A 60,394-nucleotide genomic window follows, 5' to 3' on the forward strand; every position below is an offset into this window, starting at 1 on the left:
GCTATTGCTGTATTTGACCAGAAAGATCATTCACTTAGACCAGGTGTGGAGGGACAGCTGGATCCCCACGAGGAGAAGGAAACAAAAGGTTAGACCTGGATCAGCGCTTCAGAGGGACAACTGAGCAACACCATCAGACAATTCACCGTCTCCAACACAATGTCCCCACTAAGCCACAAGTGAGAGTCCTCTTTAAATAAAGATAGACTGCAGGAAACTTGTTCCAGCCACAATTAACTTGACAAGATTACATCAAAAACACAAGGGCTTAACAACTCTAGTTAAGATATTGATTATTAAATACAGTTGCTCAAATACCCAAGGCAGCAAGCTGCAGGGCTCAAGATAATTTCTTTTAGGAATACGGCATGGAATAGGCCATTCCAGCCCTTTGAGTCGTGCCATCTAGCAACTCGCAATTTACCACTAGCCGACACTAACACTACAATGACCAATTATCTACTAACTTGTACATCTTTGGATGTTTGGAGGAAATTAGAGCAGCCGGAGAAAATCAACACATTTCACGGGGATGAAATTAAAAGTCCTTACACAAACACCCAGCTTGAATTCCAAACTCTGAAGCCTGAGCTGTAATAGTGTCGTGCTAATTGCTGTGCAACTGTGGCACCCCATGGTGTTTTAAATAATTAAAACACAAATGCAAATTTAATTAAAATCGTTAAAATATTATAGTTTAAAAATGTAACTAGAAAGTGAATTTTAAAAAAAAACCAAAAAGGTGACATTTACTTTATGACTGAAACTCAGCTACCTCATTCATATACTTTAGACCACTCTAGGTACTCCAGCTATGTGTTCTGTTGTGTAGGATGGAGGTGATGTACCATCAATAACTCTCAGAGATGGGAAGCAAATGACAGGCTTTTATTAGCTGCAAGAAACGACCACATAACATCCTGGTGACTGAGGGGGGAGCAGTGCCTCCAATCGCCTTTATACAGGGGTCTGTGGGAGGAGCCACAAGAACAGTCAGCGGGGGGGGGGGGGCAGGGGGGCATGTCCAGACAGGTATATGTAGTTCACCACAGGCGATCCAGTGTTCTGTTGTGCCGTGACCAAGGTCCAATGTTCTGTTATCCTCAGAATATCCACACCGTAGTCTGGAGACATAGAAACAAAGCACATGCCAACCTGTGAGGTTGAAAACAATCTTTCTTATTCAAATTGCCAACGAGAGGTGACTTGGTTCCAGGTCATTTTCCTTTTTGAAATATCTGTTTGATCTGGTGTATTTTAACATCTCTTTTTGGCAGAAGTTGTATCATTCATACATTCTTAATCAATCTAAGAATCAGTAAGTCCAGACCAAATCAGTCTCTGGAGTATTTTAGTTACAACTTCTGGAAAGACTGGGAGTTCATCTCCTACTTAATTAATCTAATGGGGCACTATTTCATAAAACTTGAGGAAATAGCTCCAGAGATTCAAGATTTTAAAGTGCAAGTGATTCAGGAAAAAATATAACTACTTTGTAATCATAGATTGTTGCCTATCACTGCAATATTTAGCAGGTCTAACAATAGTGCCTCTGATTTTTACATTAGATATCAGTCTGGTGGGCATGGTGAAGGCACACAGCAAGAGGTAAACACCCTTGCTTATTGATATTGGACCATGGCATAAAAAGGTTGGAATCCACTGACCTAGATGATGTGAAACACAGATTACAAGATTCAAGAAAGATTGGTGGGAAAATCAAGACCAGCCTCGCAGCCAATTTGATTTTGTGAACTATTTGCAAAGCAACTATGAAAAAGCAGTTCAAAATTTCGAGAAAGCAGAACGGGCTTTGAGTGTTGCGCAGACATGGCAGTGGTACAAACCCAAGTGCTGAACACAGGCAAGGAGGCTGAGTCGGGAGGCTTTGTTGTCATAACAAGCGTGGGAAGGTTTCCAAGGGAGTCTTTGTTTTTTGTAGGTAATTCAGGAACGAGGTTAGACTTAGAACTGATAGTCCAAAGAACCATGGAATGAGATTACTCATACACAAGTCAACCAACAAACTGGCACCTTCTGGTTGTGGTCACAGGATTCTTCTACTGCATTGGTTGATGGAATGCAGGTGTTTGTAGTTATTGGAATGATTGGGAACTAAACGAGGTTGTTAAGGCCCAATTCCAGGTGCCAGGAGGGACCATGACACTGAGAAAGAAGCACGTGGATGGATGGGAAAGAATAATTATTAATTCCTATGGAAACTATGCCTGGATATGTTACGTAGGATAACTGACTGAGGCCCAATCCTACATCTACAATCTGGAGATGATTTGCAAACTACCCAGTCACGGCCTTCTCTATACAGCAATGATAGCTGGTGTGTATGGGGAGAAGGGACAGTCACTGTTGACTTCTACTGCTGAACATAATCACTGAGGTTGTGAGGTCAAGACCCCACCTTACTGTATGAGAGATCCATTCAAGAGACTTATAACAGCAGGACAGAGCTACCATTGAGCATGGTTTGACATGCTTTCAGGTGTTTGTATCTTCTGCCGAGTGGGAAAGGAGAGAAGGAAGATCATCTGGAGGGGATTATGCTGGCTGCTTTACTGAGGAGTCCACAGGGAGGAGGGATGTTACCATGATATGCTGAGCTGTGTCTACAACTGCATTTCCTTGTTGTCTCGTGCAGAGCAGTTGCCATAAGAGGCTGTGATGTGGCCAGATACAATGATGTCAATGGTGTATCAATAAACTTCGATCAGAGTCCACAGGGAACTGCCAGATATCTTTTGCATTAGTGAGCTTTCTAGACTGTAGTGTCAACACGATTGTACCAGGTATGTACAATGTGAATGTTCCACTGTACATTTTCCAAATTTGGTTCAATGCCTCTTTAAAATTACAGAGAGCATGACAACATTTTTACATAGAATGATGACTTGCAGGTAAGAAATTGGAAACCATATTTCAGAACAATGTAAATTTAATCTCAAGTTACATATAACAGTAATACTGTGGACGAGGAACACATGGATGCCAATTTTTTAAGACAAGTAACAGATAAGACGGGATCTAGACGAGATTGAGACTGGATTATCGTGGAGTGGGTATTGTGACAATGAGAAAGAATAATTAACAATTTTGTCCTGCGTGGGCTGTATGGAGAGTGTCCAGATCATATTAGAATTCTTCATTAATATGCTGGGTGAAGTCACAGAAAGAAATCAAGGGTGAGAACCTGAACAAATTAAATTATGACGACCCATTTCATTGGCAAACTATTCAATGGTTTGATTGTGAATAGGCATTGCATGATGTTTACAGAATGAACTACAACAATGATTCATTGCTGATTAGCATACAAAGACATAAAGAAAAAAGTGTCAAACCTGTGGTGGAACTTCAGCACAAAATTAGACCAAAAAAAGCAGCCGCTTGAGGATTGGGGGCAGTTCAGAGTTCAGCCAAAGAGGGCAGAAATATTGATTAACAGTGGGAAGATGTGGTGTGAGAGTAAACTGGCAGGGGACATTAATCTGATAGTAAATATGGAAACTGAAATAAGATAGTGACCAGAATTGCAGATTACTTACAATTACAAACAGAGAAAATTATAAATAATTGAACAAGGATGCTCAGAGTGACACACTACACGGGCATTCTGGTGAGGTGCAGACTATTTCTATGCAAATCAATGCTTATATTGGCATACAGGAAATGCTTCTAAATTGCTTTCAATGGCCTCAGGGTTATTGATAGGCTTTGAATTTCAATTTCTATTCACAATACAGAACTAGTTGATAGTAGAAAAGGTTACCAGGTATAACAGCTGACATAGCAACGGAGACTCAGCAGAAGAAGAACCACACAAACTGAGAAAGAGCACAATTTGCTTTCCATCCAACGAACATCATGAGGTATAGGACGTTTCCTTGCAGTTTATCTTTATGTACAGATTATTATAGAGCAGGTGGTTCACCAAAATTAGTGGATCACAGTGCAATAACTTTGAAAAACCCAGAGTGGACACACACTGGCTAACACAATAGTTGAATGACAAATCTGTAGGGTGACCCCTAGGTTACTCTGCTGGGGTGTAAACAGTGCAGGGAACTGCAGTGCTTTACTAGTATTTTTTGTTACTAACGTCTAATAAAATGCTGTAAACACAAGATTTGCATCTGAATCCTGACTTCTGAAGAGCCTACTGTTCTGTCTGATCTCCAGATCCAACAGCAAGTTCAATGGATCATAAATAGTCCTCACTCACGGCAGGAGAGGCAAGAGGAGTAGGAGAGTAGGAGTCTGATGAAGTCGGCTTATCAGCACTTGTCTTCCTCAAACATGGGCCTTCATTAAAACACGACTGCAAACAATGAGGGTCAGAGAAAAACTGTGCAGTCAGCGCAATCGCTTCATCATGGATTGATTTCCACTGGTATTTGTAAGAAGTGTGCATATTCTCTGTGTATGTGAGGATTTCCTCTGGGTTCACAGGAATCAGCACCAGTTGTGTGGTTACAGCTATTTTATGAGATGTTCCTCCTACATTCCAAAGATGTATGAGTTATGGTTAGTGAGCATGTCACTGTATGTTTTGATGTACATGTGACAAAGAAAGCGAATCTTTAATCTTCAAAATTTTTAGAAGTAGGAGTTGAACCAACTCTGCCATACACTACAGCCATGTAGATCTGAGCACGTTGGAGCCTACGGGCTGCATCCAGTATTGAGGTAATACACCAGAGGAACATGCTACTCTAAACTGTCATAATTTCCAGCCCCTAGCGGCTTTCAGGACAGAATGGAGGAGCTGCATCCACGGTGCGGCAAATTCATCTCCTTTAGGAGGAAGCAGGAAGCAGAGTTGATCTCAGAGTAGGGTTAAAGGTCGGCACAACATGTTCTATGTTCGATGCTGGTCTATATTCTTTCAGAAATGTGCAGCAGGATCAGGGGACGTTGCCCATGCAATTGTTCTTTGAACTGGTCTGGTAACTCGTAAATTGCCAGACTTCAGTGGGCTTCACAAAACAGCATTATCTCACTAATGTTATTGAAGTTCTCAATCTTCTAGACATTGAGTCTGACTACTGGTGGCTGTCTGGGGAAAAGCACCACTTCTCTGTACCGAGATCTGGAGCTATGCTCAGTCTTCTGGCAAAAAAACAAAAATCTGCAATAGTGGGAGAGCTCGATGTCCAGAAAAATTATCTTTTTCTCTCTTGCAGCAACGCTCCGGGTGATTTATTAAAAGAGAAGCTCGATCAGCTGCAGTGTCACTTCACATGGAGGCCACAGAAGGAAACTATTGACTTAGAAGATCTGATGTACAGATTGCAAGATTCTATCGACATGAATATGAAATATAAAGATCAGTCCAACAACCATCTTGTTTTTGTAAACTGTCTGCAGGGCGGATGTCAGGAAGCAATTCAAAATTTAAAGGAAGCTGAAAAGATTCTGAGGCAGAACCACAAAGATGAATTAGAAAGAAGAAGCATCATCACCTATGGAAACTTTGCCTGGGTGCATTACCACATGGGACAACTGACCGAGGCCCAGTCCTATCTCGACAAGCTGGAGATGATCTGTAAACCGCTCAGTGATGGCCCTCGCTATACAGCAATGATACCCGAGGTGTACGGGGAGAAGGGATGGTCATTGTTGGGTTCTGGTGGTGAATACTATGAGGAGGCAAAGGAATGCTTTGCAAAGGCTCTGGAGCAAGATCCTGACAACACTGAGTGGATAATGGGATATGCAACTGCACTATTTCGACTGGAAATGTTTTCTGGAACCCCAGAGAGTCGTGATCAGAGTCAGTCAGTGAAGTATTTCCGACGAGTACTGGAGCTTGATCCAGATGATGCTGTGGCCATGGTGCTGTTGGCTATAAAACTGCAGAGGTTAGGGCAAAATGAGGAAGCAAATGAATTAGTTGAACAAGCATTGCAGAAGACCTCTGATCTTCCATATGTGCTTCGCTATGCTGCAAAATATTATAGACAAAGGGGATCTGTGGAGAAAGCAATCGAGCTGTTGAAACAAACATTAGAATTAACTCCACACTCTGGTTTCTTACACCACCAACTCGGATTGTGCTACAGAAGTAAGCTGAAATACATTGGTTCTAGATATCCTCGCAATCCTGAATTTCAGCAGAACCCAGTGTTGATCAATCTGTGCAAGTATCATTTTGAAAAGGCTTTTGTTCACCGTCCAAGATCATTTATTAGAGCACAACTGGACTTTGCAGATATCTGCATAACAAGTGGGGAATATTCCAGAGCAGAGGAGACTTACCGTAGATTGGTTGAGTTAGTGGACATTCGTCCAGAGAATATGCAGAGCATTTGCCTGGAAGCTGGGTTATTTGAACTGCACCAGAAAAGATCTGAAACAAATGCTGTTCGCCTCTTCCTGAAAGGAGTGAAAATTGAATATAACTCAAGAGAACGGGGAAAATGTCGCATGAATTTGGAGAAGTGGGCAGATAGGAAACTTAGTGTTAATGCACAAGACAGTGAGGCTCTTGGTGTCAGAGCATTTCTGTATCAGCTGGATGGGAAAATGGGTAGAGCAACTGAATACTTTGAGAAGGCCTTGGAGTTTGATCCTGGCAATGAGGAATATGTGAGTGCTCTTTCTCAATTATGTAACTGAGCACCACTGGGATATTTAGGAGATATATTTCCATTTGATCTGATGATAGGTTTGGTGTGATGTTGCTTTACTAGTTATATCCTCTTAGCACCTTCACTCACTCATTGGTGTTCGATTTGCAAAGATGGTCTTGTATTAACTATACCCAATTATCTTGTTTCTTCAAAACATATGAATTCCTCTATCACCCTGAGCAAATTAAATTTAGGTTTGCTTCTCTGGACACTGGAAAGATGGGATTTGGGATATTGCAGCAAGTGGAGTGAAATGAGAAATCAAACATTTTTCAACACTGGCTTGTTTGACATATTAACCATTGAATGTATTTTACATATCACCTGTATTTTGAAGTATGTTTAACTCTGGAATGATTTTCACCTGTCATTGTATCTTAAAGAACATTGTAAAATATCCTCGAATGTCTGGTAACTAAAGCTTCAAAGCCGAGGTTGGTCTTGTCTTGACACAATCAAAGGAATGCGAGCAATAAATTGTTAACAGCATGATTCCAATCTTCTGAATGTATTGGAGGAGTGTCCGAGAAGGGAAATGACTAGCGAGTGGCAGTCGAGGGGTTTTGGGAATAATTCATGGAATTTCAACTGCTACAATCCAGCAACAATGAATATATAATTGAGACAGGTTTCTTATAACAAATAAAACATTTATTAAACACTGCTAAAAAAACCCCAATAGTAAACAAACCACAAACTTAACCAGAAGTCAGCTGCGATATGGCAGCTCGAACAGTTCTTAAAGCGGGAAATGCGAACTCAGTTCTTTAAAGTAGTATTGCAAAAAGAGTCCAAAATAATTTACAGTGAGTTAGGAGAGTCTTTCCTTGAAGTAATAAAAATCCTCTTTCGCGACATTACTGCTGATCCCAGCCGAAGTATGCTTTGCCGAGGGATTTACGATTGAAGGAAATAAAACAGCTTAAAGGCACTGACCTTTTCCTTGGCGTAACTCTGCATCCAACTCTCTGCTCTTTTGGCAAAGCAGGAGTTATCATGGACACAAGTTACTAATTCCTCGTACGAAGATTAAATATAAGTCAAATCTGTTTCACTGTCAACATTAACTTTCCTTGATTCTTCCAGCTTCCTGAACTTCAATTAATCTTCACTCTCGGACTGAACTGAACTGGCAGTATTGTAGCAAAACTGCCGGCAAAAACCTTTGAAACTTAAGGCAGAAAGTAAAACTCCACTTTAAAACAAAACTGTGTCATAACATTGAGTACGCAGCAAAACAGAGTCACTGGCGAATTCAACCACGAACTGCCCCCTGTCACAGGGAAGGGTTCTCCTTTTATGCCCTGTTGAAAAAAACTATCACATGACCTCTCACTGGTGGGAAAATTACGTCACTCCACCATCACAAGACCATTACATCATTCCCAGTATAGCCTCAATTACATCATGGTCATGTGACAGGGACGAGGTGCCCAAGGAAACGTAACACCTCCCTCCAAAAAAAATTTGGTCTGTCATGAACAAAATTTTAACAATTAATTATTTACAAGAGAAGAAATACAAGTGTATTAAATTTACAATATACTCAGTATACATAGTATTGTCATACAGCACCTTACAAATTTTTACACAGGAGTGTTACAAATGTTAAAATATCACTCCATAAAAAAAATTACATTGTATATTCAACATCAAGATAGACAATCGGCAATCACATTATCTTTGCCTTTAATATGAGTTATCAAAATATTGCACTCCTGTGACATTAAAACTTTTGTTACTAAATTGAAGCTTAATGTATTTCTTTAACCAAGCCTGGACTTACAACAGAACTAATGTAAGTCATAGTGGCAATTCCAAATTCACTTTTAGCTAAGTTAATAGCTAAGTTAGCTTTTGAAAGTCTTTCAAATAATTTCTCCACCGCAGTAATGATACTTCCCAAGTATCATTTCCTGTTACTAAATTGTCAATATAAGCATCTGTATCCTTTAATCCCTGAATCACAAAGTTAATTATCTGCGGTAAAGTACCTGGGGCATTCTTCATTCCATACGGAAGAATATTATATTCATATAACCCAGATGGATTTACAAATGCAGAAATCTCTCTGCCTCTGTCTGTTAATGGAACACACCAATACCCTTTCAATAAATCAATCTTTGTAAGGAATTTTGCTTTTCCAACTTTATCTACACAATCATCTATTCTAGGAATTAGATATACATCTGTTTTTGTCACAGCATTCACCTTCCTGTAGTCCGTACAAAACTGAATACTACCGTCTAACTTAGGCACCATAACAAAAGGTGAACTCCAATTCGAGTTAGAAGGTTGAATAATATTATTCTCTAGCATATATTTAATTTCTTTCTCAGCAAGTTCACATTTTTCCATGTTCATTCTATATGGATGCTGTTTAATTGGTTTGGCATCTCCAACATCTACATCATGTGAAGCTACAGTGGTTCTTCTAGGAACTTCTGGAAACAAATCCTTATATTTAAAAATTAATTGCTTCATCTGCTGCTTCTGCTCTGGCTGTAAATGTGCTAACTTCTCACCAATATTTTCCAGAATGGTTGAGTTCGGTAAGCTGACAGAAACAACGTTGGGTTTAGAATGAGTTTCAGATGAATCATCTATTATGTTCCTAGTGAGATCAGACTCATTATTATTGACTACAGCAGTCAGAGTAGTAGATTGTTTTTCATAATATGGTTTTATCATAATTATATGGCAAAGTTGAGTTGGCTTCCTACGATCTGGAGTTTTTATCACATAATCCACATCATTAATTTTAGACACAATTTCATAAGGACCATGAAATTTAGCTTGTAGAGGATTTGTTTGCACTGGGAAAAGAACCAGCACCTTATCTCCAGGCTTAAACATCCTCATTCTAGCTTCTTTATTGTACAAGGTTTTCATTTTCTCCTGAGCCAATTTTAAAATTCCCTAGCTAAGCTACAAGCTTTATGTAATCTGTCCTTAAATTTAAAAAAACAGTCCAACAAATTAGTGTGTACCTCTTTATTAATCCATTATTCTTTTAATAAAGCTAAAGGTCCTCTAACTCTATGCCCAAATACAAGTTCAAATAGACTGAAATCTAATGATTCCTGGACTGACTCCCTTACTGCAAATAGAAATAAATATATACCCTCATCACAATCATTTTCATTTCCACACAATATGTCCTAATCATAGTCTTGAGGGTAGAATGAAACCTCTCCAAGGCACCTTGTGATTCTGGATGGTATGCAGATGAAGTGATTTGTTTAGCTCGCAATTTATCAACTATCTGTTGAAACAATCCAGACATAAAATTACTGCCTTGATCAGATTGCGTTTCCTTCGGCAACCCAAAATAAGTAAATAATTTTATAAGAGCCTTTATTACAGTTTTAGTTGTTATATTCCTAAGTGGTAGGTACGGCCTCTGGAAACCTAGACGCAGTGCAATGATAGTCAGCAAGTGCTGATAACCAGTTTTTGCTTTCGGTAATGGACCTACACAATCTATAATAATTTTTAAAAACGGTTCACCGAATGCTGAAATAGGTTGTAGTGGGGCCACTGGCGTAACTTGATTTGGTTTACCCACAATTTGACAAGTATGACACGTTCTGCAAAACATCGCCACATCTTTTATTAAACCAGGCCAGTAAAAATGTTTTAAAATCTTGTCCCCAGTTTTCCTTACCCCTTACCCTTGATGTCCACCCAAGGCCAAACTATGGGCTAAAGTTAAAATCTCATTTCGATAAACTTTAGGAACAACTACCTGTTGAACAATATTCCATTCATCACTTGCAGGAATTGTAGGCAGTCTCCACTTCCTCATCAACACTCCTTTCTCAAAATAATATCCTACTGGCACCTTATCAATTTCACTATCCAGAAGAGCTTGTTCTTTTAATTTGATAATCTCAGGATCGCTACACTGCTCTGCTATCATCTCCTTCCGAGACAGTGACAAATCTTCATGGTCAGACTTACTCCAAGAATCTTGTTCAAAAAATGAAGGTAACAAAGTTTCTGACACATCCTCAAATCTTGAATCCCTGAGTAGAACAATCATGGGTAACAACCTCATTCTGCACATCAATCTTTTTAACTATAGCTCGAGTTTCAACACAGGAAGAATCTGTTTTAGAATCCATCCGTGGTTCCTCTGACTCTATTGTCAAATGCACTTCAGGAAAAACTTGTCCACCTGACAAATCGTTTCCTAACAATAAAGAAATATCATTCACAGGTAAGTTAGGTTGTAGTCCTACTTTAACAAGACCTGTAACTAACCCTGCCTTTAAATTTACTTCATGCAAATGTACAGGCATAAGGGCACTCCCAACACCTCATATATAATTTACCTCACCAGTATCAAACTCATCATTAAACTTTAACACACTGTCTAACATCAGTGATTGAGAAGCTCCAGTATCCCTAAGGATTTTTATTGGCACAGGAGTAGATCCTTCTTTCAAGGATACAATTCCTTCAGTTATAAAATGATCATATCCCTTTTTAACTTGGTCAGACTCTAACAAAGCTTCATTTGTGTTTATCAAACCCTGTGGATTTACAGGTGTTTCAGTATGTTGCACACAGGCATCTGGGACTGCTTCCTTCTCCTTTTTCAAATGGAAACAGTTAGCTATTACGTGACCAAGTTTCTTACAATAATTACAAATGGGACCAAACTGTCTTTCCTTCACAGGTTTTCCTTTCTCCTTACCTTTCTCACTAACTTCTGATTTAATTTCTGGTTTACCTTGATTCTCTGTGTTATTTTTCCTTTTAAAAATTCTGCACTGAGGAAATTTATTCTTATGGATTAAAGCATACTCATCAGCTAATAGAGCAGAGTCCTGCAATGTAGCAGTGTCTCTCTCATTTAAGTAGGTCCTTACTTCAACAGGGATGCGCCTTTTAAATTCCTCCATTAAAATCAGCTCTTTCAACTTTTTATACTCCCCCTTTACATTTTTGGAGGAAACCCATCTCAAAAACACACAGCTTTATTGTAGGCAAATTCCACATAAGCTTTTTTCCACAGATTTCTTCAAATTTCTGAATCTTTGTCTATATGCCTCTGGGACTAACTCATATGCCTGTATAAACCTGTTGTGCTTTGCCCTTAATTACACTCTGTAACAACACTGACCATTTCTCTTTCGGCCACTCTGAAATCAGAGCAATAGTTTCAAAATGTTGAAAATACTTCTCTACTTCCATTTCACTAAATGGAGGGACCAATCTAATCTCCTGACTAATAACAAACGATTTTCTAGAACCAGAAGACTGACTCTCAGACTTTAATTCCACCATCACAAGTTCAAATTCCCTCAGTTTATTCTCAGCTTCTAACCGACATAATTCCAAGTTAGCTTACAATCCCTTCTGTTTTAATTCAGCTTCTATTTTAAGCTTTTCTAACGCTACTTGTTCCAAGTGTAACTGGATCGCTGCTTTACTCACAGGGAACTTATCTAATTTCGATACATTGAACACACCCGACTCTATACAGTGTTCCACAATTTTTCTCTGAATTACAGGCTTTGTTGTATATTTTTAAATACCTCAAAGTTCCAACCTGCTTGCAATCTCAAATACATCATTTTTTTCACCTTTGCTGATAATCTCGAATCTGACGAAGCCAGGAAGTCATCAATATTCATTGTTGCCAAATACCACTCACAAGCCAACCAAGCAAAAGAATCAGGTATTCCCCTTTTATGAAACACCAATCAAAAATTACACAAGCATTTAAACTCAAAAATGGTTCATTCCACGAGCCCCCAATTGTTACAATCCAGCAACAATGTATATATAACTGAGACAGGTTTTTTTAAACTAATAAAACATTTATTAATCACTGCTAAAAAAAAACCCAAAAGTAAACAAAGGACTAACTTAACTGGAAGTCGGCTGCAATACGGCAGCTCAAACAGTTCTTAAAGCGAGAAATGCGAACTCAGTTCTTTAAAGTAGTATTGCAAAAAGAGTTGAAAATAATTTATAGTCAGTTAGGAGAGTCTTACCTTGAAGTAATAAAAATCCTCTTTTGCGACCTTACTGCTGATCCCAGCTGAAGTATGCTTTGCCGAGGGATTTATGATTGAAGGAAATAAAAGGGCTTAAAGGCACTGACCTTTTCCTTGGCATAACTCTGCATCCAACTCTCTGCTCTTTTGACAAAGCAGGAGTTATCATGGACACAAGTTACTGATTCCTCATATGAAGATTAAGTAAAGGTTGATCTGTTTAACTGTCGACATTAACTTTCCTCGATTCTTCCAGCTTCCCGAACTTCGATTAATCTTCATTCTCTGACTGAATTGAACTGGCAGTATTGTAGCAAAACTTTCAGCAGTAATCCTTGAAACTTAAGGCAGAATGTAAAATTCCACTTTAAAAGAGAACTGCATCATATTATCGAATACTCAGCAAAATGGAGTCACTGGCAAATTCAGCCACGAACTGCCCCCCATCACAGTGAATTTTTTTTCACATAACCTCTCACTGGTGGGAAAATTACATCACTCCACCATCACAAGACCATAACATCATTCCTAGCATATCCTCAGTTACATCATGGTCATGTGATAGGCACAAGATACCTATGGGTACGTAACACAACAAGATAATATTTTTAAGAAAAAAAAGTTTTAGAGTTTGGATTCATTATAATTAACAAACAAGTACAATGTATCTGCAAAATTCCAAACAAGATTGTGTGTGCCAATGGACTCATAATGGAACAAGGAGATGGAAGGGTATAGTGCAAGGAACATGCCTTTGACCTGACTAACAGTGTTGGTATAGTGATAGCCAAAATACATTCCTGTGATATGCATGTGCTTGGCTGCTGATAAGGTGATAACCCTGTAATTAGTCAACAGAAATCAGATATGGTTATAGCTTAAGTGAGCTATTGTCCTACAAAATTTGCAGGGGTGGGGAAGAATGAGAAGGGAGATGCAGAAAGGAGAAAAGAGAGCATATGACCACCAATTCAGGATCAATTGTCTTAAATTTCTGAAAGAAGGTGTTGTCGCCAATTAACTGGACACTTGTTCCTCAGTCGCCATGGTAGCATAGTGGTTAGCACAGCTGGGGCATCGGAGTTCAGAGTTTCATTCTGATGCCGTGTATAAGCAGTTTTTCCATTCCTCCTCGTGAATACGTGAGTTTCCTCCGGATGCTCCGCTTTTCCTCCCTCATTTCAAAGTCAAACCTGTTAGCAGCCTGATTTGCCATTGTAAACTGTCCTGATATTACACTAGGGTTATATAGGTGTGTTGTTGGTTGATGAGTCTCATTGGGCCAGTAGCAGCTGTTCCATGCTGTATGTCTAAATAAAATGTAATTATACTTCATTTACTTGTGCACAAGGAGAAGAGTGTGTCTCCTGTCACCACACTGTTCTGACGTCTGAACAGAGGAATGTCATTTTTAAACATAATTGACTAGCAGGTACAGATGTTGATTATTCCTGGTGGTGAAATGTTTTAATTCTGATTCCCACTCTCATTCTGACATCTCAGTCCATGTTCTCCTCTTGAGGCCACCCTCAGGATGGAGGAGCAACACCTTACATTCCGTCTGGGCAGCCTCCAACCTGATGGCATGAATATCAATTTCTCCTTTTGGGAGAAAAATATTCCCAGCAACTTCCTTCTTCTTCTATTACACAGTCTGGCCTCTTACCTTTTCTCACCTTACTATCACTTCCCCCTGGGTCCCTTCCACCTCCCCTTTCTCCTCGGAACCACTCTCCTCTCCTGTCCGGTTCCTTCTGCAACAGCCCTTTATCATTCCCACCTTCCTGGATTCACTGATCACCTTTTAACTGTTCCCCCTCCAACTCCACCAACATTTTTTTAAATCTGGTGTCTTCCCCCTTCCATTCCAGTCCTGAAGAATGGTCTCGGCCTGAAACACTGTCTCTTTATTCTTTTCCATGGATGCTGTCTGATCTGTTGAGTTCCTCCAGCCTCTTATGTGTGTTGATTTGTTGAAGCTGTGTATGTTTGAACTTCTTACTTGCAAAATCAGTAACCACGCACAATACAGGTGCTTAACGTCAATAGAAAATACCATCTAACAATTGATAATATTTCAAATTTAGTAACATTATATTTCTTCGTTGGTGTGTGCTCATTAAACACTTCTGTTAAATTCTTACCTTATGTCTGCCAGCCAAAATGGCTCCATTTCTCAACAGCGAAAAAGGAAGCTACATTATCAGTTACCTTTCTTGCCGAAGCTGTCTGCGCCTATCTACAATCTATCTGTGCCTGGACATGCTGTCCATCCTTGCCTTGCCTCCACTTCCACAAAGGGGCAGGCTGTTGTCGGTTTACAAGCCACACAAGGACTGATCGGAAAGTGCTGAGAGCTCAGCCGTACTTTGATCATTTTCAATATAATGCACACCGTGCTCTGCCAGTCACCACTTAGAAATGTTATGTTTCATATTTCATGTTTCTGTTTAGCTCCTTATGATGAAGAAGGCCATTCACCCCATTGAATTAACACTGACACCAAACTCTCCCATCAGACTTTATTCCCCTCTGACCCTTCTCTCTAACACGTTCATTCATCTCTCTTTGATTCATTCACCTTCCAAAAGTTATGCTGGAGACAATTTACAACAAACAAATAAATAATCAATTGAAGGAAACTGGAGCACACGACCACACTGCTGCAATGCCAGCCCTTAACACTCCTTGCAGGTAGGTAGGAGCTATGGGGATGTGGTAGATTGACACAGACCCAAGGGGACCAGGCTCAGTCAATGAGCTGAAGTGGTATACTTGTCTGAAGAGCCACAAACACCATGTCTATAGCACTAAAGTTGACAAGGGTTCTGTATTTTGTCCATAAGAGTCTCCGGGGGCAGGGCCTCATATCATTGGACCAAACCAATGTTTTAAAGAGACATGGCCAGCAATTGAAAGCACTCAGTATAACTGTGAGTCTCTCTGCCCATAACACACCAGTCACTGCAGCTCTTCAGCAAACCTTCAGAAACTCGCATCAGAAAACGTCGGAAATTCTGTGGGACTGTGTAATTTCCACATACTGGTGCCATCTCAGTCAGGGGAAATAAAAAGGAAGAAGTTCAAAGTGAGTAAAAATATGATGAAGATAATAATGGACAATTGCCTAAAATTTGAGTAACACACAGAAAATGCTAGAAGAACTCAGCAGGGTAGACAACAGCTATGGAAAAAAGTACAGTCGACATTCCAGGCTGAGTCCTTTCGACAGCACTGGATAAAAAAATGAGGAGAAGATTTAATATGTGGGGGAGGGACAAGAGAAACACAAGGTGAGAGGTGAAACTGGGAAGAGGAGGGGCAAAGTAATGTGCTGGGAAGTTGATTGGTGAACGTGATACAGGGCTGGAGATTTGGAAATCTGATATGTGGGGATAGGAGGCCATAGAAGAAAGTAAAGGGGTGAGGAGTATCAGAGGGAACTGACAGGCAGGGAGGTATGATGAGAGAAGGAAAGGGGGAAGGGACTGGTGACGGAGAGGGTTGTAGGGGAGATCATTACCAGAAGTTCAAGAAATTGATGCTCATGCCATCAAGTTGGAGGTTACCCAGACAGAATATGTGTTCTGCCTCCAACCAGAGTGTGGCCTCATCACCACAGTAGCGGAGGCCATTGATTGACATATTGGAATGGGAATGGGAAATGGCATTAAAATAGGGGGATGCTGGGAGATCCCACTTCTTCTGGTGGTTGGAGCGTAGGTGCTTGGTGAAAAGGTCTCTCGATTTACGTCGTGCCTCAGTGATATAAACGAGCCCACAGTGGGAGCACTGGACACTAGAATGACCCCAGCAGACTCACAGATGAAGTATCGCCTCACCTGTAAGGACTCTGTGGGGCCCTGAATGGTAGAGAGGGAGGAGATGCAGGGGCAGGTGTGGCATTGTTCTGCTTGAAAGGATAGTGATATGAGGGAGATTAGTGGGGAGGGATGAATAGACAAGGAGTCAAGTAGGGTTTGTACACTGTGGAAAGCAGAAAGTAGGGATGAGGGAAAGATTTGACTGGTGGTGGGATCTCGATAGAGATGGTTGAAATTCCATTGAATTATGTGTTGAATGCAGAAGCTGGTTGGATAGTAGGTGAGGACAAGAGGAACTCTAACCCTGGTAGGGTGGCGGGAGGATGGGGTATGAGCAGATATGTGGGAAATCGAAGAGACGAGGTTGAGGGCGACGTTGATGGTGGAGGAAGTGAAGCCACTTTCTTTGATAAAGGAGGACATCTCCTTCGTTACAGAATGAAAAGCCTCAGCCTGAGAGCAGATGCAGTGGAGATGGAGGAATTGAGTGAAGGGATGGTGTTTTGACAAGTTATAGGGTGGCAAGAGTGTTAGTCCAGGTAACTGTGAGAGTCTATAGATTTATCATAGATAAGTCGTCTCCAGAGATAGAGATGGTGAGATTGAGAAAGGGGAGGGAGGCAGCAGAATTATAATAGACAATTGATTAACTGTCTCAAATTTGGATCCTCCTCTTCTGCAATAATGGCATCTGGTCCAGGGCTCTCCCACTCTTGGAAACATCCCCTCCTGGTCCATGGTTTCTGGGCCTTTCAATACTCAATTGTTTTCAGTGGGATTCTCCCTGCATCCAAACTCCAGCACGTACAGGCCCAGATCCATTAGAAACTTCTCATATATTAACCCTTTCATTCCTGGTATAAATAAATCCCCTCTGAACACTCTCCAATGCCAGTGCATCTATTCCTAGACATGCGGTTCAAAGCTGCTCACAATATTCCGGATACATTCTGACCGTTGCCCTAGAAGGACTCAGCATCACATCATTGCTTTTATATTCAAACTAGGATTCCCAAGTCCCTTTGCATCTCTAATTTCTGAAGTTGCTCCCCGTTTAGTGTGGGCAGGTCACTCAGCAAATTACAGCATTCAGGGCATGGATTTTGAATGAACCCTAAGATGCCTGGCCTCAGAAAAACCTGGCGAGTGGTGCAACCATTTGGTGTGGGCAGAGGTCACCCTAACACCTTACAGCATTCAGGGCATGGAATGTTTGCTAGTTTGATTATACTCTGCCACCCTTTCTAGAACAGGAGGCCGAAGTTGGGGTTCCTGGGGCCTAAGATCTCAATCAACTGCAAGCAGAAATGAACCAGGGCAAGAGAGATTTGGCTGGTCTCCACCCGGAAGGTGGAATCCAAGGCAAACTGAAGGAGAAAACAGGGACCCACCTTGCAGCCTGGGCAAAATGTCTGGCTGTCCACTCAGGCCTTGTCTCTCTGGGAGGAGCCTAGAAATTTGGGACCCAAGTAAATTGCACCTTTCAAAGTCCTCAAGAAAGTAAACCTGGTGCTGTACAGCTCCCCAAGACCATGAAGATCAATCACACTCTCCACATCTCTCAATTAAAATCTGACTACACCAGCCCCAGAGGAGTAGATTTAAAAGGTGGGGGGAGGAGAGAGAAGGCCACTGGGTGGGAGGTGAAACCTGGAAGGGGAGGGATGAAGTAAAGAGCTGGGAAGCTGATTGGTGAGATGAGGTAAGAGAAGGAAAAGTGGATGGGAAATGGAGAAGTGGCAGAAATGTTGGGGAGAATTACCAGAAAATTGAGAAATCGATGGAGGCCACCCAATCAGAATATAAGGTGTTATTTCTGCAATCTAAGTGTGTCTATATCATGACAACGGAGGAGGCCATGGGTGGACATCAAGTCAAGTCAAGTCAAGTTTATTGTCATTTCAACCACAGACTGCTGGTACAGTACACAATAAAAACAAAGTGATGTTCCTCCAGGACCATGGTGCTACATGAAACAACACAAAACTACACTAGACTATGTGAGACAGCACAAGGCGACACTAGACTACATAAAACAACATAAAAACTACAGTCCTGCACAGGACTACATAAAGTGCACAAAACAGTGCAGGGCAGTACAATAATTAATAAACAAGACAATAGGCATAGTAAAGGACAAATTACAATATAATAATAAGTTATGTAGATGTCAGTCTAGACTCTTGATATTGAGGAGTCTGATGGCTTGGGGGAAGAAACTGTTGCACAGTCTGGTCGTGAGAGCCTGAACGCTTCGGTACCTTTTGCCAGATGGCAGGAGGGAGAAGAGTTTGTGTGAGGGGTGCATGGTGTCCTTCACACTGTTAGCTTTGTGTGTGCAGCATGAGGTGTAAATATCTGTCATGGCGGGAAGAGAGACCCTGATGATCTTCTCAGCTGACCTCACTATCCGCTGCAGGCTCTTGCGATCAGAGATGGTGCAATTTCCGAACCAGGCACTGATGCAGCTGCTCAGGATGCTTTCAGTACATCCTCTGTAGAATGTGGAGAGGATGGTGGGGGGGGGGTGCGGTGGGAGATGGATTTCACAGAAAGTAGAGACATACGGGAATTGGAATGGGCAGTGGAATTAAAATGGCTGGTCACTGGAAGATCCCGCATGTTCTGGCAGACAGAGCGTAAGCGCTCGGCGAATCAGCGTCCCAATCTGTGTCGGGTCTCACTGATGTACAGGTGGCCACACTGGGAGCACCCAACACAGTAATCAAACTTAAAAGACTCACAGGTGAAATGTCGGCTCACCTGGAAGGACGGTTTAGGAGTGATGGGGTGTGTGGGGTTTCAGCTACAACAATCTTGTTGATTCATTCTCGATTTCAGCTTAGAGACCTGCAAAGCTGTATCCAAGAAACCAGGGGCCCTTGCTGGTTCTGAGAACATCACTGCTACTAATGTCTCTGTCTTCCTTCCACAGAACTCTGGGAAGGGGAAAAGCAGGGAAACACAAATAGTTAAAAGACAGTCTGCAATGACTGACAGGTATGCTAAGTAGGCAGAGAAAAGATCAGCCAATCAGGTTGGGTCTGGTGGGCAAAGTGTTTTATTACTTATGCTCTGCTAGCCTTCCTTGTTACTGGATCCAGGCAGCTCTGCATCAGCCTGCATTGTTGTTTCAGTGGCATCACTTCTTGGAAAATATTGCTTTCATTTTCTGGAATGAATTTCTATTCACCATCAGGAAATTGCTGTCAATCTGTTCGAGCAGGAAATCAGAACAGGACAAACTTCTCCATCGACTCAACATTAAAAGTCCATCTGAAGCTGTGAAAGAAATTCAAAACATGTTCCTTCAAAAGAACGTAATGAGGTACAGAGCACTGTAAACTAAAATTTATTTTTTAATATGTTGTATTAATTTAAGTGTTTAAATTTATTTTTTAACCATTGCACAGAAGCTTGATTATGGAAGTGTGCCGAATGTATTGCTGTAAATGTACCTGGTGCACAGTGTTGGTGTTGTGCGTTCATAGGCACATCATTAAAGGCAGATCAGGCTGTGTGTGTCGAAAGTAAAGCAGAGTTATTATTTCAGGCCAATAAGCTTTCATTGCAGAAATTATCTCCCAATTGAACAGGTTACAGCCCAGTCACTTGTTTCAACAACTTCAAACAAATGATCATATCCACTACTTACTGCTGTTACTTAGACATTGAGTATCTGCAACACTCTCTGTACCATTTTGGATGCTCAGCAGAACCAAGACTGATGAGAGTCAAACATCAGACAATCTCAGCGTCACACAGACAAAAATAGGCCCTTGGCCCAACATTAAGTTGCTGCTTCATGATTGGCCGATTGGATATTTGCATTAATGAGCAGGTGTACAGGTGTGTGCCTATCATTTTGGTTAGTCGGATCACTTGGCTGTACTCCTGCTTCCTGCACGCTGACAGAGCTTAAGGTGACTTGCATGTTCTCTGATAAAACATTTTACTGATGGACAGGCTGAGCATTTCCAGGTTTTCAAAGCCATATTAAAAAAAAATCTTTAAAAGGCAAATTTTGTACAGTCAGTAAATCTGCTGTTTATTGGATTGCAGGTCAGACCTGCATCAAGTGATCTGAGATGGAATTCATGATTATGTTTTTTCTCTCTTGCAGCAACACACCGGGAGATTTATTGAAAGAGAAGCTCGTTCCAGCTGCAGTGTCACTTCACATGGAGGCAACAGAAGGAAACGATTGACTTGGAAGATGTGATTTACAGATTGCAAGATTCTAACCATATGAATTTGAAGTATAAAGAGCAGTTCTACAACCAACTCGCTTTTGTACATTGTCTACAATGCAATTGTGAGGAAGCAATTCAAAATTTAAAGGAAACTGAAAAGATTCTGAGGGAGAACCACAAAGATGAATTTGAAAGAAGAAGATCAGCACCTATGGAAACTTTGCCTGGGTGCATTACCACATGGGACAACTGACCGAGGCCCAGTCCTATCTCGACAAGCTGGAGATGATCTGTAAACCGCTCAGTGATGGCCCTCGCTATACAGCAATGACACCCGAGGTATACGGGGAGAAGGGATGGACATTGTTGAGTTCTGCTGCTGAATACTACGAGAAGGCAAAAGAATGATTTGAGAGGGCTCCAGAGGAAGATTCTGATAATGTAGAATGGATTATGGGCTATATGACTGCTCATTATCATCTGGAAACTATTTCTGGTGTTTCAGAGAATCAGGACCGAAGTCAGCCAGTGAAGTATCCATGACGGGTGCTGGAGTTTGACCCAGATGACACAGTGACCATAGTTATGTTGGCCCTAAAGCTGCAGAACTTCAATGAAGCAGAGAAAGAAAATGGATTAGATGAAGAAGCATTGAGGAAGACCCAGATCTGCCATATGTGCTTCACTATACTGTGAAGTTTTACCGAATAACATGAGCTTTCAATATCGCATATTAAATATGACTGTGGAAAGTCTTTCCTCAATCATTTCTCACTATTAGAGTTGACTGGTATTTTGTGCAATACATCAATAGAAACACATTTACTTCATGTCTCATTGGTGATCTTCTGAAGGCTTTGTGATGAATATTGTGACCATACAGTCTACAGTATTTGCTTCTCCTATCAGTTCTCTCGTTTCCACCTGAGTTGAAGTGACATTATTCAGGCACATCAGATGCTATGGCTAGATCAGTAGCACTAGCATGCAAACACAACTGTAAGTTTCCAGTCCATGGGTCCAATTTAAGCTGCTGTTGATTGTAAGTCGAACAATTATGACCCAATTACGTGGAATGTTCTATATTCCAGTTTAAATTTGTGATTGATTACTATAAACTTCTCTTACACTTTTACATTATTTGCTCTCAATAATAACATTCTAACAAATTTTAGTATGTATGCAAAAATATTAAGGGTGAAGTCTCTGCAACTTGCAGTAGAGTCTACATGCCACATTTATATTGGTTTCCCTGCCATACTAATGAATTAAAGCTTCATGCAATTTACAGTGAAAAAGCACATGTAAGAACCAGTCTTCATTTCTTCATGTGAGTTGCAAATTGAAAGCAGTAAATTGACAATTAAAGCACCCTTTTTACCCTCTGTGGAGCATAGGCTGCCGGTAGACAAAGTGACATGGTTTCCAAAATGGTGACTGTGAGACATTTGCCTATGCGTCAGCCAGAAGTTAAAACAATGGGGTTGTGTTAATCGGCCTGCAGCAATCCAGGCAGCTATGGGCTTAAACACATGAGAGCTCCACACATGCTGGAAATCCAGGTCAGCACACACAAAGTGCTGCAGGAATTTAACAGGTCAGGCAGCATCTATGGAAATGAATAAACAGTTGATTTTTCAAGCAGAGACATTTTATGATTACCCCCCCAACTTCACGACTCACTATGGGTTAAGTAATTTGCCCCATTGTAAATAGGCTCAAGTAAAGTTGCAATTAGCAAAGATATTTGCACATTCAGAATTTTTCCACTGCAGATATGTAATTCAAAGGAAGTATTGTCAACCCAAAATATTGATGTAACTGACGTAATTGTATCTGTTGAAACTGTAATCAAACACCACTGTTACGTTTGAGCTTAAGGGTATAAAAATATTCTGTATTGGGTTTGTGAAACCCTACCGAGATTGACTCCAGAATGATTCCAGCTTGTTGTGCTGAACAAAGACTTTTATATCACCAGCTTCAGTGTTTCTATGGTCACTTTGATCACAGTCACAATCGTGCCCTCTTGTCCGTGACTCCCCTACTATAGGAAACGTTCCCTCTACATCCGATCCATCCAGACCTTTCAGTATTCGATAGGTTTCAATGAGATTCCCCTACCTCATCAACTAAACTGCAGAGGGTAGAGGCCCAGGGCCATCAAAAGCTCCACATACGTTAACCTTTTATTCCTTGAATTATTCTCATGAACCTCTTTTGGAGACTCTCCAATGCCGGAATATCTTTTCATAGATGAATGGCAGAATACTGCTCACAGTTCCCCAAGTGTGGTCTGACCAATGCTTTATGAAAGCATCAGCATTACGTACAGTACTTGCTTTAACATTTTAGTCCCCTTGAAATGAATATTAACATTGCATCTGCCTTCCTCACTACCATCTCAACCTGCAAGTTAACCTTTAGGGAATCCTACACAAGGGCTCCCAAGTCCCTTTACTACTCAGATTTTTGAATTTCTCCCCACTTAGAAAATAGTATACATGACCATAACTTCCCTACACTATATTCCATCTGCTACTTCTTCGTCCATTCTTCCAATCTGTCTAAGTTCTTCTACAAACTCCCTGCTTCCTTACAACAATCTGCCCCACTGCCTATCTCCAGACTGTCTGCAAACATGGCCACAAGGCCATCAATTCTGTCATCAAATCATTGACATATTCTGTGAAAAGAACACTACTATTCATTGGCACCCAACCAGAAAAGGCCTGATTTATTCCCAATCTTTGCCTCTTTCCAGTCAGCCAATATTATGTATCTCCATGCTAGAATCTTTCCTGTAAGACCATGGTTTCTTATCTTTTTAAGCAGCCTCATGTGCAGTACCTTGTCAAAGGACTTCTGAAAAATCAAGTAAACAATATACACTGATTTTGTCTATCCTGCCTGTTTTTTCTTCAAAGAATTCCAACAGAAGTAAGTTGTGAAGTAAGTTTTCCCCTTAAGGAAACCATGCTGACTTTGACCTATTTCATCATGCGCCTTCAAGTACACCGAAACATCAGCATTAATAATGGACTCCAACATCTTCCCAACCACTGAGGTCAGGCTAACTGGCTTATAATTTCTGTGCTTTTGCCACCCTTCATTCTTAAAGAGTGCAATGATATTTTTAATTTTCCAGTCCTCCAGAACTAATCAAGAATCCAGTGATTCTTGAAAGATCAGAACTAAGGCCTACACTATTGCTTCATCTAGTTCTCTAAGAGCCCTGGAGCGTAGTCCACCTTGTCCAGGTGACTATCTATCTCCAGACCTTCCAGCTTCTCAAGAACCTTCTCATTCGTAATAGCAAATAGACTCATTTCTGCCCCCTGAGACTCTCAACGTGGAATCTTCTTCATGACACAAACAATTTCCAAGGAGAAAAGTTCTGGTTTCGTCAGCTTTGCTTTTGTTATCCACAATGAGACAAATATTTTGGTAGATTTTAGCTCCACCTAGAAACTAAATAAACAACTAGAACAACGCCTTGCAGAGTTACTCAGCTAACCAGCCACCTGAGGTGCAGTTGGAATTCTGCACAGCATCATGAGGTGAGTCACATCTTCACTTTACAGAATGTTTACCAATGCTAGGAGATTTGACAGCCACATTCGCATGGATATCTGGATCAGGTAGATTTAATGTGACCTGTTTCTGGATATTGAGGCATCCAGAAAAGGTGCCAGTGGTCATTCAGCATAAGGATTTTGGATCTGATCCCAGGTTTGTGATCTGGGAACTTTAACCTGATGCTGGGATCAGAGACCACTGGAGTGGGATGATCCCACAGTATGTGAGCACTCAGTTTGATATCCCAGGATGTGATAATAATTTGAAACAAGGTCTGTGGTGCTAAGTCACTTAAGGATAGGGAGCTGATTGGGAGTGAGGAAACCAAAAATTACACGAAGGAGCATATCCTCCCAATAGATGACATGATTTTTAAGTTCCGCAGTGGGGAACTGACTTTTCCCAGTCAGATGCATTCAGGGAAATGCAGGAACGGTGACTGAGAGACTAAAGTTTACAACTGTCACTGAGAGGTATAGTGAGCTGAGCAGATGGGGATTAAATGCTGAAAAGGATCATTGGCAAAAAGGTGAGTGAGAAAAACTGAGGAAACTGGAGTGTGCTTTCAAAAATATGGATACTGGTGAAAGAGCAGAGAAATCCAGGGAAATTATGACACACGGCCGACAAATAACTGACGTGACAAACAGAAACATAGCCTTAACCTCAAGGGATGTTGGAATCTATATTTGCTGTGCTACTTCTGTTTAAATCTCTCAATAATTTACTATGGTTGAATTCTCAGGTTTATTCTGGGCACGATATTTTAAACAACAGACTCTGAGCTTGGAGACTCTTTCGAATGAGGCTGGTCTTGAAAGCACTAATTCTGAAGACAGGTTATGTAGAAAGGCTGATACTTACCTAGATGTTGGCGATTACAGTAAAAGATTTGATAAGGTCCACGGAGAAATCACTCTGCCTGACCTGTTGAGTTTCTCTAGCACTTTGTGTGTGTTATTCTGCAGAATGTCATGTGTCATGAAAGCACATTCTTTATCTGAACACTTCCTGTCAAAACATCTGGCACTCACGGGACAGCAATTTAGTTGTTGGAGGTAATACACACAGAATGCTGGAGGATCTCTGCAGATGAAACAGTAAATCCTCTTGAAGATCAGAGTGATCGGCTATATATGAAGCCAAAAGAAAAGGGAGAGATATTAAATGGGCTTTTTGCATCTTTATTTACTAAGTAAACTGGAATGGAGTCTATGGAAACAAGGCAAACAAGTAGGGAGGTCATGGAATTTATACAGATTAAAGAGGAGGAGGTGCTTGCTGTCTTGAGGGAAATCAGAATAGATAATTCCCTAGGACCTGACAGGGTATTCCCTTGGACCTTGAAGGAGAGTAGTGTTGAAATTGCAGGGGCCTTGGCAGAAATATTTAAAATGTCGATATCCACGGGTCTGGTGCCAGAGGATTGGAGGATAGCTCATGTAGTTCCGTTGTTTAAAAAAGACTCAAACATTAAGCCGGGAAATTATAGGCCGGTAAGTTTGATATCGGTAGTAGGTAAATTATTGGAAGGAATACTAAGAGATAGGATTTACAAGTATTTGGATAGACAGGTACTTATTAGAAAAAGTCAGCATGGCTTTGTGTGTGGTAGGTCATGTTTAACCTATCAGAGTTTTTTGAGGAAGTTACCAGGAAAGTGGATGAAGGGAAGACAGTGGATGTTGTCTACATGGACTTTAGTAAGGCCTTTGACATGGTCCCGCATGGGAGGTTAGTTAGGAAGATTCAGTCGCTAGGTTTACATGGTGAGGTAGTAAATTGGATTAGACATTGGCTCAGTGGGAGAAGCCAGAGAGTGGTAGTGGAGGATTGCTACTCTGAGTGGAGGCCTGTGACTAGTGGTGTGCCACAGGGATCAGTGCTGGGTCCATTGTTATTTGTCATCTATATCAATGATCTGGATGATAATGTGGCAAATTGGATCAGCAAATTTGCTGATGATACAAAGATTGAAGGTGTAGTGGACAGTGAGGAAGGTTTTCAAAGCTTGCAGAGGGATTTGGACCAGTTGGAGGAATGAGCTGAAAAATGGCAGATGGAATTTAATGCGGACAAGTGTGAGGTATTGCACTTCGGAAGATCAATCCAAGGTAGAACATACAAGGTAAATGGTAGGACACTGAGGAGCGCAGTAGGACAGAGGGATCTGGGAGTACAGATACATAATTCCCTAAAAGTGGTGTCACAGGTGGATAGGGTTGTAAAGCGAGCTTTTGGTACATTGGCCTTTATAAATCAAAGTATTGAGTATAAGAGTTGGAATGTAATGGTGAGGTTGTATAAGACATTGGTGAGACCGAATTTGTATTGTGTGCCGTATTGGTCACCTAATTACAAGAAGGATATTAATAAGTTTGAAAGAGTGCAAAGAAGGTTTACAAGGATGTTGCCGGGACTTGAGAAACTGAGTTACAGAGAAAGGTTGAATAGGTTAGGACTTTATTCCCTGGAGCGTAGAAGAATGAGGGGTGATTTGATAGAGGTATATAAAATTATGATGGGTATAGATAGAATGAATGCAAGCAGGCTTTTCCCACTGAGGCGAGGGGAGAAATAACCCAGAGGTCATGGGTTAAGGGTGAAGGGGGAATAGTTTAAAGGAAATATGGGGGGGGGGGGCTTCTTCATGCAGAGAGTGGTGGGAGTGTGGAATGAGCTACCAGATGAAGTGGTGATTGCGGGCTCACTTTTGAAATTTACGAAAAACTTGGACAGGTATCTGGATGAGAGGGGTTTGGAAGGATATGGCCCGGGTGCAGGTCAGTGTGAATAGGCAGAAAATAGTTTGGCACAGCCAAGGAGGGCCAAAGGGCCTATTTCTGTGCTGTAATATTCTATGGCTCTATAGTTGATGTTTTGGACCAAAACCCTTCATCAGGAGTCCTGATGTAAACAGGAAGGGAGCCATTTCAGGAAGGAAGGGATGCTGGAAATCAAAGGAATGTGCACAAAATACTGGAGGAACTCAGCAGGTCAGGCAGCATCTATGGAAAGGAGTAAACAGTCGATGTTTCAGACTGAGGCTATGAAGACAGACCCTGCTGCTATGCTCCCTGATCGCTAATGTGCTGAACTGATAAGTGAGGCTTTGGACCTCCTCCAGGCTGCTCCAGGGTTCGAATTTGTGGACTCATTTTGGTTTAGAATGTTGTCGTTTGCTTGAATTATTTAATAATGAGTTTTTTTTTATTTTCTTGCACATCGGTTGTTCGTCTTTTATTGTTTTTCTTTAATTGATTTCTTTTGGGTTTCTTGCTTTGTGGGTATTCAAAATTCCAAGGCATAGAAAACAAGGGACAGTGCCGGTGAAAATGATCAATGTGGATGCGTACTTCATGGTTAGCATGGACAAGGTACACAGAATCTCCTAAAACTCCTCTCCATGCCTCGATGACATTCAGCAGTTCAAACTACATTCACTTCAACTTCTAGCTCTGAATTTAAAATTATCACCTGGTAATTGTGAAATTAAAATTTCCTTGTAGTACCGCATAACTCGTGCACGGAATTTGCGGGTCACAATATGGCCTCCTCCGCGACATAAACATCAGGTAAGTGAAGCTGACAAATTCCTTGAAGAGGCAGTATTCACCCTTTCTGTGGAGAGAACCAAGCTGGCACCCACAGTACCTCTGAATCCTGCACGAGAAACATATTATGATTTACATCAAACTTAAAGGAAAATACAAATTTTTGATTTAAATAAAAAGACACTCACTGTTCATAACCGCCCAGTGAACATATGTCCCACTCCACTAAGTCAGGAATCTAGACACCCACCCTTATTCCATACTACTGGACTCCAATTGCCCCTTTGTTACCTCTCTTCTCAAACTGTCTCTACCTATCCTCCAATCTCCACCTGAAACCTTCCCCATACCATTCCATCTGTCCACCATCCCCTTCCTCACCTGGTTTCACCTACCATCTGCCAAACCCTATCGCACTCCTCCCACTCCCCTCTTTATACTGGCTCTTTCTCAGTGCTGATGAAGGGCCTCAGTCTGAAATGACAACTATCCCTCTGCCTCCACAGATGTTTCTTCACCCTCTCAGTTGCTCCAACTGGTTATTATTTGTTGTAGTTTCTTACCAGCCTCTGAGTGATGAAGTGAAGAAGTTCCCCCTCATGTTCCCCTTAAACATTTCACTTTCACCCTTAACCCATGTCCTCTTGTTCAAGTCTCACCCATCATCAGTGAAAAAAGCCTGCTTGCATTTACCCCATCTATAACCCTGACAATTTTATAAACCTCTATCAGATCTTCCTTAACTCTCCAATGCTCCAGGGAATAAAGTCCTAACATAGTCAACATATAATTCAGATCTTCAAGACCATGCAAAAACCTTGGAAATTTTCTCTGTACTCTTTCAATTTTATTGATATTGTTCCTGTTGGTAGGTGATCAGAACTGCACATAATATTCTAAATTATCCCTCACCAACGTCTTAGGCAACTTCTACAGAACATCTCAACTCCTGAATTCAGTGCTTTCATTTATGAAGGCTAATGTGCCAAAAGCTCTCTTTATAATCTTATTCAACTGTGACAGCTCTTACAAGGGACAATGAATCTGTATTCTCAGATCCCTCTGCTGTACCGTTCATGTGACAGTCCTACTTTTTAGAACTTGCAAAGGGCCTGTTCTCATTCAAGGTTCAAAGTTCAATGTGAGTGTTATTGTCAAAGTACATTTATGTTGTTATATTCACCCGAGATTCATTTTTGTGGGCATACTCAATAAATCAGTAGAATCAAAATTATAACATAATCAATGAAAGACCACCCTACTAGGGTGCTCAACCAGAGTGTAGAAGACAAAAAACTTTGCACATATAAAAAAAGGAAATAAATAAACAAACAAACAAACAAATAAATAGATAGTTAGATAGATAACATCGAGGATCTGAGATGAAGAGCATTTGAAAGTGGGTCTAATGGCTGTAGGTACATTGCCATAATGGGCCAAGTGAAGTTGAGTGAAGTTTTCCCCATTGGATCAACAGTCTGATGTGACTGTGTGGGTTTCCACCGGATGCTCAACTCTCCTCCTACATTATACGGGTTAGGGTGAGTGTGCACGTTGATGCTGGAAACATGGTGACAAACTTGTCGGCTGCACTGCACAATTCTTCTTCATCTGATATATAGTCAAACAAGGCATTTTGCTGTACATTTTCATGCACCTGATAAGAAAGCTAATCATTAATCCTCAATTCTTTCAAAATAGGAAGTGATTCAGCTCTGCCATAAACGACATTGTAGATTTGAGCTCTTCGAGTGCATTCAGTACTGAGGTAATACACCAGAGGAACATGCTACTCTAAACTGTCATAATTTCCAGCCCCTAGCGGCTTTCAGGACAGAATGGAGGAGCTGCATCCACGGTGCGGCAAATTCATCTCCTTTGGGAGGAAGCAGGAAGCAGAGTTGATCTCAGACTAGGGTTAAAGGTCGGCACAACATGTTCTATGTTCTGTGCTGGTCTATTTTCTTCAGAAATGTGCAGCAGGATCAGGGGACGTTGCTCATGCAATTGTTCTGTGAACTGGTCTGGTAACTCGTAAATTGCCAGACTTCAGTGGGCTTCACAAAACAGCTTTATCTCACTAATGTTATTGAAGTTCTCAATCTTCTAGACATTGAGTCTGAGTACTGGTGGCTGTCTGGGGAAAAGCACCACTTCTCTGTACCGAGATCTGGAGCTATGCTCAGTCTGCTGGCAAAAAAATGAAAGTCTGCAATAGTGGGAGAGCTCAACGTCTGGTAATAAAACCAAGTCCAGCATCAGTGTAACAAAGCAACAGATCAACTGCCTTGGCTGTTCAGGAGACACATTTCCATCTTCATCACATGAATCAATTCTTCATATTGGGTTACTGATCTGAAACATTCTCCTTCCTCAGGTGCAGACTGAAGTCTGAGCATTTCCAGGGTTTCAATGCCATAATTATAAAAATTCTTTAAACAACAGCTTTCACACAGTTAGTAAATCTGCTATTCATGGGATTGCTGGTCAGACCTGCATCAAGTGATCTGAGATGGAATTCATGATTATGTTTTTTCTCTCTTGCAGCAACACACCGGGAGATTTATTGAAAGAGAAGCTCGATCAGCTGCAGTGTCACTTCACATGGAGGCCACAGAAGGAAATTATTGACGTGGAAGATGTGATGTTCAAATTGCAAGATTCTATTGATATGAATTTGAAGTATAAAGAGCAGTCCTACAACCAACTCGCTTTTTTAAATTGCCTGCAGGGCAATTGTGAGGAAGCAATTCAAAATTTAAAGGAAGCTGAAAAGATTCTGAAGGAGAACCATAAAGATGAATTTGAAAGAAGAAGCATCATCACCTATGGAAACTTTGCCTGGGTGCATTACCACATGGGACAACTGACCGAGGCCCAGTCCTATCTCGACAAGCTGGAGATGACCTGTAAACCGCTCAGTGATGGCCCTCGCTATACAGCAATGATACCCGAGGTGTACGGGGAGAAGGGATGGTCATTGTTGAGTTCTGGTGGTGAATACTATGAGGAGGCAAAGGAATGCTTTGCAAAGGCTCTGGAGCAAGATCCTGACAACACGGAGTGGATAATGGGATATGCAACCGCACTTTCTCGTCTGGAATCAATATCTGGAACCCCAGAGAGTCGGGATCAGAGTCAGTCAGTGAAGCATTTCCAACGAGTATTGGTGCTTGATCCAGATGATGCTGTGGCCATGGTGCTGTTGGCTCTAAAACTGCAGAGGTTAGGGCAAAATGAGGAAGCAAATGAATTAGTTGAACAAGCATTGCAGAAGAACTCTGATCTTCCATATGTGCTTCGCTATGCTGCAAAATATTATAGACAAAAGAGTTCTGTGGAGAAAGCAATCGAGCTCTTGAACAAAGCATTAGAATTAACTCCACTCTCTGGTTTCTTACACCACCAACTTGGATTGTGCTACAGAAGTAAGCTGAAATACACTCGTTGCAGATATCCTCGCAATCCTGAATTTCAGCAGAACCGAGAGTTGATTAATCTGTGCAAGTATCATTTTGAAAAGGCTTTTGAATACCGTCCAAGGTCATTTATTAGAGCTAAACTGGACTTTGCAGACATCTGCATCGAAAATGGGGAGTATTCTAGAGCAGAGGAGACTTACCGTAGATTGGTGGAGTTAGTGGACATTCGTCCAGAGAATATGCAGAGCATTTGTCTGGAAGCTGGGTTATTTGAACTGTACCAGAAAAGATCCGAAACAAATGCTGTTCGCCTCTTCCTGAAAGGAGTGAAAATTGAATATAACTCAAGAGAACGGGAAAAATGTCGCAAGAAATTGGTGGAGTGGGCAGATAGGAAACTTAGAGTTAATGCAAATGACAGCAAGGCTCTTGGTGTCAAAGCATTATTATATCAGCTGGATGGGAACATGGGTGGTGCAACTGAATACTTTGAGAAGGCCTTGGAGTTTGATCCTGGCAATGAGGAATATGTGAGTGCTCTTTCTCAATTGCACATCTGAGCACCACTGGGATGATTAAAAGATGCATTTCCATCTGATCTGAGGATCGGTTTGATGGGGTGTTGCTGTACTAGTTATATCCTTTCAGCACCTTCTCTTACTCATTAGTGTTCGATTGTAACTGTACCCAATTATTCTGTTTCTTTTATAAAAATACTAATTTCTCAAGTACCCTGAGCAATCTGAATTCAGTTATGCTTCTCTAGACTTTGGAAAGATGGGATGTGGATATTGTAGCAAGTGGAGTTAAATGAGAAACCAAACATTTTTCCACATTGATTTGTTTGACCTATTAACCATTGAATTTATTTTACTTTTCACATATGTTCTGTTGTATTAGTGTAAATCTGGAATGATTTTTTTGGGTGTGACTGAATCTTAAGGGTCTTGGTAAAATATCCTCTGGTAATTAAAGCTTCAAAGCCGAGGTTGGTCTTGTGTTGACACAATCAAAGGAAAGCAAGCAACAAATTCTTAACAGCATGATACAAACCTGCTGAATGTGGTGGAGGAGTGTCCTGGAAGAGGAATGATGGGCAAGTTACAGTCGAGGGGATCTGTGGATTATTCTTGGATTTCAAAAATTTTTGAATGAGAAAAAGGAATTAAGTTTTTACTCATAATTACTAACGGAGCAACACATTAGTTATAGCTTAAGTGAGCTATTGTCCCATAAAATTTGCAGAGTTAGGGAGAATGAGAAGGGAGATGCAGAAAGGAGAAAAGAGAGCATATGACCAGCTGCTCGGATCAATCATCTGAAATTTCAAAGAGAGAAGGTCATCACCAGTTAACTGGACACTTTTTCCTCAGTCACTACAGTAGCATAGTGGTTAGCACAGCTGGGGCATCGGAGTTCAGAGTTTCGTTCTGATGTCGTGAGTAAGCAGTTTTTCCGTTCCTCCTCGTGAGTATGTGAGTTTCCTTCAGATGCACCGCTTTTTCCTTCCACATTCCAAAGTCAAACCTGTTAGCAGGCTGATTTGTCATTGTAAACTGTCTGGATATTGCGCTAGGATTATATAGGTGTGTTGTTGGGTGGTGAGTCTCATTGGGCCAGTTTGGGCTGTTCCATGCTGTATGTCTAAATAAAATATAATTAAACTTCATTTACTTGTGCACAAAGAGAAGAGTGTGTCTCCTGTCACCACACTGTTCTGAAGTCTGAACAGAGGAATGTCCTTTTTATACAGAATTGACCAGCAGGTACAGATGTTGACTATTCCTGTTGGCGAAACATTTTAATTCTGATTCCCATTCTCATTCTGACATCTCAGTCCATGTTCTCCTCTTGAGGCCACCCTGAGGATGGAGGAGCAACACCTTACATTCCGTCTGGGCAGCCTCCAAACTGATGGCATGAATATCAATTTTTCCATCGGGGGAGGAAAAGATTCACACCCACTTCCCTCTTCTTCTATTCCCCACTCTGGCCTCTTACCTCTTCTCAGCTCTCTATCACTTCCCCCTGGGTCCCTTCCTCCTCCACTTTCTCTTCTGGTCCACTCTCCTATCTGATCGGGTTCCTTCCTCTCCAGCTCTTTATCTTTCCTACCTTTCTGGTATCACATTCACGAAACACCTTCTAACTGTTCCTCCTCCCTCCCAAACCTTGGTTATGATCTGGCTTTTCCCCCCTTTCCTTTCCAGTCATGAAGAAGGGTCTCAGTCAGAAACATTGACTGTTTATGCATTTCCATGGATGCTGCCTGACCTGCAGAGTTCCTCCAGCATTTTATGTGTGTTGATTTCATGAAGCTGTGTGTGTTTATATTTCTTACTTGCAAAATCAGTAATCATTCGCAGTACAGAGCTTGAAAGTCAATAAAAATATTACCTAACAATTGACAATACTTTGAAATTACTAACACAATTATTCCTTAGTTGGTGTGTGCTCCTTGAATACTTCTGTTAAATTCCTACCTCATCTCTGCCAGCCCAAATGGATCCAGTTCTCAGCAGTGAAAAAGGAAGCTACATTATCAGTTACCTTTCTTGCCGAAGCTGTCTGCGCCTATCTACAATCTATCTGTGCCTGGACATGCTGTCCATCCTTGCCTTGCCTCCACTTCCACAAAGGGGCAGGCTGTTGTCGGTTTACAAGCCACACAAGGACTGATCGGAAAGTGCTGAGAGCTCAGCCGTACTTTGATCATTTTCAATATAATGCACACCGTGCTCTGCCAGTCACCACTTAGAAATGTTGTGTTTCATATTTCATGTTTCTGTTTAGCTCCTTATGAAGAAGGCCAATCACCCCATTGAATTGATGCTGACACCAAACTCTCCCAACAGATTTATATCCCTCTGACACTTCTCTCTAACACGTTCGTTCATGCTTTGTCCTCAGTAGACACTACCAGCCTCCTTCCCCCTTTGATCCCATCTCTCATCCGTGCCGGGTCTTTACCATTCCCTCTGATCTTCAACTCTCTGAGGCAGAGCGCTCTGTCCTCAGTAAGGGCCTCAGCTTTGTCCCCCTTTGCCCACACCTCAGCAATGATGCTGAACTCGTCTTCTGCCGACTCCGTCTCCGAGCTTACTTCTTTGATAAGGACTGTCCTACCCCAAGCGAACACCCCTTCTCCCGTCTTCAACCCTCCTCCTCTTCGTGGGCACCCCGCTCTGGTCTTCTGCCTGCTATGGATCTCTTTATTGGTAATTACTGACGGGACATCAACCGTCTTGACTTCACCACACCCTGTTCCAATTCCAACCTCACTTCTTCCGAACGCTCTGCTCTCTGCTCCCTCCACATCAAACCCAACCTCACTATAAAACCCACCGATAAGGGGGGAGCTGTTGTTGTCTGGTGTACTGACCTCTACCTGGCCGAGGCACAGCAACAAGTCTCTGATACCTCCTCTTATTTACCCCTTGATCATGACCCCACAAAAGAGCACCAGGCCACTGTCTCCTATACCATCACCAGTCTTATCAGCTCTGAGAATCTCCCATCCACTGCCACCTACCTCATAGTTCCCACACCTGTCACTTCCCGTTTCTACCTCCTACCCAAGATCCACAAACCTGCCTGTCCAGGTAGATCTATTGTCTCAGCTTGCTCCTGCCCCACCAAACTCATTTCTGCATACCTTGACACTATTTTATCCCCCCTTGTTCAAACTCTTCCCACCTATGTTCACTTCTCATGCCTTGAATTTTTTCAAAGATTTTAAGTTCCCTGGCCCCCACCGCCTTATTTTCACCATGGACGTTCAGTCCCTATATACCTCCATCCCCAACCCGGACGGTCTCAAAGCTCTTCACTTCTTTCCATTCTGACAGTTGCTGTAGAAGGACTCAGCATCACATCATTGCTTTTATATCCAAACTAGGATTCCCAAGTCCCTTGGCATCTGATTTCTGAAGTTGCTCTCCATTTAGAAAATAGCCAGACTAAACGGGTCAACCAAGATTTGGAACAAACCCTAAGATACCTGGTCTCAGAAAAACCTGACGACTGATGCGACCAATTGATGTGAGCAGAGGTCACCCAAATACCTTACAGCATTCAGGGCAGGGGACATCACTGTTCAACTGCTAGTTTGGTTATAATTCGTCACCCTTTCTAGAACAGGAGGCCGAAGTTGAGGTTCCTCGAGCCTAAGATTTCATCCAATTCTGCAAGCAGAAATGAACCTGGGCAAGAGAGATTTGGCTGGTCACTACTCGGAAGGTGGAATCCAAGGCAAACTGAAGGAGAAGACAGGGACCCACTTTGCAGCCTGCGCAAAATGTCTGGCTGTTCACTCAGGCCTTGTCTCTCTGGGAGGAGTCTAGAAATTTGGCATACAAGTTCATTGCATCTTTCAAAGTCCTCAAAAAAGTAAACCTGGTGCTGTACAGCTCCCCAAGATAACGAAGATCAATCCACATCGATAAATTAAAACCTGTCTACACCAGCCCCAGAGGAGTAGATTTAAAAGGTGGGAGGAGGGGAGAGAAAGCCACTGGGTGAGAGGTGAAACCTGGAAGGGGAGGGATGAAGTAAAGAGCTGGGAAGCTGATTGGTGAGATGAGGTAAGAGAAGGAAAAGGCGATGGGAAATGGAGAAGTGGGGGAAACGTTGGGGAGAATTACCAGAAAATTGAGAAATTGATGGAGGCCAGCCAATCAGAATATAAGATATTATTCCTGTAATCTAAGTGTGTCTTTATCATGACAACAGAGGAGGCCATGGATGGACATCAAGTCAAGCCAAGTCAAGTTTATTGTCATTTCAACCATTGATTGCTGGTACAGTACACAGTAAAAACAAAGTGATGTTTCTCCAGGACCCTGGTGCTACATGAAACAACACAAAACTACACTAGACTATGTGAGACAGCACAAGGCGACACTAGACTACATAAAACAACATAAAAACTCCACTAGACTACAGACCTGCACAGGACTACATAAAGTGCACAAAACAGTGCAGGGCAGTACAATAATTAATAAACAAGACAATAGGCACAGTAGAGGACAAATTACAATATAATAATAAATTATGGAGATGTCAGTCCAGGCTCTGGGTATTGAGGAGTCTGATGGCTTGGGAGAAGAAACTGTTGCACAGTCTGGTCGTGAGAGCCCGAATGCTTTGGTACCTTTTGCTAGATGACAACGAGGAGAAGAGTTTGTGTGAGGGGTGTGTGGGGTCCTTCACAATGCTGTTAGCTTTGCGGTAGCAGCGTGTGGTGTAGGTGTCTGTAATAGCAGGAAGAGAGACCCCGATGATCTTCTCAGCTGACCTCACTATCTGCTGCAGGGTATTGTGATCCAGGACGGTGCAATTCCCAAACCAGGCAGTGATGCAGCTGCTCAGGATGCTCTCGATACATCCTCTGTAGAATGTGGTGAGGATGGGAGGTGGGAGATGGACTTTGCTCAGCCTTCGTAGAAAGTAGAGACATATGGGAAGTGGAATTAAAATGGCTGGCTACAGGAAAATCCCGCATGTTCTGGCAGACAGAGCGTAATACTCAGTGAATCAGTCTCCCAATCTGTGTTGGGTCTCACCGATGTACAGGTGGCCACAGTGGGAGCACCCAACATAGTAAACAAACTTAAAAGACTCACAGGTGAAGTGTCGGCTCACCTGGAAGTATAGTTTAGGGTTGTGTGGGGTTTAAGCTACAACCACCTTCTTCATTCAGTCCAGATTTCAACTTGGAGACCTGCAAAGCTGTATCCATGAAACCAGAAGCCCTTGCTGGCTCTGAGAACATCACTGTTACTAATGTCTCTGTCTTCCTTCCACAGAACTCTGGGAAGGGGAAAAGCAGGGAAACACAAATAGTTAAAAGGCAGTCTGCAATGACTGACAGGTATGCCAAGTAGGCAGAGAAACGATCAACCAATCATGTTTGGTCTGGTGGGCAAAGTGATTTATTACTTATGCTCTGCTAGCCTTCCTTGTTATTGGATCCAGGCAGCTCTGCATCAGCCTGTATAGTTGTTTCAGTGACATCACTTCTTGGAAAATACTGCTTTCATTTTCTAGGATAAGTTTCTATTCAGCATCAGGGAGTTGCAGTCAATCTGTTCGAGCAGGAAATCAGAACATCGGACACCCTGCACCATTGATATTAAAGGTCCATCGGAAGCTGTGAAAGACGTTCAAGGAATTTTCTTTCAAAAGAACATAATGAGGTAGTGAGCACTGTAAATTAAATTTTTTTTTTAATTTACTGTATTAACTTAGGTATTTAAATTTATTTTTTAACCATTGCACAGAAGCTTGATTATGGAAGTATGCTGAATGCATTGCTATAACTGTATTTAGTGCACTATGTTGGTGTTGCGCATTCATGGGCACATCATTAAAGGCAGATCAGGCTGCTTGTGTCGAAAGTAAAGCAGAGTTATTATTTCAGGTCAATAAGCTTTCATTGCAAAAAATGATCTCCCAGTTAAACAGATTACAGCCCAGTCACTTGTTTCAACAACTTCACACAAAAAAGCATATCCAGTGCTTTCTGTTGTTATTTAGACGTTAAGTATCTGCAACACTCTCTGTACCATTTTGGATGCTCAGCAGTACCAAGACTGGTGAGAGTCAAACATCAGACAATCTCAGCGTCATACAGACAAAAATAGGCCTTTTGCCCATCATTAAGGTGCTGCTTCATAATTGGCCGATCAGCTATTTGCATTAACGAGCGGGTGTACAGGTGTACATAATAGAGTGTACAACTTGATGAATAGGGTAATAATGTACATATAAAATAAAAGTAACTTCCATTTGGGCTAGGTATATGTACAACTTGAAATTTATTCACGTGCTGTTTATAGTTTGGTGAATACAGTAACTATCGGCTTTGTTACAAGAAATGATGTGAAAAAATGATTATGTATGAAGTGATGAATTTCATGAATTTTCTTCACTTGCAGCAACACACAAAGAGATTTGTTGAAAGAGAAGCTCGATCAGCTTCAGTGTCACTTCACGTGAGACCCTCAGAAGGGAACCATTGACTTGAAAGATGTGACGTACAGACTGCGAGATGCTATAAATCTCGGTGTGAAATATCAAGCCACGTGATGTGTCACAACCAAATCGCTTTCATAAATTGTCTGCAGGGTAACAATAAAGAAGCCATTCAGAGCTTCAATGAAACTCTCGCTATCCTGCATTTTGCCAGAAAGCAAAGTTGTTTAATCAATGTAAATATCACTTTGGAAAGGCATTTGAGCATCGTCCAATATCAGCTATTGAACCACAACTGAATTTTGCATTTATAAATGTAAGAAATGGAGAGTATTCCAAAACAAAAAGATCTACAGTACTCTTTTGAAATTAGATGATATTCATCCAGAAAATTTGCACAGAATACAGTACGTCTACATGTGGGACATTTGAATTATACCAGAGAGGATGTAAATCAAATGCCATCAGCCTGTTCCGTAATGCACTGACAGTTGAATATGATTCAAATGAATAGAAGAAAGTGTCATGATAAATTGGAGATGAGGACTGACAAAAACCTTTGCAAGGATCCACATGATAGTAAGGCTCTGGAATAAGGAATTCCTATCATTTTGGTTAGTCGGATCACTTGACTGTACTCTTGCTTCCTGCACACTGACAGAGCCTAAGGTGACTTGCATGTTCTCTGATAAAACATTTTACTGATGGACAGGCTGAGCATTTCCAGGTTTTCAATACCATAATTAAAAAAAATACTTTAGAAGGCAACTTCTATACAGTCAGTAAATCTGCTTTTTCTGGGATTGCAGGTCAGACCTGCATCAAGTGATCTGAGATGGAATTCATGATTCCGTTTTTTCTCTCTTGCAGCAACACACCGGGAGATTTATTGAAAGAGAAGCTCGATCAGCTGCAGTGTCACTTCACATGGAGGCCACAGAAAGAAACTATTGATGTGGAAGATGTGAAGGACAGATTGCAAGATTCTAACCATATGAATTTGAAGTATAAAGATCAGTCCTACAACCAACTCGCTTTTGTAAACTGTCTGCAGGGCAATTATTTGGAAGCAATTCAAAATTTAAAGGAAGCTGAAAAAATTCAGAGGGAGAACCACAAAGATGAATATGAAAGAAGAAGCATCATCACCTATGGAAACTTTGCCTGGGTGCATTACCACATGGGACAGCTGACCAAGTCCCAGTCCTATCTCGACAAGCTGGAGATGATCTGTAAACCGCTCAGTGATGGCCCTCGCTATACAGCAATGATACCCGAGGTGTACGGGGAGAAGGGATGGTCATTGATGAGTTCTGCTGGTGAATACTATGAGGAGGCAAAGGAATGCCTTGCAAAGGCTCTGGAGCAAGACCCTGACAACACTGAGTGGATAATGGGATATGCAACCGCACTTTCTCGTCTGGAATCAATGTCTGGAACCCCAGAGAGTCGTGATCAGAGTCAGTCAGTGAAGTATTTCGGACGAGTACTGGAGCTTGATCCAGATGATACTGTGGCCATGGTGCTGTTGGCTCTAAAACTGCAGAGGTTAGGGCAAAATGAGGAAGCAAATGAATTAGTTGAACAAGCATTGCAGAAGAACTCTAATCTTGCATATGTGCTTCGCTATGCTGCAAAATATTATAGACAACGGGGATTTGTGGAGAGGGCAATTGAGCTCTTGAAACAAGCATTAGAATTAACTCCACACTCTGGTTTCTTACACCACCAACTTGGATTGTGCTACAGAAGTAAGCTGAAATACACTCACAGCAGATATCCTCGCAATCCTGAATTTCAGCAGAAAGCTGAGTTGATCAATCTATGCAAATATCACTTTGAAAAGTCTTTTGAACACCGTCAAAGGTCAGCTATTAAACCGCAACTGGTCTTTGCAGACATCTGCATAACAAGTGGGGAGTATTCCAGAGCAGAGGAGACTTACCGTAGATTGGTGGAGTTAGTGGACATTCGTCCAGAGAATATGCAGAGCATTTGTCTGGAAGCTGGGTTATTTGAACTGCACCAGAAAAAATCTGAAACAAATGCTGTTTGCCTCTTCCTGAAAGGAGTAAAAATTGAATATAACTCAGAAGAACGGGAAAAATGTCGCACAAATTTGGAGAAGTGGGCAGTTAGGAAACTTATAGTTAATGCAAATGACAGCAAGGCTCTTGGTGTCAAAGCATTACTGTATCAGCTGGATGGGAACAAGGATAAAGCGACTGAATACTTTGAGAAGGCCTTGGAGTTTGATCCTGGCAATGAGGAATATGTGAGTGCTCTTTCTCAATTACACATCTGAGCACCACTGGTTTCTTTAAAAGATATATTTCCATCTGATCTCAGGATAGGTTTAGTGGGCTGTTGCTTTAATATTATTGTGTTTCTTTTAAAAATATTATTTCCTCAAGTACCCTGAGCAAACCAAATTCAATTGTGCTTCTCTGGACTCTGGAAAGATGGGATTTGGGAAACTGCAGCAAGTGGTGTCAAATGAGAAATCAAGCATTTTTCCTCATTGGTTTGTTTGACCTATTAACCATTGAATGTATTTTCATTTTCACGTATTCTGATGCATAATTGTAATTCTGGAATGATTTTTGAAGTGCGATTGTATCTTATGAATCATTATAAAATATACTCTTAAGCTATGTCTATTAATTAAACCTTCAAAGCCAACGTTGGGTCCTGTCTTGACACAATCAAAGGAACGCTAGCAACAAATCCTTAACAGCACGATTCCAAGCTGCTGAGTGTGGTGGAGGAATTGTTTGGAAGGCGGAATGACTGGCGAGTGGCAGTGGAGGGGTTTGGGAATAGTTCATGGAAATTCAAAAAGATAATATTTTCAACAAAAAAAGGATTAGATTTGTCATTCATAATAATCAACCAAGGACAATGTAACTGCAAAACTCCAAACAAGATTGTGTGTGACAATGGAATGAGAAGATAGAATGGTATAGTTCAAGGATCATGCCTCTGATATAGTGATAGCCAGAAGACATTCCTGTCATGTGCATGGGCTTGGCTGCTGATAAGGAGATAACCCTGTAAGTAGACAATGGAAATCAGATATGGTTATAGATTAAGTGAACTATTGTCCCATAAAGTTTTCAGGGATGGGGAAGAATGAGAAGGAAGATGCAGAAAAGAGAAAAAAGAGCATATGACCACCAGTTCGGGATCCATCCTCTGAAATTTCAAAGAGAGAAGGTGTCGTCGGCAATTATCTGGACACTTGTTCCTCAGTCCCCATGGTAGCATAGTGGTTAGCACAGCTGGGGCATCAGAGTTCAGAGTTTCATTCTGATGTCGTGTATAAGTAGTTTTTCCATTCCTCCTCGTGAATACATGAGTTTCCTCCGGATGCTCCGCTTTTCCTCCCTCATTCCAAAGACAAACCTGTTAGCAGGCTGATTTGTCATTGTAAACTGTCCTGATATCACACTAGGGTTATAAAGGTGTGTTATTGGGTGGTGAGTCTCATTGGGCCAGTAGGGGCTGTTCCATGCTGTATGTCTAAATAAAATATAATTATACTTCATTTACTTGTGCACAAGGAGAAGAGTGTGTCTCCTGTCACCACACTGTTCTGAAGTCTGAACAGAGGAATGTCATTTTTATACAGAATTGACTGGCAGGTACAGATGTTGACCATTCTTGGTGGTGAAACATTTTAATTCTGATTCCCATTCACATTCTGACATCTCAGTCCATGTTCTCCTCTTGAGGCCACCCTCAGGATGGAGGAACAACAGCTTATATTCTGTCTGGGCAGCCTCCAAACTGATGGCATGAATATCAATTTCTCCTTCTGGTGAGAAAAAATTCCCACCCCCTTCCCTCTTCTTCTATTATCCACTCTGGCCTCTTACCACTTCTCACCTCTCTATCACTTCCCCCGGGTCCCTTCCTACTCCCCATTCTCCTCTGGTCTACTCTGACCATTCTGACCATTGCCCTAGAAAGACTCTGCATCACATCATTGCTTGTATATCCAAAATAGGATTCCCAAGTCCCATTGAATCCGATTTCTGATTTCTGAAGTCCCATTTGGAAAATAGACAGACTAAGCAGTTCAACCAAGATTTGGAAAAAACCCTAAGATGCCTGGCCTCAGAAAAACCTGACGACTGATGCGACCAATTGATGTGAGCAGAGGTCACCCAAACACCTTACAACATCCAGGGCAGGGGACATCACTGTTCAACTGCTAGTTTGGTTATACTCCGCCACTCTTTCTAGAACAGGAGGCTGAAGTTGGGGTTCCTGGGGCCAAAGATCTCATCCAACACTGCAAGCAGAAATGGACCAGGGCCAGAGAGATTTGGCTGGTCTCTACCCGGAAGGTGGAATCCAAGGCAAACTGAAGAAGACGGTCCTGCTTTGCAGTGTGGGCAAAATGTCTGGCTGTCCACGGAGGACTTGCTTCTCCAGTAGGAATCTAGAAATTTGGCACCCAAGTTCACTGCACATTTCAACGTCCTCAAGGAAGTAAACCTGCTGCTGTACAGCTCCCCAAGACCATGAAGATCAGTCACACTTTCCACATCTCTAAATTAAAACCTGTCTGCACCAGCCCCGAAGGAGTAGATTTAAAAGGTAGGGGCAGGGGAGAGAAGGCCACCGGGTGAGAGGTGAAACTTGGAAGGGAAGGGATGAAGTAAAGAGCTGGGAAGCTGATTGCTGAGATGAAGTATAAATAAAAGGGAAAAGGGGATGGGAAATGGAGAAGGAGGTGAGGGTGGGGCATTGTTGGGGGGCATTGTACTGAACACAGTAACTTAGGCATATATATATATATAATATACATATATATATATATATATAGAGAGAGAGAGAGAGAGAGAGAGAGAGAGAGAGAGAGAGATGTGGAGTTATTTGATGAACAATCGATGTTATCGTTTCTCTGCAGACTGTTTACTTTTTACAAGGACACACACACACACAGAGACACATAGCTAGAGTTAAGATGGATTCGGTCAATGGAAGGCACAAGTAGCAAATCATTGTTGGAGTAATTTTGTATGTCCTGGAACTGGATAAGTGGCTATCACGTTGTGTGTGATTGGGGTAACTTTGTGGAATTTACTGGTGTGTCGGCCCTTGCCTGGGTGGTGGCTCCCTTGAAGATGGTCCCCTTTATGATAAGTTACTGTTGGTAATAATACATATGTGAATCCTGTTTGAGTATGCTGTGACCACCACTTTGAGATGTCCCGTAGCTGTATCGGGTGTGGTACCACTTGGTTTGAAAGTATTTTCATTGAACATCACCGTCGGTGATACTTCATGTGTGGAGTGGAACAACTTTGGAGAGAAAACCTACTGCAATTGTTATTTAGTATTGCTGTCGTGGAATCTGTGGAATATTGTAATTGCTTTCTCACAACACTCGCCTTTGGATTGCAAACATCTCGCATTAATTAACCTGTGCATCTGAACGGAACTTTTCTAACATACCATCGTAAGAGTGGAACTATTGCCGCCTGAGCTTGAATGAGCTTGGAAACTTTATTTTTTACACCTATAGATGTATAATACCTTTAACTCTTGATTTACCTGGTTTAAGTTACTATATGACATAGTCACTAATAAAATAGTGTTTTGTTAACAGCAAAACCAGACTCCAGCTGTGTTCTGTTGCTGCTGATACTTTGACAGGGTTGTGTGTACCTGACAAGGGCACTGAATGGTAGTGAGTGAGGAGGTGCAGGTGCAGGTGTAGCACTTGCAAGGTTAAGTGCCAGGAAGGAGACCAGTGGGGAGGGACGAATAGACAAGGGATTCGAGTAGGGAGTGATCCCTGCGGAAAGAGGAAGGTGACTGGAGGGAAAGATGTGCTTGGTGGTGGGATCACGTTGGAGGTGGCAAATCTCTGGTAGGGTGTCAGGAGAATGGGGTAAGTGCAGACGTGCAGCATGTACTCACAAACGAATCTCTGGATCCAGCAGCTGCTGCATCAGCACACACTGTAGTCTCTGGTCCCCAAAGGCAACAAAATTCAGCTGTACAGTGCTATTATTCATTCATGCAGTGGAATTATTTGAGGACAAATATGATTTATTCCAGGTTAAATCAATTTTATTTCATAACCTTAAAAATATTGTGCTATGCAATGGAATTTCTAGGCACATGAACAATAAAGACAAGCCATTTTTTTCAGAACTGCTGTCTGTCACACATTAACTACACTCATGAGGTCAATGTAGGTCTTACTGCACTGTGTTGAGGTACTATGGACTGCCTCTGTCACTTCACTACACTGTCCTCTAGGGGGCGATACACTACCCTCTGGGGTGATGGGGTGTGTGCGGTTTAATGTAGAACAATCTCGTTCATCCAGTCCAGATTTCAACTTAGATCAGCCAATCAGGTTGTGTCTGCTAGGCCAAGTTATTTATTTCTGTTGTTATCCCACCCTGCCTTTGTTGTTGGATACTGAGAGCTCTGCATCAGTCTTCATTGTTGTTTCAATGACATCATTGCTTAGAAAAAGCAGGTTTCGTGTTCTGGGATAAGTTTCGATTCACCATCAGGAAGGTGCAGATAATCTGTTAGAGCAGGAAATCAGAATGTAGGGTACCCTTCTCCATCAACTCAGCATTAAAAGTCCTTCTGAAACAGTGAAAGAAATTCAAAGAACATTCTTTCTGAAGAATGTAATGTGTTACAGAACTCCGTAAATTGAATTGTATTTTTAAATATTTTTATTCATTTCTGTATTTAAATTTATTTTTTAACCATGCAAAGAAACTTGATTATGTAAACATGCTGAATGCATTAATATAACTGTACCTGGAGCACAGTATTGGGGTTGTGCATTCATAGGAACATTATTAAAGGCAGATCAGGCTGTTTCTGTCGAAAGTAAAGCAGAGTTATTATTTCAGGCCAATAAGTCTTAAATGCAATAAATTATTTCTCATTTAAACAGATTATAGCCCAGTCACTTGTTTCAACAACTTCAGACAAAATAAGCATATCCAGTACTTTCTGCTGTTATTTCGACATCTGGTGTCTTCAACACTTTCTGTACCATTTTGGATGCTTAGCAGTACCTACTGGTGAGAGTCAGACATCAGACAATCTCAGCGCCACACAGACAAAAATAGGCCTTTGGCTCATCATTGAGTTGCTGTCACGTGATTGGCCGATCGCATATTTGCATTAACGAGCAGGTGTACAACTTCATGTATAGAGTAATAATGTAAATATAAAATAAAAGTAACTTCCATTTGGGGTCTGTATATGTACAACTTGAAATTTATTCATAAGTTGTTTAAAGTTTGGTGGACTCTCGGCTTTGTTACAAGTAATGATGTGAAGAAAAATGATCATGTATGAAGTGATGAATTTCATGAATTTTCTTCACTTGCAGCAACACTCAAAAAGAATTGTTGGAAGAGAATCACAATCAGCTTCACTGTCACTTCACGTGGGGCCCTCAGAAGGGAACCATTGACTTGGAAGATGTGATGTACAGATTGCAAGATGCTAAAAATCTCGGTGTGAAATATCAAGCCACGTATCACAACTAAATCACTTTCATAAGTTGCCTGCAGGGAAACAATAAACAAGCCATTCAGAACTTCAATGAAACTCTCGCCATCCTACATTTTGCCAGAAAGCAAAGTTGTTTCATCAATGTAAATATCACTTTGGAAAGGCATTTGAGCAATGTCTAATATCAGCTATTGAACCACTACTGGATTTTGCAGTTATAAGTGTAAGAAATGGAGAGCATTCCAACGTAAAGGAGATCTACAGTAATCTTTTGAAATTAGATGATATTCATCCAGTAAATCTTTCCTAAATGTTCAATAAACCTGAAATTTGTAAATATACTTTCTTTACAATATACTTAGTGTACAATCTGTTACTTATTGCCAATGGCGAAGTGCATGGGGACAGTATTTACACAGTATACTCTCAGGTTGGGGTGTGGGTGATCTCTACATCCTGGCTCTCCCAGTCTGGTGGGACCCAAGTCCTAGATGTATGGAGTTGGAGAGAGGTGGTTTTCTCACTGCTGAATACATTGACTTGTTAGTGAGAGGCTAACCAGTCATGTTTCCAGAAAAGTACGCACAAGCAGGGTTTCTTTTATTTCAAGATACAGTGCAAAACAGGCCCTTCCAGGAAATGAGCCACACTGCCCAACAAACGCTTATTTAAAACAGGCCAAATCACAGAGCAACTTAAAATGACCAATTAATCCACGAACTGTGTGTCTTTGGACACTGGGAGAAGACTGGAGCACCTGGAGGAAACTTTGGAGAGAATATACAAACTCCTTACAGGTGCTGCCAGAATTGAATCCGAACCCCAAACGGCCCGAACTGTAGTAGTGTCACACAAACTGTGTCACTACCATAGCAAACATTTATGAATGTCTGGTTTTGAAATAGAAACTTTGTTATTATGATTCCTGGTCTCTGTGCTTCATTGAAGATTACTCACTCCAGTATTCAGAAACAAAAGTGGGTTTTGAGGATATAAGTTTAAAGAAACCAACTCTGAAAATCACGATGAGTCTTCGTATGAGATTCCTTCACTGCAGGTGACACGAAGGTCGGTGGTGTTATGGAGAGCGCAGAAGTGAAAGGCGCTTACTGACCATTCAGGAGGCAATAGGATGCGTGTGTACTTGTTTGAGAGAACGTATAGTGTATGTAAGTGTGTTTGTGTTATTTAAGATTAAGTTTGAATCTTTAACGTAACACACTTTTATACAACAGGCATCGTAAGCTCAGTGGCACAGAAGTGGAAGATTGCAGAGTACACACCATGTGAATTTGAGTATGTACTGTTTAATTTTTATCCATTCCACATATTCTGATTCATATGGGAATTAGTTTGGAGATTTTTGAGGGAGAGGTTACACCAGGTTGGGATGCAACATGTTGAAGTCAGACAATGACAGGTTGAGAATCCTGATGACACAAGCCAGACCTTCACCCTGGTTACTATCATTCACAAGTCTTTCATCAAGGGGAATAACGGAGCATTTTGTATGCACTGACCTCACTTCAAATTGCTTGCAGAAATTCAGAATATTCTCGCACAACCTTGAGAAATGATTGAGGTTCACCAGGTCACCTAAAATATAAAAGGCGTCATAAAAGTGAAATGCCTGAGGAATCAGTGGGACAGAATAGCCCAGGGAGAGAGGGATGATACACAGACAACTGGTGGGAAAAACAGTTACGAGGAGAGATATTGATGCTTTAAGGTTGAACTGAGGCAGTGACAGGGGGAGGTGAGAGTAACTGGGGAATGATAATGCCCATGGTTCAGAGAGCTGATGAGCCTGCCATGGATTATTCAGAGCATAAATATCAAGCATATGAGGAACACTCCAGTTGGAAAATCCAGGGATGGCTGATCCAGTCTCCATGAAAATGCAGAATGAAGGCCTGAGCTCAACCCACCAGGAAGTTTTAGTTTTGGGGACAGTTGTGGGATCGAACTATTCCACCCGAGAGATAAATCAGAGGAGGAGGAAAATAGGTCATTAAGTGGCTGTAGTGGATGTAGCTGCTATGAAGCCACAGTGGACATGCTTTCTGTGCCAGCAAATAGGGCACCTGGCAAGGGATTGCCCAATTAGACATAGATTGGTAAAGGTGATGGCACAGTATGTTACAGCTATGGCCTATCAGGGGCATAAGAGAAATATGTGAAAGTCACTCACAAAAACAAGCAGCAGTGCCTTCTCTGTCTGACCAGATTAGTATCCAGGTCAGACAAATAGCTGGTGACTTCATCCATTGTTAATACTGGTCACCCACGGATGTACACAAGCTTTGTACACACGGATGTACACAAGGTTTCTTTGTATACTAACAATGAGATATGCCTGTGGACACAGGGTTACCAGTGAATAACTGATCCAGCTTTGCCAGTGGCTGGAGAGATGATTTACATTACGAGTGTAGAGGTGAATGAATGAGGGCAGAGAGAAGGGAGCCTCACTTACTTGAGATTGAGGGAACACAGTGATACGAGCACGGATAACTGGTTCCGTTAAATTGAATGTGATCTGTTTTCTGAAATTCAGACAACTGGAAAAGGCAACTGTGACCATGTGGCATACGGATTTTTGATCTGATCCCAGGTTTGCGATCTGGGAACTTTACCTTGATCCTGGGATCGGAGACCACTGGAGTGGGATGATCCCACAGTATGTGAGCACTCAGTTTGATATCCCAGGATGTGATAATAACTGGAATCAAATCCTGTGGTGCTCAGTCATTTAAGAATAGGAAGCTGATTGGGAGTGAGGAAAGCAAGAATTACATAAATGAGTTTGTCCTCCAAACAGATGACATGATTTCTGAGTTTCGCTGTGGGGAACTAACTTTTCCCAGCCGGTTGCATTTAGTGAACAGTGACTGATATAATAAAGTTTACAGCTGTTGCGAAGGGGTATATAGTTGTGAGATGAGCTGATAAGACCATAAAACCATAAAACATAGGAATAGAATTAGGCCATTTGACCCATCAAGTCTGCTCCGTCATTCAATTATGGTTGCTGCCTTTCTCCACCCAACGACCTGCTCTCCACAGTTGTCTGTGGTAACAATTTCCACAAACTTACTACCCTCTGGCTAAAGAATTTACTCCACATCTCTGTTTTAAATGATTGCCTCTCTATCCTGAGGCTGTGCATGCTTGTCCTAGACTCCCCCATCATGAGAAAAACCCTTTCGATGTCTATTCTGTTCAGGCCTTCCAACATTCAAAAGTTTTCAATCAGATACCACCCATCCTTCTAAATTCCAGGGATTACAGGCTCATAGCCATCAACTGTTCCTCATATGATAACTCTTTCATTCCCAGAATTATCCTTGTAAACCTGTTTGGGATGTTACGTACCCCTAGAGTTCAGATTTTCAGTGGACTGTAAATTTAAGCCGCCAGAAGAATGACTTTTGGACACTGATTGAGCTGCTCGAGAGAGAGAGAGAGAGAGAGAGAGAGATGTGGAGTTATTTGATGGACAATCGATGTTATGGTTTCTCTGCAGACTGTTTACTTTTTACAAGGACACAAAGACACACACACAGACACACACAGCTAGAGTCAAGATGGATTTAGTCAATGGAAGGCACCAGTGAGTCGGTCACTGGTTTCATCTTTCACTAGCCCAGACGGGGTGAGTTGAGATCAATCCTGAGTATTGATAAATGACTTTCTCCAAGTAGCCCGTGTGGGTGAGTTTCTTTCCATTCGGCTACAGAGGTGTGATTGTCACTTAGTTAATCCACAGGAGTGGGTTCTCTGGTAAGCGGAAAGCCTTTGTGAATACCACGTGTCTGTTTACCATTTGTCTGGGTGTGGTACTTCACTGAAGAAAGGCACCCCTGTGGCAAATCACTGATGGAGTAACTTTGTATGTCATGGAACTGGAAAAGTGGCTATCACGTTGTGTGTGATTGGGGTAACTTTGTGGAATTTACTGGTCTGTCGGCCCTTGCCTGGGTGGTGGCTCCCTTGAAGATGGTCCCCTTTATGATAAGTTACTGTTGGTGACAATACATACGTGAATCCTGTTTGAGTATGCTGTGACCACCACTTTGAGATGTCCCGTAGCTGTATCGGGTGTGGTACCACTTGGTTTGAAAGTATTTTCATTGAACATCACTGTCGGTGATACTTCGTGTGTGGAGTGGAACAACTTTGGAGATAAAACCTACTGCAATTGTTATTTAGTATTGCTGTCGTGGAATCTGTGGAAAATCGTAATTGCTTTCTCACAACACTCGCCTTTGGATTGCAAACATCTCGCAATAATTAACCTGTGCATCTGAATGGAACTTTTCTAACATACCATCGTAAGACTGGAACTATTGCCGCCTGAGCTTGAATGAGCTTGGAAACATTATTTTTTACACCTATAGATGTATAATACCTTTAACACTTGATTTACCTGGTTTGAGTTACTATATGACGTAGTCACTAATAAAATAGTGTTTTGTTAACAGCAAAACCAGACTCCAGCTGTGTTCTGTTGCTGCTGATACTTTGACAGGGTTGTGTGTACCTGACAAGGGCACTGAATGGTAGTGAGTGAGGAGGTGCAGGTGCAGGTGTAGCACTTGCAAGGATAAGTGCCAGGAAGGAGACCAGTGGGGAGGGACGAATAGACAAGGGATTCGCGTAGGGAGTGATCCCAGCGGAAAGAGGAAGGTGAGTGGAGGGAAAGAGGAAGGTGAGTGGAGGGAAAGATGTGCTTGGTGGTGGGATAACGTTGGAGGTGGCGAATCTCTGGTAGGGTGTCAGGATAATGGGGTAAGTGTAGACGTAAAGCATGACCTCACAAACGAATCTCTGGATCCAGAAGCTGCTGCATCAGCACACACTGTAGTCCCTGGACCCCAAAGGCAACAAAATTCAGCTGTGCAGTGCCGTTATTCATTCATGCAGTGGAATTATTTGAGGACAAATATGATTTATTCCAGGTTAAATCAATTTTATTTCATAACCTTAAAAGCATTGTGCTATGCAATGGAATTTCTAGGCACATGAATGATAGAGACAAGCCAAGTTTTCTCAGAACTGCTGTTTGTCACACATTAACTACACTCATGAGGTCAATGTAGGTCTTACTGCACTGTGTTGAGGTACTATGGACTGCATCTGTCACCTCACTACACTGTCCTCTAGGGGGCGATACACTACCCTCTGGGGTGATGGGGTGTGTGCGATTCAATGTAGAACAATCTCGTTCATCCAGTCCAGATTTCAACTTAGATCAGCCAATCAGGTTGTGTCTGCTAGGCCCAGTTATTTATTACTGTTGTTATCCCACCCTGCCTTTGTTGTTGGATACTGAGAGCTCTGCATCAGTCTTCATTGTTGTTTCAATAACATCATTTGTTTGAAAAAGCTGGTTTCGTGTTCTGGGATAAGTTTCGATTCACCATCAGGAAGGTGCAGATAATCTGTTAGAGCAGGAAATCAGAACGTAGGGTACCCTTCTCCATCAACTCAGCATTAAAAGTCCATCTGAGACAGTGAAAGAAATTCAAAGAACATTCTTTCTGAAGAACATAATGTGTTACAGAACACTGTAAATTGAATTGTATTTTTAAATATTTTTATTCATTTCTGTATTTAAATTTATTTTTTAACCATGCAAGGAAACTTGATTATGTAAACATGCCGAATGCATTATTATAACTGTACCTGGTGCACAGTGTTGATGTTGTGCATTCATAGGCACATTATTAAAGGCAGATCAGGCTGCTTCTGTTGAAAGTAAAGCAGAGTTATTATTTCAGGCCAATAAGTCTTAATTGCAAGAAATTATTTCTCATTTAAACAGATTATAGCCCAGTCACTTGCTTCAACAACTTCAGATAAAATAAGCATATCCAGTATTTACTGCTGTTATTTAGATGTCTGGTGTCTTTAACATTTTCTGTACCATTTTGGATGCTTGGCAATACCTACTGGTGAGAGTCAGACATCAGACAATCTCAGCACCACACAGACAAAAATAGGCCTTTGGCTCATCATTGAGTTGCTGCCACGTGATTGGCCGATCGCATATTTGCATTAACGAGCAAGTGTACAACTTGATGTATACGGTAATAATGTAAATATAAAATAAAAGTAACTTCCATTTGGGGTCTGTATATGTACAACTTGAAATTTATTCATGTGTTGTTTAAAGTTTGGTGGACTCTCGGCTTTACTACAAGTAATGATGTGAAAAAAATGGTCATGTATGAAGTGATGAATTTCGTGAATTTTCTTCACTTGCAGCAACACACAAAGAGATTTGTTGAAAGAGAAGCTCGATCAGCTTCAGTGTCACTTCACGTGGGGCCCTCAGAAGGGAACCATTGACTTGAAAGATGTGATGTACAGATTGCAAGATGCTAGAAATCTCGGTGTGAAATATCAAGCCACGTATCTCAACTAAATCACTTTCATAAGTTGTCTGCAGGGAGACAATAAAGAAGCCATTCGGAACTTCAATGAAACTCCCGCCATCCTGTATTTTGCCAGAAAGCAAAGTTGTTTAATCAATGTAAATATCACTTTGGAAAGGCATTTGAGCATCGTCCAATATCAGCTATTGAACCACAAGGGGGTTTTGCAGTTAAAAGTGTAAGAAATGGAGAGTATTCCAACGTGAAGGAGATCTACAGTAATCTTTTGAAATTAGATGATATTCAACCAGTAAATCTTTCCTAAATGTTCAATAAACCTGAAATTTGTAAATATACTTTCTTTACAATATACTTAGTGTACAATCTGTTACTTATTGCCGATGGCGAAGTGCATTGGGACAGTATTTACACAGTATAATCTCAGGTTGGGGTGTGGGTGATCTCTACATCCTGGCTCTCCCAGTCTGGTGGGACCCAAGTCCTAGATGTATGGAGTTGGAGAGAGGTGGTTTTCTCACTGCTGAATACATTGACTTGTTAGTGAGAGACTAACCAGTCATGTTTCTAGAAAAGTACGCACAAACAGGGTTTCTTTTATTTCAAGATACAGTGCAAAACAGGCCCTTCCAGGAAATGAGCCACACTGCCCAACAAGCACTGATTTAAAACAGACCAAATCACAGAGCAACTTAAAAAGACCAATTAACCCACGAACTGTGTGTCTTTGGACAGTGGGAGAAAACTGGAACACCTGGAGGAAACTCGGAGAGAATATACAATCTCCTTGCAGGTGCTGCCAGAATTGAATCCGAACTCCAAACGGCCCAAACTGTAATAGTGTCACACAACCTGTGCACTACCATAGCAAACATTTATGAATGTCTGATTTTGTAATAGTAACTTTGTTATTATGATTCCTGGTCTCTGTGCTTCATTGAAGATTACTCACTCCAGTATTCAGAAACAAAAGTGGGTTTTGGGGATTTAAGTCTAAAGAAATCAACTCTGAAAATCACGATGAGTCTTCGTATGCGATTCCTTCACTGCAGGTGACAGGAAGGTCGGTGGTGTTATGGAGAGTGCAGAAGTGAAAGGCGCTTACTGACCATTCAGGATACAAGAGGATGCGCGTGTACTTGTTTGAGAGAATGTATAGTGTTTGTAAGTGTGTTTGTGTTATTTAAGATTAAGTTTGAATCTTTAATGTAACACACTTTTATACAACAGGCATCGTAATTTCAGTGGCACAGAAGTGGAAGATTGCAAAGTACATACCATATGTTTTTAAGTATGAACTGTTTAATTTTTATCCATTCCACATATTCTGATTCATATGGGAATTAGTTTGGAGATTTTTGAGGGAGAGGTTACACCATGTTGGGATGGAACATGTTGAAGTCAGACAATGACAGGTTGAGAATCCTGATGACAAGAGCCAGACCTTCACCCTGGTTACTATCATTCACAAGTCTTTCATCAAGGGGAATAACGGAGCATTTTGTATGCACTGACCTCACTTCAAATTGCTTGCAGAAATTCAGAATATTCTCGCACAACCTTGAGAAATGATTGAGGTTCACCAGGTCACCTAAAATATAAAAGGCGTCATAAAAGTGAAATGCCTGAGGAATCAGTGGGACAGAATAGCCCAGGGAGAGAGGGATGATACACAGACAACTGGTGGGAAAAACAGTTATGAGGAGAGATATTGATGCTTTAAGGTTGAACTGAGGCAGTGACAGGGGGAGGTGAGAGTAACTGGGGAATGATAATGCCTGTGGTTCAGAGAGCTGATGAGCCTGCCATGGATTATGCAGAGCATAAATATGAAGCATATGAGGAACACTCCGGTTGGAAAATCTAGGGATGGCTGATCCAGCCAACATGAAAATGCAGAATGAAGGCCTGAGCTCAACCCACCAGGAAATTTTAGTTTTGGGGACAGTTGTGGGATCAAACTATTCCACCCGAGAGATAAATCAGAGGAGGAGGAAAATAGGTCGTTAAGTGGGTGTAGAGGATGTAGCTGCTATGAAGACACAGTGAACATGCTTTCTGTGCCAGCAAATAGGGCACCTGGCAAGGGAGTCCCCAAATAGACATAGACTGGTAAATGTGATGTCACAGTATGTTACAGCTATGGCCTATCAGGGGCATAAGAGAAATATGTGAAAGTCATCCACAAAAACAACCAGCAGTGCCTTCTCTGTCTGACCAGATTAGTATCCAGGTCAGACAAATAGCTGGTGACTGCATCCATTGTTAATACTGGTCACCCACGGATGTACACAAGGTTTCTTTGTATACTAGCAATGTGATATGCCTGTGGACACAGGGTTACCAGTGAATAACTGATCCAGCTTTGCCAGTGGCTGGAGAGATGATTTACATTACGAGTGTGGAGGTGAATGAATGAGGGCAGAGAGAAGGGAGCCTCACTTGCTTGAGATTGAGGGATCGCAGTGATGCGAGCACGGATAACTGGATCCGTTAAATTGAATGTGATCTGTTTCCAGACTTTCAGACAACTGGAAAAGGCAACTGTGATCATGTGGCATACGGACTTTGGATCTGATCCCAGGTTTGCGATCTGGGAACTTTAGCTTGATCCTGGGATCAGAGACCACTGGAGTGGGATGATCCCACAGTATGTGAGCACTCAGTTTGATATCCCAGGATGTGATAATAACTGGAATCAAATCCAGTGGTGCCCAGTGATTTAAGAATAGGGAGCTGATTGGGAGTGAGGAAAGCAAGAATTACAAGAAGGAGTTTGTCCTCCGAACAGATGACATGATTTCTGAGTTTCGCTGTGGGGAACTAACTTTTCCCAGCCGGTTTCATTTAGCGAACAGTGACTGATATAATAAAGTTTACAGCTGTTCCGAAGGGGTATATAGTTGTGAGATGAGCCGATAAGACCATAAAACCATAAAACATAGGAACAGAATTATGCCATTTGACCTATCAAGTCTGCTCCGTCATTCAATTATGGTTGCTGCCTTTTTCCACCCAACGACCTGGTCTCCACAGTTGTCTGTGGGAACAATTTCCACAAACTCACTACCCTCTGGCTAAAGAATTTACTCCACATCTCTGTTTTAAATTAAAGCCCCTCTATCCTGAGGCTGTGCATGCTTGTCCTAGACTCCTCCATCATGAGAAAAACCCTTTCGATGTCTACTCTGTTCAGGCCTTCCAACATTGAAAAGTTTTCAATCAGATACCACCCATCCTTCTAAATTCCAGGGATTACAGGCTCTGAGCCATCAACTGTTCCTCATATGATAACCCTTTCATTCCCAGAATTATCCTTGTAAACCTCCTCTGAACCCTCTTCAATGCCAGCACATCTTATCTTAGATAAGGAGACAAAACTGTTCAGAATGTTCAGGGTGAGGCCACATTCACGCTTTACAAAGCCTCTGCTTCACATCGCTACTCGTATATTCTGTATCTCATTAAATGAATGCCAGTAATGTATTTGCCTTCCTCACCACCAACTCAACCTGCATGTTAACCTTAAGGGTGTTTTGCACAGATCCTTTTGCATCCCAGATTTTTGGATCTTCTCCTCATTTAGGATATAGTCTGCACTTTTATTTCTTCTACCAAAGTGCATGACACTGTATTTTGCAATATTGTATTTCATTTGCCACCTCCTTGCCTATTCTCCTAATCTGTCTAAATCCTGTAACATTCCTGTTTTCTCAAAAGATTAACTGGGTAACAAAGGCTAGTTAGATTACCATCTGTTTTTGGCAATATGCCAGAACCCCAAACTCAACGAAGAAATTGTCATTTGGGAAAGCTTTTAATGCAACTAAGCCAATCAGAAGGAAATATATGTTTGGCAAATTTGCCTACCATACAACTAGTGGCTGATTATGAACAAGCAATCACAAAACTGCACAATGTTGTCTGTTTACAAAAAACGGCCATCCCAATGCTTTTCAAATTGCAGTCAATGACTTTAACCAGGCCTGTTTGAAGAAAACCCTGCCCAGATTTCTCTAGCAAGTAACCTTTTGCACCAGAAGTTCCAAACACTAGACCACTGCTACACTACAATTAGGATTGCCTATCATTTCTTGCTAAAAGCACGTTTTGGGAAGTCAGATCATTTGGCTGTACTCCGACTACCTGCATACCGACAGAGTTTAAGGTGACCTGCATGGACTCTGATAATACATTTTACTTTGAACCTCAGAGTTCTGAGGATTAACAAGCAGAGATAATTGAAAGGAAATGTATTTAGATTTCCGGAAGGTATTCAATGCAGTGTCTGTAAACTGTGTAGTTTACTGTACTGTGGTGGATAACGCTCAGTTCATCACAGGAAAAGACCATCCCAGCACTGAGCTTATCCACAGAAACTACTGTCATAAGAAAGTAGCCTCCCCCATCAAGGTCCACCACCATCTAGGACATGCAATCTTCTCACTACTGCCATCGGGAAGGAGGTACAGGAGCCTTAGGTCCCACACTACCAGGTTCAAAAACAGTTATTGCTCTTCAACCATTAGGCTCCTTGCAGTAACACCGTGCAAGAGGAATGTAGATGTCAATTTTTTAAGACAGTGAACAAGTGAGACGAGACCTAGACTAGATCTTCCTGGACTGGGCATTGTGGCAATGAGAAAAAATAAGTAATAATCTTTTTCCTGTTTGGGCTGTTTAGAGGGTAGCCATAACAGATTAGAATTCTTCATTAATGTGTTGTGTGAAGTCACAGAATGAAATCAAGGGTGTGAATCTGAACAAATAAAATTATGAGGACCCAATTGATTGGCAAATGATTCAATGAGTTGATCGTTGTATGACGTTTGAGGAATGAACTGCAACAATATTTCACTTGTGATTGGAACAAAAATACGTTAGAACAGAAGGGTGAACCGTGTGAGGGAAATTCAACACAGTATCAGACCAAAAAAAAGCAGCAGCTTGGGGATTGGAGCAGTTTAGACTTCAGCCAAGGAGGGCAGAAAGATTGATTCAAAGTGGTAAAATGAATTGTGAGAGTAAACCGGCAGGGGACATAAAATTGATGGTAGATATGGAGAAGTAAAATAAGATAGTAATCAGAATTGTAGTAGATAGTTTACAATCAGAAACAGGGAAAATTATAATTAGTTGAAAGAGAATGCTCAGAACAACCCATTGCACTGGCATTTTGCTAACACAAATTATTTCAATGGTTGAGCAATGTTTATTCAGGAAATGTTTCCAAATTGCTTTTCATTGCCTTAGTGTTATCAATCGGCTTTGAATTTGAGTTTCTACGGACAATCAGGAAGTAATGGACAGTATAAGCGGGTGTCAGGTCGAACATCAGATGCAACAACGGAGACTCAGCAGAAGAAGAACCGCACAAACTGAGAAAGAGCACAAATTGCTTTCCATCCAACGAACATCATGAGGTAAAGGACGTTTCCTTGCAGTTTATCTTTATGTACAGATTATTATAGAGTACGTGGTTTATGAAAATTAGTGAATCATAACCTTTGAAATACCCAGAATGGACAACGACTGTCCTGACAGAGCTGTATTTCAACAGAGCTGAGTTGATCAATCAGTTCAAATATCACTTTGAAAGGCAGAGGAATTCAAGAAACAGCAATGCCTTTGGTATTCTTGGGATGGTGCACCAGCTGGCTGGCGAGAAGGTTGAGGCTACTGAATCGTTTGAAAAGGCCTTGGAATCTGATCCTGGCAATGAAGAGTATCTCAATTCTCTTTCTGAATTACACCGTTCTACTGGGCTCTAGATATCCAAACAGATCCAGGTGTACTGTGCCTGTGGAAAGGTCTTTCCCCACCCACTTCTCACTATTAGAGTTGACTATGCAGAGAAGTTTTACAGAGAACAGGGAAATGTTGATACAACAATATTGCTATTGTCTTTCTTTCTTTTATCTATCTTTTTACTGATTTATGAAAAAAATGTGTATATACGAACAACAGGAGAATATCTCTGGTATATATGTCAATAGCAGTACATACAGAAGGTAAAATAAACATGATCAGAATCATTCATAGTGTCGATCTACAAAGTATAAATTTGATATAGAATGTTTAATTCTCCTCTTAACAATTTACGAAGTAAATACTATTAGAAATTCTTATATAAATGAAAAAAAAACACTATTTTAAACAGAAAAAAAAGGACTGGGCAGTCCATCCTGAGAGAGAAACCAAGAGAAGAGAGATTCTCCGATCAAATCCAAGGTTCTGAATAAAAAACAGCTGGAAGTGAATCAGTACAAAAATCAGATCACATGAAAATATTGAATAAACATTTGCCAGATTTCTTCAGATTTAAAGGATGTATCCAATGTCCGACTTCTTATTTGCTCTAGACTTAAAGAGGACCTGATAGAGGAAAGCCAATAAAAGGCGGTAGGAGGGTTAGGGTCCTTCCATTTAAGTAAAATGGCTTTCCTAGCCAATAAGGTTGCAAAGGCTCTGATCTGCTGAGCGGGAGCAGGAGTATATCTTGCTTCCGATGGAATAATCCCAATAATAGCTGTAAATAAGTTTGGTTGTAAATCCAGATTCAGCACTTTAGATAAGGTTTTAAAAACATCTTTCCAAATATTCTCCAACTTTATGCAAGACCAAAATATATGAATTAAAGTGGCCACCTGAATATTACATCTATTACAAATAAGATTAATATTGGGAAAAATAAGGGCTGGTTTATCCTTCGACATATGTGCCCAATGCACTACCCTGAACTGTATCAAGGAATGATGGGCACAAGTAGATGAACTGTATACCAGATGGAAAGTTTTACTCCATTGATTATCTAAAAGTAACTCTTGAAATTCCAATTCTGAGGCAGCTATAATTTTATTGTTAGATATCATTTGTAAATTGAATAACCATTTATAAATTGTAGCTATTCATCTTTTTTGGAGTGCTTTAACCTGGAAGAGGATATTTATTATATTAGATGGATTAGCGGAGAGATAATTTGGAAGCAAAGTACATAAAAAATTTCTAATTGGTAAATATCTTAAAAAGTGTATATTGGATAAATCAAATTTATCTGGTAGCTGAGTAAAAAACATTAAACAATCCCCTATAAACAAATCCAAAAAAGTTATTATACTTTTGGTTTTCCAAATTAAAAAACCCTGATCTACAATTGACGGTTTAACAAAAATAGTTATGATATATTTTACTACAAAGGACAAAATGATTTATTTCAAAAAATCTATGAAACTGAAACCAAATTCTTGATGTATGTTTAATAATACGATTAAGGTCTTGTCTACCAAACTTAGAGAGCAGAAAAGGAAGAGGAGCTCCCAGTAAACAGGCCGATGAATACACCTTCACTGAATTTTTCTCCAATTCCACACATAAAGGACAGTCACATATGTCTGAATAATGAATACAACAGGTAATATATTGAATATTAATTGCCCACTAGTACAGTCTAAGATTTGGCAAAGTCATACCACCATCCTTTTTTAATTTCTGCAATAAAGGTTTACACAATCTAGGATTTTTATTGTTCCAAATACAGGATAAAATTATAGAGTCTATCCAGTCAAAAACCATTTAGGAACAAATGAAGGAACTGCTTGAAATTATATATATATATATATATAAAAGAATTTTGGTAGAACTATCATTTTAATAGCATTAATTCGACCAAATAATGATAGCGTCATAGGAGACCATTTAGAAAGTGTTTGTTGGGTATAATCAATTAATGGGAGAAAATTATATTTATACAGATCTTTAAAATTCTTATTAACTTTAATACCAAGATAAGTAAATTGATTTTTAGCAATACTAAAATGTAATTCCTCATACTGATACAAATGATAATTAATAGGAAATAACTCACTTTTGTATAAATTTAACTTATATCCAGAAAAACTACTAAATTCAGAGACTATGGATAACATAGAAGGAATAGATTTCTTAGGATCTGAAATGTAGACTAATAAGTTATCTGCATACAATGAAACCTTATGCATTTTATCCCATTTCTTAATATCCCGAATACTATTGGAATTCTGAAGAGCAATAGCAAGAAGTTCTACAGCCAAGTTAAATAACAAAGGACTACAAGGATAGCTCTGCCGGGTACCTCTGTACAGTCTAAAATAGGGAGATTTTTGATTGTTAGTCATAACTGCAGCCATAACACAAATACTTTATTTTCACCAAACAATTGATACTAGAGCGTACAATCATCAGTGATAGTTGTTTCTGTGCTTTGCACTCCGTGAAGTATAAATCGAAGTAAATACAATAAAAAT

The 60,394-nt window shown here is 41.0% G+C and overlaps 3 protein-coding genes across 3 annotated transcripts; all 3 read left to right on the forward strand.

The window, feature by feature from the left end:
* Window positions 1-1,585: 1,585 nt before the first annotated feature.
* LOC132379829 (interferon-induced protein with tetratricopeptide repeats 1-like) lies at window positions 1,586-9,608 on the forward strand (the record flags this gene model as incomplete). Its single annotated transcript, XM_059948107.1, has 3 exons — window positions 1,586-1,608; window positions 5,199-6,603; window positions 9,576-9,608. Coding segments are annotated over exons 1-3 (1,461 nt in total), but the record flags the coding sequence as incomplete, so codon positions are not given.
* Window positions 9,609-19,752: 10,144 nt separating this feature from the next.
* On the forward strand, window positions 19,753-31,790 carry LOC132379830 (interferon-induced protein with tetratricopeptide repeats 1-like). The gene is made up of 2 exons (XM_059948108.1): window positions 19,753-19,810; window positions 30,356-31,790. The coding sequence occupies exons 1-2, from the start codon at window positions 19,785-19,787 to the stop codon at window positions 31,788-31,790; spliced, it is 1,461 nt and encodes a 486-aa protein (XP_059804091.1). The 5' UTR covers window positions 19,753-19,784.
* A 5,584-nt stretch (window positions 31,791-37,374) lies between these two features.
* LOC132379756 (interferon-induced protein with tetratricopeptide repeats 1-like) lies at window positions 37,375-41,741 on the forward strand. Its single transcript, XM_059948040.1, has 2 exons — window positions 37,375-37,427; window positions 38,169-41,741. Exon 2 carries the CDS (start codon window positions 39,041-39,043, stop codon window positions 40,508-40,510), a length of 1,470 nt encoding a protein of 489 aa, XP_059804023.1. The 5' UTR covers window positions 37,375-37,427; window positions 38,169-39,040; the 3' UTR covers window positions 40,511-41,741.
* The last annotated feature ends 18,653 nt before the right edge of the window (window positions 41,742-60,394 follow it).

Source organism: Hypanus sabinus, chromosome 22 (assembly GCF_030144855.1).
Source record: "Hypanus sabinus isolate sHypSab1 chromosome 22, sHypSab1.hap1, whole genome shotgun sequence".
NCBI classification, from domain to species: Eukaryota; Metazoa; Chordata; class Chondrichthyes; order Myliobatiformes; family Dasyatidae; genus Hypanus; species Hypanus sabinus.

Excerpts from the sequence above, each read along its gene's own strand:
- LOC132379830 (XM_059948108.1), top strand. The coding sequence starts at position 19,785 with ATGTTCCTTCAAAAGAACGTAATGAG. Across the intron at positions 19,811-30,355 it reads CTTCAAAAGAACGTAATGAG|CAACACACCGGGAGATTTAT; the intron begins GTACAGAGCACT and ends TCTCTCTTGCAG.
- LOC132379756 (XM_059948040.1), top strand. The coding sequence starts at position 39,041 with ATGGAATTCATGATTCCGTTTTTTCTCTCTTGCAGCAACACACCGGGA.